The sequence below is a fragment of the Malus domestica genome, chromosome 10 (genome assembly GCF_042453785.1).
Source record: "Malus domestica chromosome 10, GDT2T_hap1".
In the NCBI taxonomy this organism is placed as follows: domain Eukaryota; kingdom Viridiplantae; phylum Streptophyta; class Magnoliopsida; order Rosales; family Rosaceae; genus Malus; species Malus domestica.
Genome location: NC_091670.1, coordinates 20,339,148 through 20,410,179, shown reverse-complemented (window position 1 = coordinate 20,410,179; position 71,032 = coordinate 20,339,148). Strand labels below are relative to the sequence as shown.

At 38.5% G+C, this 71,032-nt stretch overlaps 5 protein-coding genes, 1 long non-coding RNA gene, 2 other non-coding genes and 1 pseudogene across 14 annotated transcripts in view; 4 read left to right on the top strand and 5 right to left on the bottom strand.

Annotated features, from left to right (window-relative positions):
• LOC103442109 (pyruvate kinase isozyme A, chloroplastic-like) overlaps positions 1–4,846 on the top strand; it is a 4,892-nt gene extending 46 nt beyond the window's left edge. Inside the window, exons 1-9 of one of the 3 annotated variants that reach the window (XM_070806729.1) lie at positions 1–766; positions 856–943; positions 1,037–1,227; positions 1,393–1,511; positions 1,771–2,014; positions 2,125–2,359; positions 2,723–3,033; positions 3,950–4,076; positions 4,180–4,328. The exon at positions 1–766 is cut by the window's left edge and continues 41 nt beyond it. In XM_070806729.1, the coding sequence (XP_070662830.1) occupies positions 254–766; positions 856–943; positions 1,037–1,227; positions 1,393–1,511; positions 1,771–2,014; positions 2,125–2,359; positions 2,723–3,033; positions 3,950–4,076; positions 4,180–4,187 (1,836 nt within the window). In that variant the 5' untranslated portion in view covers positions 1–253 and the 3' untranslated portion in view covers positions 4,188–4,328. Of the gene's footprint in view, positions 767–855; positions 944–1,036; positions 1,228–1,392; positions 1,512–1,770; positions 2,015–2,124; positions 2,360–2,722; positions 3,034–3,949; positions 4,329–4,480 lie in introns of those variants that run through there. The other 2 variants (XM_008380863.4, XM_029098371.2) reach the window with 2 other exon arrangements.
• Positions 4,847–18,069: 13,223 nt separating this feature from the next.
• LOC139188938 (uncharacterized) lies at positions 18,070–18,990 on the top strand. The gene is made up of 2 exons (XR_011572362.1): positions 18,070–18,456; positions 18,609–18,990. It is a non-coding gene; the product is annotated as an uncharacterized lncRNA (long non-coding RNA).
• A 23,000-nt stretch (positions 18,991–41,990) lies between these two features.
• On the top strand, positions 41,991–44,289 carry LOC114827607 (uncharacterized). The gene is made up of 4 exons (XM_029109701.2): positions 41,991–42,458; positions 42,929–43,152; positions 43,408–43,515; positions 44,050–44,289. Exons 1-4 carry the CDS (start codon positions 42,245–42,247, stop codon positions 44,170–44,172), a joined length of 669 nt encoding a protein of 222 aa, XP_028965534.1. The 5' UTR covers positions 41,991–42,244; the 3' UTR covers positions 44,173–44,289.
• Positions 44,290–44,763: 474 nt separating this feature from the next.
• On the bottom strand, positions 44,764–47,730 carry LOC114827606 (tubulin alpha chain-like). Of its 2 annotated transcripts, XM_070807278.1 has the most exons (4): positions 47,347–47,639; positions 45,724–46,329; positions 45,165–45,625; positions 44,764–45,082 (listed from the first exon to the last, which is right to left on the bottom strand). In XM_070807278.1, exons 1-4 carry the CDS (start codon positions 47,437–47,439, stop codon positions 44,926–44,928), a joined length of 1,317 nt encoding a protein of 438 aa, XP_070663379.1. In that variant the 5' UTR covers positions 47,440–47,639; the 3' UTR covers positions 44,764–44,925. The 2 variants fall into 2 exon arrangements, with proteins under 2 accessions (XP_070663379.1, XP_028965533.1); XM_029109700.2 differs by having other exon boundaries at positions 44,764–45,625; positions 47,347–47,730.
• On the bottom strand, positions 46,549–46,658 carry LOC114819370 (small nucleolar RNA snoR99). The gene has a single exon (XR_003766426.1). It is a non-coding gene; the product is annotated as a small nucleolar RNA snoR99 (small nucleolar RNA).
• A 3,988-nt stretch (positions 47,731–51,718) lies between the features above and the next one.
• LOC114827605 (tubulin alpha-4 chain-like) lies at positions 51,719–54,226 on the bottom strand (annotated as a pseudogene).
• LOC114819369 (small nucleolar RNA snoR99) lies at positions 53,356–53,463 on the bottom strand. Its single transcript, XR_003766425.1, has one exon. It is a non-coding gene; the product is annotated as a small nucleolar RNA snoR99 (small nucleolar RNA).
• Positions 54,227–66,201: 11,975 nt separating the features above from the next.
• Positions 66,202–68,570, bottom strand: LOC114827604 (protein SHORT HYPOCOTYL IN WHITE LIGHT 1). 4 transcript variants are annotated; one of them, XR_011572517.1, is made up of 5 exons: positions 68,231–68,570; positions 67,905–68,150; positions 67,710–67,775; positions 67,284–67,447; positions 66,202–66,535 (listed from the first exon to the last, which is right to left on the bottom strand). XR_011572517.1 is itself a non-coding variant. In XM_029109697.2 (5 exons), the coding sequence occupies exons 1-4, from the start codon at positions 68,399–68,401 to the stop codon at positions 67,321–67,323; spliced, it is 588 nt and encodes a 195-aa protein (XP_028965530.1). In that variant the 5' UTR covers positions 68,402–68,570; the 3' UTR covers positions 66,202–66,535; positions 67,284–67,320. The 4 variants fall into 4 exon arrangements, 3 of the variants coding, with proteins under 3 accessions (XP_028965530.1, XP_028965529.1, XP_028965531.1); XM_029109697.2 differs by having other exon boundaries at positions 67,284–67,425; XM_029109696.2 differs by lacking the exon at positions 67,284–67,447.
• A 1,053-nt stretch (positions 68,571–69,623) lies between these two features.
• Positions 69,624–70,752, top strand: LOC114827288 (uncharacterized). The gene is made up of 2 exons (XM_029108934.2): positions 69,624–69,899; positions 70,234–70,752. Exons 1-2 carry the CDS (start codon positions 69,850–69,852, stop codon positions 70,628–70,630), a joined length of 447 nt encoding a protein of 148 aa, XP_028964767.1. The 5' UTR covers positions 69,624–69,849; the 3' UTR covers positions 70,631–70,752.
• The last annotated feature ends 280 nt before the right edge of the window (positions 70,753–71,032 follow it).

The window sequence follows — 71,032 nt, the reverse complement described above, 5'->3', positions numbered from 1 at the left end:
ATTCTTACACACTGTGTAGCCTAATTCCTCCTCTGCCTCTGCCTCCTCCTCTTCTTCTTGTAATCTCCGAACAAAGTCTAAACCTGTACGGAGTTTTCGATCCGATAATCCTCAATATTCATCACAAAAACTTGATTCCTCGCAACTCTTTATTCCATTACTCACAAAGATTCAGTCTTTCTTCTTATCTTGTTTTTCTTTCTGGTATTTGATCAAGAAAGTTCATTTCACATTCAATCTGTTCATCGAATCCATGGCGGTCGCGGGCCATTCGATCCAGACGTGTTTTGGTATCAAAGCTAAGAACCCAAGTGCCAATTTAGAGAAAAAGGTTTTTGGGGTGCCAGTTTTGCATCATGGGTTGTCTTGTAATGGGAAGAAATTGAAAGGGAAAGTTGGTAACAGAGTGCAGGTGGATTTAGAGGCGGCGGAGAGTTTGAAAATTTTGAAGAGTTTGGATCTTGATGCGGTGTCGGAGAGGGAGTTGAGGGAGAAGGGGTTTTTGGGATTGAGGAAGACCAAGCTTGTGTGCACAATTGGGCCGGCTTGTTCGTCTTTGGAGGATTTGGAGAAGTTGGTTTTGGGAGGGATGAATGTGGCAAGGCTCAATATGTGTCATAACACGCGGGAGTGGCACCGCGACGTCATTAGGAAGATCAAGAGATTGAATGAGGAAAAGGGGTTTTCTGTTTCAGTTATGATCGATACCGAAGGCACTCAGATTCATGTTGTTGATCATGGTGATCCATCCTCTCTTAAAGTTCAGGTTAGGAGAGTTGCCCTTTCATAATTTTTATCCGAAGAAAAAAAAAAAGAAGTTAATTTTATTGAATTGTATTTTTGTTGGATTATCAGGAGGATTCAGTCTGGCTATTTACAAATGAAAATTTTGAGGGTTCTCTTCCATTCACAGTGCAAGCAAATTATGAAGGTTTTTCTGATGGTCAGTGGCATAATTGCGAATTGTACAATTGCAGTTTTATTGGAGTGGAAAATGCATTTTGCATTGATTATTTCCATGTAATTTTTGTGGCAGGTATCAAAGTGGGTGATGAACTTGTTCTTGATGGTGGAATGGCACGCTTTGAAGTCATAGAAAAATTAGGAAGCGACCTGCGTTGTAAGTGCACAGACCCCGGTCTATTCCTGCCTCGTGCCAAATTCAGCTTCTGGAGAGATGGGAAGCTTGTGGAGAGGAACTATGAGCTCCCAATTCTGTCTACTAAGGTATCTGTACAATGTTCTTACATTTCCTTTTTTCGAATTGTCTGGTCTGGCCTTTCTTAATGAAAGTAAATTTCTCTGTTAAGTTTATTTGTTCATGTTTACTTACATTCTTAGATCTTAAACAATACATTTTGATGCGCATGTTCATTTTGCTTTCGTCTGCAGGATTGGTCCGACATTGAATTCGTAATCTCTGAAGGCATTGATTTTATTGCCATGTCATTTGTAAACAATGCGGAATCTGTGAAGCATTTGAAGAATTATCTCTTCACCAAATCAGCCAAGTAAGGCAGTAGACAATTATGGTTCAACATTTTATTATTTCATTGGAAATTTTCTTCCTTGCATGATGTGATGGATTCTTTGAACAATATGATAATGGCGTCAAATTCTCAAGCAAATAACGATTTGAGTCAAGCAGTCTTTCGATCAGATATAAATCCTTACCGTTCTTTTTAGAAGCCACTAATTATATCAGCACCTCTTGCAATTATCATTTGGAATATCAACATGAAAACTTAGATTTCTGATTTCCCTTTGCAGATCCATAAGAGTTTTGGCTAAGATTGAGAGCTTGGAATCCCTTCAGAATTTGGAAGAAATCGTAGAGGCTTCGGATGGAATTATGATTGCGCGAGTTGACCTTGGAGTTGAGGTCCCACTTGAACAGATTCCAACAGTCCAAGAAGAAATAACCAATCTCTGCAGGCGGCTAAACAAGCCAGTAATTGTAGCTTCTCAGTTTCTTGAGTCAATGATCGAGTATCCAACTCCAACGCGTGCTGAGGTACGATTAGGGTGCTCCTAGAACTACCGTAATTATGATGATTATTGTTGTTGCCTGGGGAGCCGCAAGAGAGAAAATTAATCACATTATAATGGTTACTTTCTCAAAAGGTTGCAGATGTTTCTGAAGCTGTTCGACAATATGCAGACGCGTTGATGTTAGCTGGGGAATCCGCAATTGGATTATTTGGAGAGAAGGCTCTTTCTGTCCTTCAAACGACCAGCAGTAGAATGGAAACATGGAGTCATGTGGAAAACCGGCAAGGTTCTCTCCTTCAGCGCCAACTAGGAGTCTCGTTGCCTGACCGCATTGCTGAGCAGATATGCAATTCTGCTGTTGAAATGGGTACTTTCACTTTTCTTCCACATCATCTTTTTTCCTAATTTTAAATCTCTTGTGAAAGCCAACTAACGAGCGACTTTGATTTATAATAAATTAATAGTCCTGCTGAAGAACATTGAATTTTCTGCTATGCTGGTTTACGTTATTAAAACGTTAAAAACTTCGTACCTACTTGTCAGAATTGTATCGGTAATTGATTGTTGAATCCGAGAAATAATAAGGGCATGATATTGAAAAAAATACAAATGATGTTCACTTGTTTGAATCTATGAAAGTAGAAACCAATCAAGGAAGAATTTTCAGAGTCTAAATATTATGTATTTGTGCACATAAGTTACAATTAGTCAATTTTTTCTGTATGTGCAGCTAACAACCTTGCTGTGGATGCAATCTTTGTGTACACCAAGCACGGGCACATGGCATCGCTCTTGTCACGAAACAGACCAAACCCTCCCGTATTTGCTTTCACAAATGATGAAAGCACCCGTATGGCTCTTAATTTGCAGTGGGGAGTGATCCCTCTTCTTGCCAATCTATCGGATGATATGGAGTCTAACATCTCAAGCACCATCCATCTCATAAAATCAAAAGGATTGGTGAAAGAAGGAGATTCGGTCTTGGTGGTCTCGGATGTCCCTCCTTCCCGCGTTACTCCAATGGCATCCCAATCAATCCAGGTGAAGACCATTGTTTAGGAGGAAAACTTCTTTTTCGTTCATGGTAATGTATAACCACAAACAATCTTCACAAGTACTAAACAAAACATAGTAATGGAATCTTAGAGTCCATGGAAGTACTGGAAGGGAATGTTTGATACATAGAATTGTCTTGGCTTGGAATAAATGTAAGTATAGCCTTGGGTTAGGTTGATTCCATTTAGACCCCTTGTTTTAAATGGCCTAAAATAAGCCCACATAGGAAACTTTTAATCCCAGCTTATCCCGTTGTTGACTAACTCCATGTTTGGTCCATGATGAGATTGGTAATAAATAGCCCAATCCAGTCCTAGTTCATCAATCAAACGCCTGATATGTGTCCGCATTCCAATAACACCTTAAGTTGTGTATCTTTCCTCAACTGAACTCAATTTAGGGAAAGTAAAATTCCACCTTTGCTTTTACTCCTCCTTTTGCCAACCCGCCTCCTCCTGCCATATGAAATAAGGAAAACTAATGAAAATGGCTTGAAAACTTTGAGTTTTAATGATAAGGACAAAATAAAGGGTAAAGTGAATAGTACCAGGATTGACTTTTTAGTGTAAAAATGTGGTTTTTCATTAAAGTGAACAGTACCGGGAGCTTTTCGTTAAAGTTCTCTATGAAATATGCTCGGCTCCTTACATGGAGCCATTCCTCCTCATACCCTAATAACAATTTGACAGTAGATGTATGTCCGCTTATATATTTTTTTTCCTGTTTTTCGTTCCCACTAAGCGATGACTTCTTACATGTAAGAATCCAAATAATTGTTCACGTATTTCCCACCATCCAAGATGATGCCCATCTCCTTCACCATAACACCACATGAAATCGAAATTTAATTCCTCTAAAATAATCTACGTACATTTCATTTTTCCCTTTACTTCGATCTCAGGTCATCGTCATCAGCCACGCTGGCCAGCTTAGAAATGGGCATGTCCCATTTCTTGCCTCTCAAATCGCTCACCTTGCTGCTAAGTGTGGTGAGGCCTTCACAAAGGTTGCTGGCATGTCTGTGTCCAGTAAGAAGCTTAACAAGGACCCTAACCCCTCGAAGAACCGCTGGATCGTTGAAATTTTATTGTTTTTGGCCGAAAGTTTATTGTCGTTTTCTTTTTTTTGAAGGTTTCTAGACAATTTGACTGTCATCGCATCCGATTTGCTTCAAGGATAGTGTGGAAGAGTTGAGCAGACAAAACACTGTCGTGTGATAGACTCGTTTATGTCATCTTTTGTTGCTATACAAAAGGCTCTAAGTCTAAACCCTGAAGAAACGTAATATATATTCAATAAAAATAAAATCTCAATTCCTTTATGCTAATCTATGTATTTCTCGATTTATCCGTGGCGCTTTGCGCAGAATTCATGCTAATATTCTCTATATCGTTCTATGCATTTCATTTTCCTTTTATTACATTGATCTCAGGTCATCAACATTAACCAACTTGCCCATATTACAAATACAAGCGCTCCGTTTCATGACTGAGATCGATGTATTCATTTGAGAAGGAGCTGAAGGATCTCAGGTCATTGCCGTACTGCCTGGTGTGAAGAACTTGAGAAGGAGAGCTTAAGTACTTCAACAATGGCGGCCTAAGCGAATTTGTTTTTAAGTATTTTATGGATATTTCTGGGTCTGTTTTGGGTGTTATCATACATAGCCCGGGGTTAGCATTCGCTTCCATGGATGGTGAAGGCACTTAGCAGACAAAAGCTCTGTGCTGTATTCGTCTTATTTTAATTACCATTTTGTTTCTACAAATTGGGATAGTAAAGTTAATTCAAAGCTTAATCATTTTGCAGATTTCACATGATAGGACACGATCGATTGTCCGACTGTCTGATACATAAGAAATTATATTAGTGAAATACTGAAAAAGCACTTGAAATGGAGAAAAACTTTTCTGCACCAAAGTAGAGAAATTAGAAGAAGGTCGTATACCTCTTCAGACAGTCTTCCGAAAAAATTGAGTAAGTATTAATGATAAAAAACAATGACTAAAACTGAAACACACTTTTACGCTCACACTTATTATCAGTTACCAGATATATTAAATGAAAAAAAAAACTACCAAAATAACCATATTTACTATATAATCAACAATCAGTTCAATCTTGAGGAATCAAATGAACAAAAGCTTAAAAGTTAAAGCATTGAAGTTTCACTTAAAGATGGTTCTTTGTACATTCTTTGCCACAAAATCACCAATTAAACCTTCATAATTAATCTTGTCTAAAAAGCCACTTTCAGCTAATATCAAAGCAAGCTCATTTAACCTTTCAAGTTGGTTGATCACAAGTATGATTTTAATATTTTTTTAACTTTGAGAAACTCATTTCCACATACGCAACGATAACTATAATTACTGCATGCAATGCTTACAGTCGAGAAACAACGCATTTTCTTCAAGTAGTTTAGTGCGTCAATAAATCTTTTCATTTCTTTAAGCAAATGCTCTCTGAAAAGTTTCAACTCTACAAATAACGCATCCCTATCAACATCAAAGAACTCACATTTCTTAAAAAAGTTATGAAGACAATGTTTGCGGTGGATGAGGCCTCATATAATATACAATTTGTAATTTTTTTCGAAGTAGAAAAGTTGGAAAAGAGGCAATTGTCAGTCCCACTTGAATTTTATTTTTTTCAGTCACATTATGATATAATAATGTGTAATATCAGGGATATTAAATTTTTTTTTAATAATATAGTTATTGATAATTGAATTATTACTTAAATATTGAATAACGTACTTATTTTTTATCATTAGTACAAAAACATACTTGCGCGACAAATCGCACAAAGTATGTTTGCGCAACGGTGACAACAAAACGTCACGCAAAGACATTTTGCACAATGGAACTTTACGCGATGAAAGCTGGCGTCACGCAAAACAGTTTTGCACGACCCCAACCTTCGTCGCACAAAACGGTTTTGCGCAACGAACGTACACCTTTGTCACACAATGTTGGGAAAAAGCAATAAAAGTCTTGATTTGGCGCCAAAACTTTGCGCGACACACCGATCACGTAGCACAAAACTGCTTTCACTGCCCTTGCACGACGGTTGATGCACAACGAAGGTTTCGTTGGGCTAATTTTCAGGCAACGCATTTTGACTTTGCACGACAAAGGTACCTGCGTTGCGCATACTGTTTTTTGTACTAGTGTATAATGCTAGGAAGACTAAATTTTAAAACAAATTTGCACACCAAATGATTTGTCATCAATAGAAAATAGGGAGTTTTAACGAAACATTTTCAGTACTGTTCACTTTTAACTAAAAATCACATTTTTACCTTTCCCTGATACTATTCACTACACCTTTATTTGTCATTTTCATTAAAACTAAAGTTTTTTTGAACTTTTTGTTAGTTTTTCTTAGAAAATAAGAACTTTAATCAACACTTAAGTATAATTAAATCATCAACAACCACATTATTCCCTTCTCCTTTAATGTAGATAACATCGTTTTTTCAAAAAAATAAAAAAAAAACCCACATTATTAATTTAAAATTTTAATCTCTTTAGCATAATCCCTACTCGAAATGATTACAACACTATATCTGTTCTAGGAAATGGTTTATATGTCCTCCAGCCGACCAATATAACATGCATAATCTACTTTGATTGTTCTCAGAAATGGTTTCTAGCTGCAGACTGCTACAGAATGCCAAGTGCTGTAATCAATAAGCACATCTTGACATCCAAAAATAAAAAATTAATAATAATAATAATAATAATAATCAATAAGCACATCTACCAATAAAGAAAAACTTACTTACACTCGTTTCATAATATTTTACATTAACTTAAAATATGTGTGATCATTTATCTTTGGATTTTATTTCAAGATTTAATGTTAAATCGCACCCATATATATTTTTATTTTCAATATCAAATTCAAAAGTAAGTGACAACAAACTCAGTTCACTAGTTACCAATAATAAAAAAAATACTCCCCCAAATGATATAGCTGTTAGAGTATAGTGTTTTAACATTGTGACACTTGTCACAATCTTACTATAGTTAGTTAGTTAGCTGTTATATGTAACAGTATATATAAGAACTCATCATGTAATTACTAAATAATCAAGAAATATAACAGATTGTTCTTCTCTTACTAAACTTCTCTCTAGTCTCTCTTTCTTTCTCCTCTGTTCTTGATTCAGTATACAAGATTACAGTATATGTTAATCATCTGATATAGGTTAACATGATATCAATCGCCATTGCTGCTTACGCTTGAAGATACGATCCTCTGTTGCTTCCGCCTTCTCTGATTCGGATTGGTTTCTTTTTCTTTCTCGATCCGACTTCGTCTTCTTCTATTTCTCCTTTCTGCAATTTCTAGGGTTTCCTATCGTTCTTTTGCTCTTCTTTGGTACGTGCTCAATTCTGCACACCTTGTGTTTGTTGTATTGTCTCACTGACAAGTTGATCCTGAATTCACGATGGTGACTGCTTCACAACTACAACTCCTTCAATCTCCGATTACGGGCCTGATTTCCTCCATTTCTACGTCGGTTAATGTCAAGCTTGATGATTCGAACTATCTCAATTGGCACTTCCAGATGCAACTTTTGCTTGATAGCAATGGTATCATGGGGTATGTTGATGGTTCGATTGCCTGTCCATCTCAATATGCTTCGTCATCCGGTGAATCTGGTATCTCTTCTTCTTCTCTGAATGATGAATACATAGTATGGAAAATGCATGACCGAGCTATTATGCAATTGATTACTGCCACTTTATCTCCTATTGCCATGTCGTGTGCGATTGGTAGTACTAGCTCCAAGGATCTGTGGATTAGGTTAAAGGAGCAATTTTCAACAGTTTCTCGGACTAGCATCTTTCAGATGAAATCCAATTTGCAAACCATTAAAAAGGGGTCCGATTCGATTTCTCAATATCTTCATCGTATTAAGGAAGCTCGAGACTATTTGTCTGCTGCTGGGGTCTTTTTTGCGGATGAAGACATTGTTATTCTTGCTTTGAATGGTTTACCTGCTGAGTATAACACTTTCAGGTGTGTTATCAGGGGGCGTGAAAGTGTGATTTCACTGAAAGATTTTCGGTCACAGTTACTTGCAGAGGAAATCATTGTTGACCATTCAGTACATAATCCTCTTCTGACAGCTATGGTTGCTAATACAGGTTCCACTTACACAAAAGGGGCTTCGGTTCAGTCTCAGGGTTTCTCTCCTCATCATGGTCAATCTCAGGTAGCCACTGGAGGCTTTAGACCCTATAATGGGAACAAGAACAAGGGCAAAGGTCGTTTCAATCAGGGCTCGAGATTTTATAATTCTAGACCAGTGTTTTCCCCCATGGCACATATGCTTCCTAACTCTAATCCTGGAGTTCTTGGTCCATCTCCTGGTCAACAGTTTCGTCGTCCTTCTGCACCTATGCCTCACATTTGTCAGTTGTGCAATTCTGAGGGACATACTGCCCCATTCTGTGGAGCCTCGTCACATGAGCCAACAAAATGTCACATTTGTGGTCGAAGTAACCATACCACTTGGTATTGCTTCCATAATGATAAGGGTCCCAATTACATGGGAATGCATAACCCTTCTTCTGTTTTTCCACAGTCCTCATATGTTATGCAACCACCGCCTGTTCCGTATAATTCCTATCAAGCTCCTCCTCAGCATTCCTCATTCACACCTTCTCAGTTTCATGCACCGCAACCCCCTATGCAAGCCATGCACACAGTGCACAACTCTGCACCTTCGTCATCAAGTTCTTCAGGTCCTTCTCAAGTGTGGCTCACGGACTCTGGGGCCACCAATCATATGACAGCTGATTTGACTAATCTGTCCCTGGCATCACCATATCCATCCAATGAAACAATTCACACTGCAAATGGGGAAGGTTTGAAAGTATCTCATGTTGGTCATTCTACTATTCATACATCAGTTTCTCCAATCAAATTGAACTTTGTGCTCTGTGTTCCTCAATTAACTCAGAACCTGTTGTCAGTACATCGCATTTGTCTTGACAATAATTGCTGGCTTATATTTGATGCTTTTTGTTTTTGGATTCAGGACAAAACCACAGGGAGGATCCTCTACAGAGGCTTGTGCAGTAATGGGCTGTATCCTATCCACTCTTTGTCCACTTCCAATTTCCAGAAGAATAATCAAGCTAAGGCCTTTCTTGGACAACTTGTTCAATCTGATCTGTGGCACCATAGGTTAGGTCATCCATCAAATAATGTTGTCTCTCTGATGTTGCATAAATCTAATGTCCCTGTTCCCAAATCCTCATTACCTATGCTATGTCATACCTGTCTAGAAGGCAAATTTAGCAAGCTCTCTTTTCCAAAACATGTCAATAAGTCAGTCCTTCCTTTTGAAACTATTCATACAGATTTGTGGGGTCCTGCACCATGTATATCAGTGGATGGTTATAGATATTACACCATCTTTATAGATGAATGTACCAGATATTGCTGGATTTTCCCTTTAATAAACAAGTCTGATTTGTTCTCTACGTTTGTTGCTTTTCATTCCTTTGTTGTTACTCAGTTTTCTGCCTCAATTAAAATTCTTCAATCTGATGGGGGGGGGAGAGTATACCAGCCTCAAATTGACACATTTTCTTCTTGACAAAGGCATTTCACATCAATTATCTTGTCCCTATACCCCTGAACAAAATGGGGTAGCTGAAAGGAAGCATAGACATATCATTGAAACCACTATCACACTGCTCCAAACAGCCAAGTTGCCACATCAGTTCTGGTCTTATGCTTGTCAAACAACCACCTATCTCATCAATCGAATGCCTACTGCTGTACTTCATAACAAATCTCCTTTTGAGATCCTATTTGGGACATATCCAATGCTTACACATCTTCGAATTTTTGGATGTGCTTGTTTTCCCCTTCTCAAACCCTATAATAGTACCAAACTACAAGCAAAAACCACAAAGTGTGTGTTTCTAGGGTATGCCACAAAATATAAAGGTTATCTGTGCTATCATGTGTCTACAAAGAAAGTGTTTGTTTCTAGGCATGTTCTCTTTGATGAGCAACATTTTCCCTACATAGATTTATTGACTGCATCTTCCAACACAGATTCAACTGCACATAGAGTTGTTTGTCCATCTCCTAGTTTCAATTGTCATGCCCCTATAGTTACTCCCGAAAATAGAATTGTCTCATTTATTCCAGAGTCACCTCATCAACCTTCTGCCTTGGATTTACTTGAAGTCTCTCCAAGTTCTCAGTCCATTACTGCTCCAATCCAAGTCTCTTCTCAGATCCCTGTGGTACCTGATATCAGTTCCAATTCTGCATCAGAAATACCTGTTTTTAATCCTGATACTCTGTCAGTAGTTTTGCCCATTCCTCCACTTAATTTGCATCCTATGCAAACCCGAAGCAAAGGTGGGATTTTCAAAAAGAAGGCTCTCTTAGCCAGTGCTCAGGATTCTGGGGGCACTGATCTATCCTTGGTTGAACCAGCTAGTTATAAGTCTACCATCAAAGTACCTGTGTGGTTAGCAGCCATGAAAGAAGAAGTTAATGCTTTACATGCTCAAGGCACTTGGAATCTAGTTCACTTACCAGCAAACAAGAACCTGGTTGGATGTAAATGGATTTTCAAGATTAAGAGACACTCAGATGGGTCTATTGCAAGACACAAAGCCCGGTTAGTTGCTAAGGGCTTCAGTCAAGAACCCGGATTGGATTATAGGGAGACTTTTAGCCCTGTAGTGAAACCTACTACAGTACGGTTAGTTCTTGCTCTGGCTGCTCAGTTTAATTGGTCTCTTCGCCAGTTGGATGTTAAAAATGCGTTTTTGCATGGACTTCTACAAGAGGAGGTCTACATGTCTCAACCTCCAGGTTTTGAAGATCCAAATCATCCTTCTCTCGTGTGTAAGCTGCATAAATCTCTCTATGGTCTCAAGCAGGCTCCTCGGGCCTGGAATGACTGCTTTACTCAGTTTCTTCCTTCTTTGGAAATTGAGACCACATATTCTGACTCATCTCTGTTTGTTAAGCATGTTGGTCATGAAATTGTGGTGTTGCTTCTCTATGTGGATGACATCATTATCACTGGCAATGCTTCTGATGCAATTACACAGGTCATTAGTGCTCTCACCACTGAGTTTGATATCAAGGACTTAGGTCTACTCCACTACTTCTTAGGGATTCAAATCACTAAGACTGAACATGGTTTGTTCCTGTCCCAAACCAAATATGTTGAGGATTTGTTGGTTAAATCTGAAATGCTTGAAGCCAAACCGTGTGATACCCCATGTCTTCCTTACAACAGGTTACTGAAGGAGGATGGGGAACCTTATTTCAATCCTACGTTGTATCGAAGTCTTGTAGGAGCTCTTCAATACTTGACTTTCACACGGCCTAACATTGCTTTTTCTGTGCACCAAGTGTGTCAGTTCATGCAGAATCCCATGGTGTCCCATTTTACTGCGGTTAAACGCATATTACGATATCTGAAAGGCACAATGCAGTTTGGTATCACATATACTAAAGGAGATTTGCAGTTGAAGGCTTTTAGTGATGCTGATTGGGCAGGGGACCCTAATGACAGGCGATCTACTACTGGTTTAGTGGTTTTTTTGGGTAATAATCCGATTTCCTGGTCCTCCAAGAAGCAACAAACTGTTTCTCGATCCTCAACCGAAGCTGAGTACCGAGCTTTATCGTTTACATCTGCTGAGTTGGATTGGATCAAACAGTTGTTAGTTTTTCTGCACATTCCCTTACCTAGTGTGCCTGTCCTCTTTTGTGACAATCTGTCAGCCATTGCCTTGTCTTTCAACCCTGTCCAGCATCAAAAGACCAAGCACATCGAAGTCGACGTCCATTTTGTTCGCGAAAGGGTATCACAGAAACAACTATCAGTGCAATTTGTATCTTCTCAAGAGCAGTTTGCCGATATTCTTACCAAGGGCTTGAGTGGTCCTCTATTCCGCACTCATTGCCGCAATCTCATGCTTGGTTCATCACCGCATGTTCTTGAGGGGGGATGTTAGAGTATAGTGTTTTAACATTGTGACACTTGTCACAATCTTACTATAGTTAGTTAGTTAGCTGTTATATGTAACAGTATATATAAGAACTCATCATGTAATTACTAAATAATCAAGAAATATAACAGATTGTTCTTCTCTCTCTAAACTTCTCTCTAGTCTCTCTTTCTTTCTCCTCTGTTCTTGATTCAGTATACAAGATTACAGTATATGTTAATCATCTGATATAGGTTAACAATAGCAAATGTGTAATATTCATTTCATAAGCAAGTTAACAGTTGTAATATTCTCTAAGGAAAGGAATTCTCATTTTTTTTCAAAAAATTGGGATTAATTGTGAGATTCACTCTACATCGAACTTCAATAATCCGAACAGTCTATTTTTAAATTATTCATTCATAAATCATCTTTCCAAATAATCAATTCAATCTAAAACCATTTACTCATTTTATTGGCATTGATGAAATTTCAATGTTTCTTAGAACATAATGTTTGTTAATTTCTTTGAACTCAATTACATGTCTCAAACATTTTCAATTTGGCTAATATTTTACAAGAATGATCTAGGAAGTGATGATAGGAGCATATTTATGCGACTTAGTGAGCTTGTTCTTGTGCATTTACGTTGTGTTTTCTTAGTTAAGTTAGTCTTTTAAGTCATTTTCTTGTGTTTTCAAGTTTTAAGGGCAAAGTATCCAAAGTAGTGCATTTTGGAGCACAATTGAGCTTGGAAGTGATATCACATGCTTGGAACGAAAGGAATGGACGTAATTGAAGAAGGATTCCTAATCAACGAATGATTCCTAATCAACGGAGGAGTCCTAGTTAAAGATGGATTCCTAGTTAAAGATGGATTCCTAAAAGAATGAGGATTACTACTCAAATAAGGTTTCCTACTTGAAGTAGGAAAGTTAAGCCTAAAGTTTCCTATTTTGGGTTGATCTTTCCTAAACCTAAATGGCCTTAAGTTTCAGCAACATTGAAAGTTTCCTAAGCATTTTTGGACACAAAGGAAGGTTCTAGAGCACTTCCCTATCATTGCCGCACCTAAGCCATTCTAGAACCCTTTTTCCTTGCCTTGCAAGGCTTTCTACAAGCCTTATCATATCAGCCGCACCCCTTAGCCCTTTTCTCCTTTGGATTATGATTTCTTGGGCCCTAATCCTTATTTTCTCCTAAGTCCAAGTCCTAACCTGATTTCCCTAGGGTTTTATGTGCCTAATTTTCAGCCTTGGCCGAAGGACCACCCTTCATAATTCATCATTCACGCCAGAAACACATCCTTGTTCTTTGCCGCACCTTCCATCCATCCTAAACACTAACATACCATCCCCCATCCATTCTACACCATTCATAACCCCAAAAACCTGTCCCCAAGCTTTGTGCCGCAGCGAGGAAGGAGGACTTCGTGGATGCACTTGTTGTCCAAGTTGGAGCGTCTAGGTGTTCTCTTTCTTTGGATTTCAATGTCTAAATTTATTTATCTTTGCTTTGTGCATATGAGGAACTAAACCCCCTTGGCTAGGGGGGGATTCGAAACCATGTTCATGCTTGCTATATAATTTGATTACTTTCAGTTGCGTTTCATAAGTTGTGAATTCAATTTGCTTAACTATATGAATTAAAACTGATTTGTGTGTGTTGGTTGAGAGTGCACGCTTAATTTTCATGCATAAATCTGATGCTAGGGTATAAGGGAGTTTCACCTAATTGTTATGAACTTATATTCATGAGTAGTAAAGGTTGCTAATCACAATCGCGTTAAGTAAATTCTTGGCATAAGTTTCATGCAATTCATAGTAACAAGTGCCTCGTCAATTCTTATGATTTTCATAGAACTTAATGATTCTTGCTTGTATCTCTATTATGCAATTCATGTAGGGAACTTGTGGGGAATGTTTTGGGTTGTCATTTGCAATCATCCAATTCAATAACTTTAGGAAAATCTGAGGGTTAATTAGTGCAATTCACGGTTAATCTGGGGCGTTGAGAATTCATAATTTATTGAAAAGCAATTGGAAATCGTTTTGTATGCAAGTGTGACATGTGTGGAGAAGAACCTCCTAGCTAGCCCATCATCCATCTAATTCACCAAATTTCGTTAAAATCTGTTTAAGTTTTTCTTGTTTTATTTTACTTCAATTTCGTCCAAAACCAAACTCCCTTTTACTTTAGAGTGTCTAACTAGTTAGAATATGTTTTAGATTGTGTTTTTAAGAGTTTTGAGTCAAGAAAACCCAAAAATTCGTCCAAAATTGTGTTTAGAGTCCAAATCTACCCAGTTTGTGTTTTTAGGCAGATTTGAGTGTTTTTGGGCTGTTTTGAGTCTTTTGAGTTGTTTTAGTGTTTTATAGTTTAGTTTTGCATTCTTTGAGTCTAGTTTAGTGTTTTAAACTTTGTTTTTCGTTTTTGAGTCAGTTTTAAGTGTTTTAGCAATCCCTCCTAATCCCCGGCCTAGAACAATCCCTACTTACATACTTTGCTACAATTGATAAAAAGAAGGTTTAATTTGTATGCTTATATATTCCGCATCAAGTGCAACTTAAAAAATAGGTGGTTCACATCATTGAAATTCGATATAGAGTGGGTTCCACAACTAATTCTAATTTTATCAAAAAATGGAGGTCCCTTTAAATAAAGGACCCATACACACACACACACACACACACACACTCACTCACCTGTATGATTGAGTGACTTCAAAGAAAAATCTAGATTCAGACCTCATTTGCCATTTTCATTAAAAATGAAAGGGATTATAGGACCACAATATATAACAAAATCCACGGCATCTGTGGCGTGTAAGATCAAATCATGTGACTATAAACTTCCAAAAGAAAACGATACATAATTCTCTCACCTGTTGGCTTCTAGTCTGCCTTTTCAAGTAACTGAGAGCCTACAAACTTCAGACCTGAGAGAGCATTTTTTTAGCAGATCCGTTTCTTTTGGGCTTCAGGCCAATAACATGAAATTCTTGATAGGTGGCAACGTCTTGCCTTTACTTAAACAAATATACTTGGAGCCTCAATTATGCATGCTTTTGAAAATGAAAACTATCTTTTGAGATTGATCTACCAAGACTTCTAATGAGTAGAAAACTATATAAGATTAAACAAATCACTGTAGGTGTGACTGTGATATTACAGTTACATCATCTTACTCAATAATTGTAGGTGTCTTATTTATCCACTCTTCAATTTTCGAGACAATAATAAATATTCAACAAACTATTTCTTTAGTGATACGTTTCTTTCATTGTTAAAAAAGTATAGGAACGTCTCTTCCAAGTATCCGTCACTTATCTTTATCCAATTATTTGATGCTACTTTTTCTCGTGTCTCCTATACATATTATTTCAACATGATACAATTTGTTTCCCACGTCAAGATCATTTTTCTTTTATAAAGGAGTAGTGTGGGTTATGTATGTAGAAATATGACTCCTTGTATTAATGGTTAGATAATTGTATGCATTAATATTAAGGTAGAAATCATACACTAATTACAAATATCACTTACATACTATACAATTAACAATAATGATGGAGAAGAATCCAGAGTTAACTGGACGAGTCTGATCGAACGAGTTTGGAGCTAAGTAACTAATGGCGGGTCTTGAGAAAAGGCTTGGTGAGGAGATCAGCAAAATGATCAGTATACAAAATACAGCAAATCTGATAACTTCCAAGAGCCACCTTTTCACGCTAAAAGTAACAATTAAGTTCAATAAGGCGCAAACGAGCATGATGAACGGGATTAGCAGCTAAATAGGTGGCACCCAAATTATCATAATTTAAGAAAGAAAAAAAGAATGTACAAGAACACCAAGCTTCCCAAAAAGAAAACAAAGCCATGTCGACTTTAGCACAAACATGAGAAAATAAAATATACTCGGCACTAGTCCTAAATACGGTTTCCTATTTCTTGGAATACCAGGCTATAAGATTAGAGCCAAGGTAGACAAGTTAGGTGGAGGTAGAATGCCGACTGTCTAGACAACCCGTCCAATCCATCGAGGTAGGCGGACAAGGATGTGAAAGAAGGATGGTGCAAAGTGATGCCGAAATCAAGGTAGCCCTTGATAAACCAAAGAATCCGCTGGCAACAATCATGTGGGTGGTGCGAGGTGAACTCATGTATCGTTTAACAGTTTGACATCAAGGATTTGGACCCTCTCAGTTATTTCTTAGGTTTACAAGTTATTCATGACTCTACTGGGCTTCATATTCACCAACTTAAGTATGTTCATGATTTTCTCTAAAATTTTGACGCATGGTCTCCTGCAAACCAACTTCCACTCCTCTTGTGGCAAAGACCACTCTTCTGGTCTAGTAAAACAAAGGTTGTTGGTGTTGGAATTTTTGGATGGTCGGGTCGGCCCCACTCTAACGACATCAATATTGTCTCCAATTAACCACCTGCAAAATCCTCAGGTGTGAGGTTTTACCACAAAAGGCCTCGGTATTAGTTAAAGTGGGATAATACTATTTAAACCCCTTTGGTTTTCTTGCACCCACCGATGTGGGACTTTAACACTCCCCCTCATGTGTAACCTCATTTAGTGGTTCACACGTGGAGATCCACATCGGTAATTGAAACTCAGAGGTCGGCTCACGTTAGGCCCACTTGTTTTCAATGGAACTCAGCGGTCGTCTCTTTGTTAAGAGTTCAGACTTGTTTCCTTCTTGGTGACAAGCTCATTGGCTTGCACGGGCCCGCAACTGTGGGCTCTAATACCATATTAACACTACACTATGAATCGAAGAAGAAGAGAAAAATAATACCAAGTTGTAAAGAAGTATAGAGAGAGAGAGAGAGAGAGAGAGAGAGAGAGAGAGAGAGAGAGAGAGAATGAATAAGGATTTGTATATTTTAGAATGAAATCAATACAAGTCTGAGAGAGAAGCTTTCTATTTATACATGCTCATTTCTGTCTTGGTAAGTTTCTAACAAACTAATAACCACCTTATAGCTTCCTACAATCCCAACTATCTAACTGACAGATTAGCTTATGTGGATAACAACCTTTCTGATGTGGATTGCTAATGTGGTATGTTGCCATTATCAAATCCCACTTTATATAGAAGTATTGTTGGATCACTGCAATATCTAACATTTACAAGGCTAGATATTGCATATGCAGTAAGCACTGTATGTCAATTCATGGCTAAACCAACTGAGGTTCATTTTGGGGCAGTTAAAAGGATATTACGGTTTTTAAAAGGAACTATGCATCATGGAATCACATTCTCAGCTAATACAGAAGTGGGGATTCATGCATTCAGTGATGCAGATTGGGCTGCAAATTTAAATACCAGCAGGTCTGTCACTGGATATGTAGTCTATATTGGATGCAATCCAGTTTCTTGGCAATCAAAGAAACAGGATTCTATGTCAAGAAGTTCTACCAAAGCTGAATATAAGGCCTTAGCTCATACAGCTGCTGATATAGCATGGATCAAAAGTGTGCTAAAAGATATGGCTGTAGTATTGAATTCTTCTCCTGTGATCTATTGTGACAACAAATTGGCCATTGCTATAAGTGCAAATCCAGTGTTTCACTCCAGGATTAAGCACTTAGACACAGATTATCATTTTGTAAGGGAGAAAGTTCAACAAGGAGATCTCCAAGTTCAATACTTATCAACTGAAGAACAAACTGCTGATATTCTAACTAAGGGGTTGCATAGTCCATCATTTCTCAAGCATTCTTTCAATCTCAAACTAGGAAACCCAGTTGAGATTGAGGGGGGATGTTGAATGATATACACATAAGCAACATACCACATCAACAATCCACATCAGCTAATCTGTCAATTAGATAGTTGGGATTGTAGGAAGCTATAAGGTGGTTATTAGTTTGTTAGAAACTTACCAAGACAGAAACGAGCATGTATAAATAGAAAGCTTCTCTCTCAGACTTGTATCGATTTCATTCTGAAATATACAAATCCTTATTCATTCTCTCTCTCTCTCTCTCTCTCTCTCTCTCTCTCTCTCTCTCTCTCTCTCTCTCTCTCTCTCTCTCTCTCTCTCTCTCTATATATATATATATATTTCTTTACAACTTGGTATTATTTTGTTCTTCTTCTTCGATTCATAGTGTAGTGTTAATAGTTGGTACGCCTGCGTACAGTAAGAAGCTTGACAAGGACCCTGACCCCTCGAAGAATCGCTGGAACGTTGAAATTTTATTGTGGTTCGCCGAAAGTTTATTGTGGTTTTCTTTTGAAGGTTTATAGACCATAAATTTGACTGTCATCGCATCCGATTTGCTTCAAGGATAGTGTGGAAGAGTTGAGCAGACAAAAACCTGCGTTGTGGACTGAACTCGTTTATGTCATCTTTTATTGCTAGACAAAGCTCTAAAGTCTAAACCCTAAAGAAACGTAATATATATTCAATAAAAATAAAATCTCAATTCCTTTATGCTAATCTATGTATTTCTCGATTTATGCGTGGCATCTTTGTGCAGAATTCATGCTAATATTTTCTGTATTGTTCTATGTTTTTCATTTTCCTTTTATTACATCGATCTCAGGTCATCAACATTAACCAACTTGGCCAGATTACAGATAAAAACGCTCCGTTTCGTGACTGAGATCTATGTATTCGTTTGAGAAGGACCTGAAGGATCTCAGGTCATTGCCGTACTGCCTGGTGTGAAGAAGCTTGAGACGGAGCTTAAGTACTACGACAATGGCGGCTTAAGCGAATTTGTTTTTATGTATTTTATGGATATTTCTGTGTCAGTTTTGAATGTTATCATATATAGCCCGGGGTAGGCATTCGCTTCCAGGGATAGCGAAGGCACTTAGCAAACAAAAGCTCTGTGCTGTATTCGTTTTATGTTAATTACCTTTTTGTTTCTACATATTAGGATAGTAAAGCTAATTCAAAGCTTAATCATTTTGCAGATTTCACATGATAGGACATGATCTATTATCCGACTGTCTGATACTATAACATAATTATATTATTCAGATACTACTGAAAATGCACTCGAAATGAATAAAAACTTACTTGCACCAAAGTAGAGAGACTAGAAGAAATGGGCAACCATATACCTCATCAGGGCCGTCTCTAAGATTCGAGATGCCTTGTGTGAAATTTATAAAGGAGCCATTCTTCAGACAGTCTTCCATAAAAATTGAACAAAACTGAAACACACTTTTACACTCACACTAATTATCAGTTTTCAAATATATTAAATGTAAAGAAAAGCTACAAAAATAACCACATTACTAAATAATCAACAATCAATTCAATCTTCAGAAATCAAATGAACAAAAGCTTCAAAAAGTCCAGCATTGAAGTTTTACTTAAAGATAATTCTTCATGTATTCTTTGTTGCAAAATCACCAATTTAACCTTCATATTAATTTTGTCTAAAAAGCCACTTTCAGTTAATATCAAAGCAAGTCCATTTAATCTTTCATGCAACCGGTTGATCACAAGTATGATTTTAATAACTTTTAACTTTGAGAAACTCTTTTCCACAAATGCAACGATAACAGGTACAATTAACAAAATTCTATCTGCAATACTTGCAGTTGGGAAACAACGCACCGTCTTCAAGTAGTTCAATACGTCAGTGGATGTCTTCATTTATTTAGGCAAACACTATCTTAAAAGCTGCAACTGGATGTCTTCATTTCTTTAGGCAAACACTATCTTAAAAGCTGCAACTGATCTACAAATAATGCATGCCCATCAACATTAAAGAACTCACATTTCTTAAGAAAGTTTTCAAGACGATTACAACAATCTTCCAATTTATTGTGTGAGAAACCATTCGAGGTGGAGGAGGCCTCACGTAATATATAATTTGTAATTGTTGTAGGGCTCACAAAATATTATTAAATTGCTTGTGAAATGGTCTATATTTCCTCCAACGACCAATATACCATGCATAAGCTAGTTTGACTATTCTCTGAAATGGTTTCTAACTGCAGACTGCTATCAAAGGCCAAGTGCTATAATCAATAAGCAGATCGACTGATAGAGAAAAACTTACTTACATTATTTCACATTAACTTAAAAAACGCTTGATCATTTACTTTTAAATTTTATTTGAAGATTTAAATGTTACATTATATCCATTTATTTTTATTTTGGAGAAATTAGGTTCACATCCTTCTTTTTGTTACTCTATTGATTAAAATCTATTCATTTTTAATTTTTGATCAAGGTCCTTGAGTATTAATAACATCATTAATTATTTGAATAATAAAATATTTTTATTTTTAAATATATTCTTTTAGTGTTAAAAATGTTACAATTAGTATATTTATATTTATGGCTAAATTTTTTATCATATATTTTTATTTTTAGTTTGTACCTATTTTTAATTTGTACCAATTTTCTTTTCATTTTTAATTTGTACCCATATATTAGTTTCTTTTTGTGCCCATATTTTTTAAAGTTTTATTGGTGTTTGTACCCATGTGTATACCGTCACGTGACATCGTGTACTTAATCAATGATAGAAAAATTATGTTTGTACCATACTTGACCAATCTAGAAACTACTGAGCACTGGTCAACGTTATACCGTCAAGGACCCAGAAGAATTTCTCTCCAACCAGGAGGCCAATCACAGTGCGACACGTGTCGACATCAGAAGTCAATCATAGCACGACACGTGTCAACATCAGAAGCCAATCACAACACGACAAATGTCAATGTCAGAATGAAACTAGAAACTCTCTTCTATAAATAGAGATCATTCTCTCACAATATTTCCTAATGTCATTTGTACTAAATCATTCATTAGTACTCACTAAAGACGAGTTTGAACCTATGTACTTGTGTAAATCCTTCACAATTAATGAGAACTTCTATACTCCGTGGACGTAGCCAATCTGGGTGAACCACGTACATCTTGTGTTTGCTTCCCTGTCCCTATCCATTTACATACTTATCCACACTAGTGACCAGAGCAATCTAGCGAAGGTTACAAACTTAACACTTTCTATTGTACCAAAGTCCCCACTGATTTTGTGCATCAACATTTGGCACCATATGTGGGAATGACACTTATTCCCACTCTCGTCATCTTTGTCAAGCTGGTTTCCACCATTCGTACACTCTCTTTTGACCAGGCATCCCTCTCCAACATGGGGAGCGAAGGAAGCCACAGCACACAGAATGACACCCCTCTTGCACCTAGTGCGAAGCAACGAAAGAAGGAAGGAAAAAAGGTTATTCTTCAAGCTAAAGTCGATGAGTTAAAAGCTCAGAACAACGAGATAGCAATGAAGAATGAGGTCCTCCAGAAGCAGTATGAGAAGCTCTTTGAGACGCTCCACTAAACTAGGCGTACTCAAACACGCGAGCTTGTTGCCCCTGTGGACATCAACCATCATCTGTGTGCCTCCCAACACGGAGGGTCACCTTCCTTCGACATAGGTATCCCTGATAAGGAGCGAGCTAATCATCAAAACATTGATCAACATGAGACTTCTCTCAACCCAGCTACTTTGACCCGAAGCAGGAGAAGTGGAGGAAGACACTTCCTTGTAGAAAGGTTGGAAGGATCGAAAACCGTTTATCGTGACTACCGAGACTTCTTAAAGCAACGTCGAGAGAATCCCCTCCACATATGCTCAAAGATCAATGACCCAATGGTTTCTGAAAGACTCGGTCCCCTCCCACGACCCAAGCCAGCTGCCAATCTAGGGAAGGAACGACAGGTCCCAGAGGAACATGAAGGTACAGGGGACTCTGAGGTATTCCACAGACTCGCCCTAGAAGTCAGTACGACGAGTCCAAGGAAATATCACACGCCCTTGCTCAAACTTTCCTACTTCCAAGAGGCGATGGAGACTTACGAAAGAAAATCCCAGTGGTACATGACTCCACTCAGGACCCCCTTGTCCAACAGCTTCTTAAGGAAGTAAACAAGTTGAAAGCCGAACGTCAGGCCAAGATACCTGACTGGAACCAACCCAGGTTTGGCCCTCTCACAAGGAGGATCCTCGACACCCCCTTCAAACGAAGACAAAACAAAAGCTTGGTTTACAACTCTATAGTGGAAGGGAGGACCCAATTGAACACCTTAACCTCTTGGAATCCACCTTGGCATATCGGATGCATACCGACGAAGAGCAATGTCTTCTCTTCCCCTCCACCCTCTCTGGCGAAGCTTTAAACTGGTATTGCCGTCTTCCACCTGAGACAGTAGACTAAGTTGAAGAATTGAGGAAACTATTTATCTCTCAACACATCTTTTAGACCGATCGCTTGCATTCTGCAGATGACTTGTACACTATTCGCCAGAAGCCAAACGAGTCACTACGAGAGTATACCGGTCGTTTCAACTATGGGTATTCTCGCTGTGCTGAGGCAGATGACAAGACCGCCCTCAAGGCCTTCACGGCAGGCCTACGTGATTGTTTCTTCAAGTACATGATCAATGCCAACACTTGGATGACTTACTCTGAGGTGATGGCACAGGCTTACAACCATGCCTCCGCCGAGGCAAAGACATATCAAGGGAAATCCCCCACAGCCACCCCTTATCAGCAAATAGGGAGTGGAAGCCAGATCCAACCAAATGAGAAGACCTCAACCTTCCAAACGGCAACGGTGCCTCCCCCTGCCTTACTTAATACTTTGCCAAGTCAACAGACATATCAATCTCAGGGAAAAAGAAAAGATTTCCATCCTCACCAGTCTCATTTTAGTAAAAAGAGTAAGGGACACTACCGCGATAACCAAGGGTATCGCTATGATAATCATCAACCCTAACTAGTCAACACAGTGGGTCAATCACATGTCAGGACAGCCCCTACCCCGAGGTATGAGGCATACAAACCTTTGAACGCCGCATGCGTGGCCATTTACCCTAGCATAGCACACCTGATACCAAAGCCAAAGCCGAGGCACTCGGATTACAAGCCCACGAAGAACATAGGCACGTTTTGCTGCTACCATGAGCATAACGGCCATGACGGCGAGAAGTGTATCACCCTTCGTGATCATATTGAAGCTTCAGCACGTAAAGGAAAATTTGATCAATTCCTCATTCACCCTCCAAGGGGTAACCGTAACCAACGCCAGGTGAATGTGATATATTCCATAAATGGTGACACAACCATATCTAAATCTTCCAACATGGCCATGAAAAATAATGAACGAGCTTTAAGGTCTGGCCACCAAGTGTTTCATGTGGAAGACATCAGGGGAGGTAAGTATCAAAAGCCGAAATGGGATCCAATATGTTTCTACCCTGAGGAAGAAAGATGTATTATCTACCCTCACAACGACCCACTGATCGTGGAAGCTCACATAGCCAACTTTGAAGCACGACGAATCCTGGTAGACACGGGCCTTCGATCAATATCATGTTTGCTGAAGCTTTCAGGGCACTTAATGTAGCTGAACACTTGCTCGATCGCTCGATTTCCCCTCTGATAACTTCTCCGGTGATATCGTGCAACCTTTGGAGAGCATACACTTACCTTTCACCATTGGTACAGGCCCTTACACAGCTACCATTACCACTAACTTCCTGGTGGTTGATTACCCAACGACATACAATGTCATCTTCGGACGCACATGCATCAATGATCTCAAGGTCATGGTATCCAAACATATGTTGTTTATGAAATTTCCAACCCCCTATTGCAATAGTTACATAAGAGGAGATCAACTTAGTGCACGATCATGTTACAACACTTCGGTCAAGCAACAACACCTGCATGTGCCCAAGGAAACCCTTTCTATACATGACCAAGTCATAAAGACCAACCCAGACGAAGCTAACTTAGATCTTCATGGGGCAACAATCAACCCGACGATCCTCGAGATGACTCTTTCACCAAGCAAGCACAACCCGCTGAAAAGTTGGAGAATGTCTCTATCTCAAAAAATTATCCGGATCGCATGGTGAAGATTGGCACCACCTTGTCACCACCCATTCGGTTGGCATTGATCTCTTTTTTGCAAGAGAACACTGAGGTCTTCGCCTGATCATACGAAGACATGCCAGGCATCTCTCCCGATATCATCTGTCATCGCTTAAGTATTGACCCCAAAACCAAGCCAGTAAGACAAAAACAAAGATCTTATAACGCTGAACGGTACGAGGCAATGAAGGCAGAAGTTGAAAAACTCAAAGGCATAGGCTTCGTCCGCGAAGTCAATTATCCAACATGGGTAGCAAATGTTGTCCTTGTTAAGAATAATCCGACCAAGGAAAGTCTCCTGCTCCAAAAGGTCTTGTGGAGAATGTGTGTCGATTACACTGACCTAAACAAAGGATACCCGAAGGATAGCTTTCCTCTTCCTCTCATAGACAGACTTATAGACTCTACTACAGGAACTTCTGAGCTTCATGGATGCTTACTCAGGATACAACCAAATCCTCATTAACCCTCTAAACCAAGAACACACAGCCATCACTACTAACATGGGACTATATTGCTATAAAGTCATACCCTTCGGCCTAAAGAATGCAGAAGCAACTTATCAGAGACTGGTCAATTCAATGTTCGCCGAACAGATTGGGAAGATCATGGAAGTTTACGTTGATGATATGCTAGTCAATAGCAAACATGTTGACCAACACATCGCTAACCTATCTGAAACTTTCACCATTCTGAATAGATATCAAATAAGGTTGAACCCTAACAAATTTGCCTTCGGCGTGGGCTCTGGTAAATTCTTAGGCTTCATAATAAGCCAACGAGGCATTGAGGCTAATCCCGAGAAGATCAAAGCAATCCTCGATATAAAGGAACTGGTAACTTCAAAAGACATCCAGAGCCTTACTGGCAAGGTGGCAGCCTTAACTAGTGTCATATCTAAGGTCACAGACTGATGTGCTCCTTTCTTCAAAACACTTAAGGAAAGTAAGAAGTACATTACATGGACTGATGAATGTGCTGAGGCATTCAAAAACCTCAAAGACTACATGAGTAAAGCCCCTCTGCTCTTTAAACCTGAGGTTGATGACACTCTCATTATCTATCTATCAGTATCGGCTTCAGCAGTAAGTTCCGTTCTCATTTGAAATGATTGTAATGTCGAACGGCCTGTCTACTACGCTAGCAAGGCCTTACAAGATGCAGAGACACGATATTCCAAAATTGAGAAATTGGCTCTAACATTGGTCATGTCTGCTCGAAAACTTCTTCCTTACTTCCAAGCACACTCCATCATCGTGCTTACCAATCATCATCTTCGACAAATACTCCAAAGTCCTGACACTTCGGGAAGAATGATAAAATGGGTGATAGCATTGGGTGAGTTTGACATCTCTTACCAACCAAAGCCAGCTGAGAAAGGCCAAGCAGTGGCAGACTTCATCGCTAACTTCACATATCCTGTTGACATTGTTTCTACTCCTAAAGAAGTGGTTTCATTACCCTTGGAAGCTCAGAAAATAAAACCAACAGCCCTATCATGGAGTCTATATGTTGATGGTTCGTTCAACCAACACGGTTGTGGAGCAAGACTAGTCTTTACGACCCTTGACAAAGTGGCGATGGAGTATGCTCTTCGTTTTAAATTCAAGGCGTCGAACAATAAGGCCGAATATGAAGCCCTCCTAGCAGGCTTAGGTTTGGCCAAACACTTTGGGGTTAAACGAATTGATATCTTCAATGACTCCCAATTGGTGGTTAACTAGGTCACCAACAACTTTGACGTTAAGGATAGTTTCATGGCAGCATATTTGGCACAAACACAATTATTGCTCAAGCACTTCCACTACCAGATCACCCAAATTCCTCAAGCGGCAAATAGTCATGCAAATGCTTTGGCTCGCCTTTCCTCAGCGGTGGAAGACAAGATTAGAAGAAAAATTCAGGTCGAATTGTTGGCAACACCAAGCACCATGGCTGCAAAAGTGTGCAACTTACAACAGGGGGATAGTTGGATTACCTCGATTTATAGATTCCTTGCTCATGGCACCCTTCCAAATGACAAAGTCCAAGCTAAGCAGATTCGATACAAGGTTACTCGTTACTTGATTATTAATGACCAACTCTACAAGCGGGGTTTTAACCTACCATACCTAAGATGCCTTACGCCCGCGGAGGCAGAAATTGTCCTTCGAGAAATACATAAAAGAGTCTGCGGAGATCATGCTGGATCTCGATCCCTAGCACATAAGGCTTTTCGCTAAGGATATTACTGGCCAACACTCCACCAAGGTGCCATCAGAATATCTCGTTCATGTGATAAGTGTCAACGCTACGTAACTATTCCTTACTCCCTTCCCGAGCCGCTCACTCCAATGATCAGCCCTTGGCCTTTCGCCCAATAGGGACTTGATTTGATCAGCCCAACGTCTGCAGGGAAGGGTAAGGTCCGCTATGCAATCGTTGCAGTTGACTACTTCACAAAGTGGGTTGAAGTAGAACCCTTGGCAACCATAACTGAGGCAAAAATAGAAGACTTCGTATAGAAGAACATCCTTTGTAGATTGGGCATTCCCAATGCGATACTCACTGACAACGGGCGACAGTTCGACAACAATAAGTTCAGGATGTTCTGCTCTAAGTACATCAACTTATGTTTTGCCTCCCCAGCTCATCCCCAATCTAATGGACAAGTTGAAACCATCAACAAAATAATCAAGCGAACTTTGAAAACCAGCTTGGACAAGGCTAAAGGTTGTTGGCTAGAATTTGTATCCCAAGTTCTTTGGTCATACCGCACTTCGTATCGAACATCAACAGGAGAAACCCCATTCTCACTTGCCTTTGATACAAAGGCAGTTGTCCTAGTTGAGCTTGAGCAAGCAACGTTCTGAGTCCAGAACTACTTGCAAAGCGAAAATGACAAACAACTTACCCTCAACTTAGATCTAGTCGAGGAACACAGAAACAATGCTCACTTGAGGAATGTCGCCTACAAGCAGCTTATCTCCAACTACTATGACTCAAGGGTCAAACCTCGTTCTTTCAAAGTGGGGGACTGGGTATTGAAAAAAAGATTACTCTGCGATAGAGTCCCGAGTAAAGGAACACTTAGTCCAAACTGGGATGGACCGTTTGAAGTTGTTGGCATCAGTCGCCCTGGCTCCTACAAGCTTAGAATCTCCGATGGCAAGACCATTGGCCATCCATGGAACGCTGATCACTTGAAGTACTATTACAAGTAAACTCACATTGTACAAGTGTTAAGCTTCAGCCATTCGGCATCCTATGTAACGAAGACTATTTGGCATGAATTCAATAAAAATGTGATTTAGACAACTTGGTCTTAATCCTCTTACATTCCTAGCAATGAAACACTCGGGTTCAAAATTTCAACATGAATGCTTCCAATGAAACAAAGTCTATGTCAACAAGACTATACAAATAAATGAACAGCTTCACAATATATTCGTTCAATCATACATTCCAACACATTCATACATAAGCCAACTGTGCTTCGAAAGGGTTCAACATACTTTGTGTCATTCGACACTTGCTACAATGTGCCTCGACACCTTGCCCTTATTCTCACCAACCAGGTGATGAAATGTGAAGAAGGAACTCATCTTCATGCCACTAACCAGGTGATGAAATGTACAACCCATACTCTCCTTTATGCCACCAACCAGGTGATGAAATGTACAACCCGTACTCTCCTTCATGCCACCAACAAGGTGATGAAATGTACAACCTGTACTCTAATATCATTTGGCAACTTGCCACTTATGCCACCAACCAGGTGAAGAATGAACTCATCTTCATGCCATCAACCAGGTGATGAAATGTACAACCCGTACTCTCCTTCATGCCACCAACCAAGTGATGAAATGTACAACCCGTACTTTAATATCATTTGGCAACTTGTCATTCATGCCACCAACCAGGTGAAGAAAAAACTCATCATCGTGCAACCAACCAGGTGATGAAATGGGATGAAAGGTGATGAAGGAACTCACCTACGTACCACCAACCAAGTGATGAAAACAACTCACCATTCATTCCACCTACCAGAAGACGAGTGGTACAACTTGTACATGTGAACTTCTCGCATTCACAAATAATCAAAAACCCTCAAGCTTAACAACTCAACTAGGGGAGCACTTATGCCCAACAAGAGTTATAGTCACCAACAAAGTCTTATTGTAAGCCAACAACAACTTCAGTGCATGGCATACGAAGATCAAGCTATCCAGCCCTCTTGCATCTGCTTCAAACATTTCCCCTCTGTAACAATGCAAACACTACAACTCGTAGAAAGTTTCACACACTCTTGATCAAGACAGTATCAAGCAAAACCAATTTATGGTGCCAACAAAAGCTTCATCAAAGAAGTTCAACCACAATTCTCAAAAGCTTCACACACTCTTGATCAGGACAGTGTGAAGCAAAACCAATTGATGGTGCTAACAAGAGCTTCATCAATGGAGGGCAACCATAATTCTTAAAAGCTTCGCACACTCTTGATCAAGACAGTGTGAAGCAAAACCAATTTATGGTGCCAACAAAAGCTTCATCAAATGAGGGCAACCACAATTCTCAAAAGCTTCACACACTCTTGAACAAGACAATGTGAAGCAAAACCAATTTATGGTGCCAACAAGAGCTTCATCAAAGGAGTTCAACCACAATTCTCAAAAGCTTCACACACTCTTGATCAAGACAGTGTGAAGCAAAATCAATTTATGGTGCCAACAAGAGCTTCATCAAAGGAGTTCAACCACAATTCTCTAAAGCTTCACACACTCTTGATCAAGACAGTGTGAAGTAAAACCAATTTATGGTGCCAACAAGAGCTTCATCAATGGAGGGCAACCACAATTCTCAAAAGCTTCACACACTCTTGATCAAGACAGTGTGAAGCAAAACCAATTTATGGTGCCAATAAGAGCTTCATCAAATGAGGGCAACCATAATTCTCAAAAGCTTCACACACTCTTGATCAAGACAGTGTGAAGCAAAACCAATTTATGGTGCCAACAAAAGCTTCATCAATGAAGGGCAACTACAACTCGTAGAAAGCTTCACACACTCTTGATCAAGACTGTTCGAAGCGAATTCAATTTATATGGTTCGTCCAAACTTTCGACTACTACAAGGTGTGGCTTCCATCACAATCTCTTGCTCAATAGTGTGGAAGAAAAATTTGTATATGTTGTCTCTCCCACATTTTCAAATTTCTAGTTTCCCAAAAAAAAAAAAAATTGGGAAATTCAACAAAGCTTCATCAATGGAGGACAACTACAAATTCTCAAAAGCTTCACACTATCTTGATCAAGATAGTGTGAAGCAAAATCAATTCATGGTATCCAACAAAAGTTTCAACTCTAAAGCTTCACCTACAAAGCTTCAACTCCAAAGCTTCACCTACAAAGCTTTAACACAAAAGCTTCACCCATAAAAGCTTCACCCACAATAGCTTCACCTACAAAAGCTTCACCCATAAAAGCTTCACCCACAAAAGCTTCACCCATAAAAGCTTCACCCACAATAGCTTCACCTACAAAAGCTTCCCCCATAAAAGCTTCACCCACAAAAGCTTCACCCACCACAAAAGCTTCACCCATAAAAGCTTCACCGACAAAAGCTTCACCCATAAAAGCTTCACCCACCACAAAAACTTCACCCACAAAAGCTTCACCCACCACAAAAGCTTCACCCATAAAAGCTTCACTAACAAAAGCTTCACCCACAAAAGCTTCACCCACCACAAAAGCTTCACCCACAAAAGCTTCACCCACCATAAAAGCTTCACCTACAAAGCTTCAACACAAAAGCTTCACCTACAAAAGCTTCACACTATCTTGATCAAGATAGTGTGAAGCAAAATCAATTCATGATACCCAACAAAGCTTCAACCTCAAAGCTTCACCTACAAATCTTAAATACGGAAATTCGAAAAAAAAAATCGAAAAAAAAATTGCCTAGGCCTCCTCTTCTTTGGGCCTAACAATTTTCATAACAAATATATATGAAGCAAAGCTTATTTATTGATATCTCCAATAAGTTATAAATATGTACATATACATGAATCAAAATAAACAAACAAGAGGGAGCCTTCACAAAGATTGCTCAGGAGAAGTCTCAGCAGTCGGCAGAGCCCCAGAAAGAGAAGGCATCGAATGGTGATCATTTGGAGCCTTAGTACTGGGTAGAACCCCAGAAGGAGGAGGTACCTGAGGTTGATCATTTGAGCTTCATTACGTGGTACAGCTCCAGAAGATGAAGGCAATAAATGCCTTTGGAACAAACCCACAACCCTCTGATGATCAAGTAAAATCTGACCATCAGATTCCTGCAGCTGGTCGAGCTTCCACTTCATGTTTGTAGCATAGTCATGTGCGAGCCTGTGCAACTGTTTATTCTCATGTTTGAGCCCTCTAATCTCTTGTTTGAGACTTATCACTTCAGCCGCCAATAATTCAACTTGGCGGGTTCGAGCAAATAGGCATTGGGCCATATTAGACATAGAACCTACACACTAAACACTGAAAGCCTGAGAATCCTTAACAACTAATTCATCAGACCGTTTGGAAAGTAATCTTTTATCTTTGGGAGTGAGAGGGTTCCTGGCCACCACCACAATGGTCATATCATTCTTCATCACAGAGTCCCCAACGGTAAGAGGACCAGTAAGGGATAAGAATGATGGGCGCCATATGTTGTCTTGAGAAGGCATGGCTGCCTCTTCACCAAAGTTCAAGTCAAAACGACGGTCGGATGGGCCAAACATTCTCATAAATGATGAAGGAGAAATGAGGTGCAATCAAGGATTTAAATATCGATAATATTCAAATGAGTATAACTTTTTTAATACTCAACGAAATTGAGTGAAACAAAAAGGAAAGTTGTACTACTCGACGAGAGGAAGAGATTGATACCTTGCACGCCGGCCAACTCGCCGTGGTTTGGCCGGAAATTTCCTCGAAAGCCACTGAGGTCGCCAGAAATTGGGTAAGATTCAAATGAGTATAACTTTTTCAATACGCAACGACATTGAGTGAAACAAAAAGGAAAGTTGTAGCCCTCGAAGAGACGAAGAGAATGGTACCTTACACGACGTCTGACTCGTTGTGGTTTGGCCGGAAATTTCCTCGAAAGCCACTGAGGTCGCCGGAATCTGGGTAAGATTCAAATGAGTATAACTTTTTCAATACTCAACGAAATTGAGTGAAACAAAAAGGAAAGTTGTACTACTCGACGAGACGAAGAGATTGATACCTTGCACGCCGGCCAAAATTCAATTGACACACTCCTGGCTTCCAAAATTCAATTCTTTTACTTTATATAAACTTGAAAAAACATAATCGGCATCCAAATTAAAGTTTAGTCTTATTCTTATGTGTAAGAAATTTAAAGTATCAAATTCGGCACATTATTCTTCATCATTTTATTCACTTCCCTTTTTTTTTTAATATCCTAAATAAAACCTCCAAATATTGTACTAATTAATTATATATAAATGATTATGGTGTGTTTAAACTTCTTTCATTAATTACTACATATTTTCTATACTCACAATGTTTGCCAGCTCGCTATATAATCAACTTAAATCAGTTAAATCCATCATGCAATGCATTTCCTTCCAATTTTTTGTGATAAACTAATAGATAATTGACTAAATAAACATCCTACAAAGTTTCATTAAAAATTTCCAAGTTTTTCTTACAATTTCCGTGGTTTCCATGTAATTTTTATCGATATCGATATTTTACCGATATTTCCATCGATATTTCCGTGTTTTCGGACTACCGATATTTCCGATATTACCGATATTTTCTTCCTTGGGTGCAATAAATCTCTGAAGTAAGAGGAAAATTCCTACAAGAAATAACTCTCTGAATGTACTTTTTGCACATAATTGGTGCCCTTATAAAAGAAAGAGCAACAGGGTCGTTGGTTCAAAAATCGAAAAGGCTCCACTTTCTGAATTCCGAAGAGGCACCACTTTCCACATGCAACATCAGTTCCTCGAGTACCACAGATAACTTTGCCAAAGATCTCTAACAAAGTTTAGACACATAAATTTTACCCTACTATTACCCACAAAGGTAAAGAAACAGCACCACTGCTTGATAACTAGAAAGTCCTTATGGTGTTAACCTCCGTGCTCTGTGGCAAGGCAGATTGGCAAAAATGCCCAACCTTTACTCACATTCGAGAAAACACTCCCAAGAGGCACCGCTCTTCGAATCTCGAGAGCCAGACTGCCAACAGGATTACTTTCTCAAAAATCGAAGAGGCACTGCTTTTCGAATCTCAAAAGCCAGACTCCCAACAAGATTGCTTTCTTAAAAATCAAAGAGGCACCACTCTCCGAATCTCAAGAGCCAGACTCCCAACAGGATTGCTTTCTCAAAAATCGAAGAGACACCGTTCTCCGGATCTCGAGAGCCAAATCCCCAACAGGATTGCTTGTTCGAAAATCGAAGAGGCACCGCTCTCCGAACTTCGAGAGCTAGATTTCCTTGGATAAAGCTTGTCTGCAATCTTCACATGCAACATCAGCTTTTCAGATACCACATACCATTTTGTCGAAGTGCTCTGACAAAGTTAAAACACGTGAATCTTGCAGCTCCCACTACATTGCTATGACCGAGAAGGGTAAAGGAACAGTGTTACCACTCGCTGTTGGGACAATTCCTATATATGTCGACCTTCATCCTCCACAGCCAGGCAGACCTACAAATAAAAAAAATGCTCAACTTTTCTTCACATCCGAGAGGACACTCTCAGCAGAGTCTCTCGAAATACTCAGCTTATTTTCCCCCTGATAATACCTCTGCAAACAAGCCACACCAGAGCAAGAGTATCTCATATCATCAGGGTTAAAAGCAAGAGTATCCCATATCATGTTTTTTCCCTGTCTTTTCTTTTGCCCTAGCTCTTACCTGCAAGACAATGAGAAAAAACGCAATCAGTCGAAACCTGAAATCAAACTTTCGATCTGGAACTGATTACCCTAAATCTTTGCATGGTTGTTTGCCTAACATTGCTCTCGAGTACTCATCCTCAACTGTTGTCAAGGTCACGAAGTCCTTCGGGAAATACCTCAGAACAGTTGATATGATATTAACGCTTTACACTGAAGCTGCCATGCATGGATGAGTCGCTAAGAAGTAGTACTCTGAAGGACCATTTAAATGCAAATGTTGCATTCCACTCCTGCATCAGGGATAAATGTTGTAAGAGATTGAAGCAGAATGATCAATGATGAGCTGGAACAGATCACTACAGCACAATGCCCTTCCTGCAAAACCACACAACCCAGACAGAGGAGTCTAAATCAAATCCAAACCCAACATCGCTGCCCTATCCGAAGAACTCGAGAAGCTTCAACAACCTTTCGCTGACACCATCGCCAAAGAGTAAAGCTTCGCCATACCACACCCACTACTTTGTCGACAACAAAAGTATCCCATATCATTATGGTCGAACGTACTCTAGATTTGATGGACTTGTTTTGACCCTCAAATTCTTGAGTCGGCCTTATACTCTGGAAGAAACCAGAAAACCCTCCAACCCAGTTCAAGAATAAGCCTATGGAAAGTTACTTCTTCAAAAGCAAAAGTATCTCATATCATCTTTTCTCCATATCCTTGTTGCTGTTTACGACACAATGAAAAGGAGAACAATCAACCAGAAGCCAAAGTCGAACCTCCGATCCAGGTTGCTTGCTTGGAAGTCTAATTGCTTACCTTGTTTGTTACCTCCTTTGGCAAATCTCCTAGCTCGGCGACTTGGGGGACTCCTACTATAAGGTTTGTATCGCATTTGACCAAGCCCGAAACTACAAGTAAGCTTCAAGTGAAATTGATACATTACCTTGTGCATCTTCATCGATTAAAGATACCATCCCTGGATGGAGGAAAAGTACTTCCAGAGAAGATGCCACATCTACATATGAGCCAGATAAGGCAAGTGAAAATGATACCACACTTCGGTACTTAGAAGTTTCATGATTACTCAATGGCTTGGATCTTGCAAGTCCCCAACCGAGGAGCTTCCCTCACTCATGAACTTAGGGGAGCACTGTTTGTACCATACTTGACCAATCCCGAAACTACTGAGCACCAGTCAACGTTATACCGTCAAGGACCCAGAAGAGTTTCCCTCTAACCAAGAGGCCAATCACAGCGCGACACGTGTTGACATCAAAAGCCAATCATAGCACAACACGTGTCAACATCAGAAGCCAATCATAACACGACACGTGTCAATGTCAGAATGAAACTAGAAACTCTCTTCTATAAATAGAGATCATTCTCTCACAATATTTCCTAATGTCATTTGTACTAAATCATTCACTAGTACTCACTAAAGGAGAGCTTGAACCTATGTACTTGTGTAAACCCTTTATAATTAATGAGAACTCCTCTACTCTATGGACGTAGCCAATCTGAGTGAACCACATACATCTTGTGTTTACTTCCTTGTCCCTATCCATTTACATACTTATCCACACTAGTGACCGGAGCAATCTAGCGAATGTCACAAACTTAACACTTTCTGTTGTACCAAAGTGCTCACTGATTTTGTGCTTCAACAAATTACATATGGTATATTTATGTTTTATGCCTAAACTTTGTATCATATATTTATATTTTTAGTTTGTACCCACTTTTAATTTGCAACATTTTTTTTAATTTGTAGTATTTTCTTTTTAGTTTTATTTTGTACCCATGTATTAATTTCTTTTAGGGCCTATATTTTTTTTAAATTCATTTGTGCTCATAATTTTTTAATCTTTTATATGTACCCTAATTTATTTATAATATACCCATTCTTCTTTATTAATGTACCACTTTGTTATATGTGAAATGTACCAATTTTTTTTTGTAAAATGTACCAATTTTTTTAACACTATGGATACATTATTTTGCCATTTATTATTTCTTATTTTTACATAGTTTTTATCCATTTATTCAATCAAAATGTTTGAATTCTTTTATTGTAACCGTTTCTAATAGTATTATAATGAGGGATTTTAAATTTATAGGATTATAAATCTCATAAAATATCAAACAATTAATGTCAAAACTAGAAAAATATAAATATTAATAGTAATATAATGAGGTGTACAAAGTCAAATGACTTTGATCAAACTTTGAATACCATTAAGGTTTTAATCAAAGAATGTTAAGGATTAGGGACCGCATTCAAAGTATCCCTTTTATTTTTTATATCAAATTCAAAAGTGACAACAAATCTCAATTCACTAGTTACCAATAGTAAAATAAATAAATAAATAAAAATAAAATTTCCCCGACATGATATAGCAAATGTGAAATATTTGTTTCGTAAGCAAGTTAACAATCCAGCGTGAATTTACAGTTGAGGACATTGATAATACCTTAGGGTTCTCCCCCCCCCTCTCTCTCTCTCTCTCTCTCTCTCTCTCTCTCTCTCTCTCTCTCTCTCTCTCTCTCTCTCTCTCTCTATATATATATATATATATATATATATATATATATATATATATATATATATAGGGATGTGCTATCCACACAACTCTTTTTACTTCTCACACATCATTTGTTAATTTCTGTCCGTTGATCTTCTTCAATTCATCTTATCCAACGACCTAAAATTAAAAGGGTGTGTGAGAAGTAAAAAGGAATGTGTGGATATCACACCCCATATATATATAATTAGTATTCGGTCCCTCGTTTCTAATGTTCATTGACTAAGACCTTATTAGTTTTTAGATTTTGATCAAACTGACACTCCCCGACCCGAAATGTCCACTTGGACTCCGAATCGAGCTGTGCTAGCCAACACTCGGAGGGTGACGAAGCCATAAAGTGTAGTGATGTGGAAAATGTGAATAAATTTAAACCTAAAAGTGCCTAATTTTAAGAGTGCGCTAGTGAGCAGGAATGAACTTATTTTACACGTGATGACAGAGCATAAGTAAAGTACAGTAAGAGAGGATAAGGATTATACCCTCAAAGGTAGCCACCTATACCGAGATTTGCCAAGAATCCTCGTCGATACAAAAGTTCAACTGCTAAAACCTGGAAGGGCGAAAAATAAGGGTGAGTGGGCCTAGAACTAAAGTTTTATAAAAACCTTTCTGAAAACATTATAACCCCTCACCGTAAAACAAGTATAGTTTCCAAAATATACATACTACGTATAGTATGAAAATACTTATCGTAGCCTGCAATATCTCAAGAGTTCAATATGGCATAATATTTCGTAAATAAGCACATGACTTCCGAATTCACAAAATCTCACATAAGTAAACATATCATAACAAGTGCTCATCGACACATGCTGACACACGAGTTCATGCAGAGTTATTCTAACATGAACATGATTGGGTTTAATAATGATATACGCTATAGTATTACAATCACGTGAAGACTGACGCTAGGCACATCACATACGAGTCAGAGTTGCCTTTTGCAACCTGTACGATAGGACTGGCACCTACAATGGATCCAAGGTGAGCATGCGGTGCAATGTCAACATACACATGAAGCATGGCCCTGACCCAAGCGAGTACTAACACCGGTACAGTAACGATGAGCAAATAACACAAATATAATCATACCATAGTGATTCGATAATTCTAGTCGACATCACATTATTCATGAACATAAATATAATTAAGGCATCCCATTATAGTAAGCTTACATGTGCATCATGTAGGATTATTTCATAAATTTCCAACAATAAGACATTTCTTTTAAACGTTAATTTAATTATGGCAATCGCTTAGAAAATTGATTGATAAGTATATATGTGGAAACTAGCCAATATATATATACACTATATGAAAGAAAAGACCCACTCACAGATCATGTCGTCGAGTCGAATCCGCCTCGTAGCATCGAGAGTCCTTGCGATGCATTTCGCCCAAAAACGAAATTATTTATGTAAATACATAACGTACTAATATGTAAACACGTTTTCATACAACGTATGGCTAATAAAGAAAAAAATTCTGAAAAATCAACGTAAGGAATATGCCAAGAATATTCCAAATAATATTCTAAGCCCAACTCAGAAATGGGCCGGCCTAGGACAAAGGCCCAAAGGCTTGGCCTTTAGATTTTTGGCCGGGTTTGGGCATAGGCCCAAGGATCAAGATTAGATTTTTTTTTTTCTTTTTCTTCTTCTTCTCCGGCCGATTGCCACTACAACCGCCGAATTCTACCCAATTCAGACCACACGAAATCTTAACTAAACCTAGCCTTCCAATATATCAAAACGAAGATCGAGGAACAAGGATTCGAATAGTACCATTGGTTTCCTCGGTCGTGGCCGAATCTCGCCGAAAAATGGCTCGAAGCCGTCGGGTTTTCCACTAGAAAACTAAGGAGAGTTTCTCCCGAACTGATATGCACCAAAACTTTGACATTTCTCTCAAATAAACCAAGAATCATGTACAAGATAGTGATCTAAGATGATTGTCATCGGTTTCAAAGCTTACCTTAGTTGGAATTGTCGAAAATCCAATGTTGGTTTGTCGAAAGAACACAATGCAGTGACCTCCGTCACTGTCGGGGTTCCAAGGTTTTGGTCTGGGTCCAAGACAAGGAAGAATGCGATGATGGTGGCAGTGAATTTTTTCATCGAGAGTGGTGGTTGTGGTCTGGCGAGTTTCACTGAGAGAGGGAGAGTTAAAAGTGAGAGAAAGATAGAGTGTGAAGAAAGAGAGGGAAAGTGACTAATGAGAGAGAGATCGAGAAAGTGGGAGACACGGAAGAGAGGGAGAAATGGGTTGTGTGCCCCACTTGGCACACAACACAAAATCACCAATGAAAATACGGAAAAATATCTCCCGTAACTTGAATTTACCAAAACGCCCATCACTCTTCGTAGTTTGTAAAATCTTCGTTGTAACTCCAAATTCAGTTCCGTTTCCGCATACGTGTTTGTATCATCGTGTACTATGCAAATACGCCAAAAGAACAAGTCAGACATCTCTCTAAGTCAACGAAAGTCAAAATCCCTACCTCTAGGGGCATTTTCGTCAATTCACACTTTTAAAAATTATAAAATCGTAGAAATAGGGACGGGTTGTCACAAAAGTCTCTAGCATTAATATATTAATGAATTACATGTAAGTTACATAATTTTTATAATAAAAATTAGTAATTGATTTAGAGTTTTAATACTCACACCCTTATTAAACTCCTAATTAATTTCAATTCAAACATTTCCAAAATATAAAAAATAAAATTAGAATAAGTTTGTACCCATTAAATTTTTATGAAAAATGATATGTGCTCATTCTTAAATATACCAATTTGTTATATGAAAAATGTACTTTTTTTAAAATATAAAATGCACCCATTTTTTATATAAAATTCATTCAATCTTTTCTATAATCCATTTTTTATACTTATATGGGTATATTCTATTTCGTTGATTTAAGAATGTATCCATGTCAAGTTTAATAGAAGAAATGCTTAATAATAATATCTTTTTTTGTTTTTTTGTGTTTTTGAAAAATGTTCCCATGTTTTGGTACAATAATTTTTTTGTTAGTTTTTTATGAACGTACCCATGTATACACATAATATATTGGAGAATATAATTTATCCTTAATATTTTTAATCCCATAAATTATGGGTTTTATTTAAAATTTCATTAATATAAATAACTAAAAATTTCATTTTTAGTTTAAAAATAAAATAACGTACATAGAAATGCATTATTTCATTATTGTCAGGGATTTCGATCAAAAACTAAAAATCACAAAGGTTTTAGTCAAATAACATTGATAGTTAGGGACCGCATCCAAAGTATTCATATATATATATATATATATATATATATATATATATATATGTCACCTGTATGATTGTGTGGCTGCAAAACAAAATCTAGATTCAGACCTAAATTGTCAATTTTATTGGACCACAAATATGTAATAAAATCCACGGCATCTATGGCGTGTAGGATCATATCATGTAACTGTATAAACTTCCAAAAGAAAATGATGCATAATTCTCACCTATTGGCTTCTAGTGTGCATTTTCTACTAACCGAAAGCCTACAAACTTCACACCTGAGAGAGTATTTTTCAGCAGATCCGTTTCTTTTGGGCTTCTAGCATGATTCATGAAATTCTTGGCAGCTGGCAGCGTCTTGCCTTACTTAAACAAATATACTTAGAGCCTCAATTATACATGCTTTTGAAACTGAAAACTATGTTTTGAGATTGATCTACCAAGACTTCTAATGAGTATAAAACTATATAAGATTAAACAAATCATTGTAGGTGTGACTATGATACAACAATTACATCATCTTACTCAATAATTGTAGATTTCTCATTTATCCACTCTTTAATTTTCAAGACAGTAATATATTCAACAAACTATTAGTTTAGTGGTATGTTTCTTTCATTGTTAAAAAAGTATTGGAACCTCTCTCCCAAGTATGTCTCACTTTTCTTTATCCAGTTATTTGATGCTACTTTTTCTCGTGTCTCCTATACATATTATTCGGACATGATACAATTTGTTTTCCACGTCAAGATCATTTTTCTTTTATAAACGAGTAGAGAAGGTTATGTAGAAATATGACTCCTTGTATTAATGGGTAAATAGTAGTACAATATATATTATATATATATATAGTTACATTAATATTAAGGTAGGAATCATACACTAATTACAAATATCACTTACATAATATACAATTAACAATAATGATGGAGAATAATCCATAATTAACTGGACGAGTCTGATCGAATGAGTTTGGAGCAAAGTAACTCATAATTGAAGGAAAAATTAGGCTCAATATGGCGCATACGAGCATGATGACTGGGATTAGCAGCTAAGTAGGTGGCACTCAAGTTATCATAATTGAAGAAGAAAAAAAGTACAAGAACACCAAGCTTCCTAAGAAGAAAACAAAGCCATGTCGTCTTAGCACACCCGTCCAATCAGCATCGAAGTAGGCGGACAAGGATGTGAAAGAAGGTTGAGGGTGCAAAGTGATGCCGAAATCAAGGGTGCCCTTGATATAACAAAGAATTCGCCCGGCAACAATCATGTGGGTGGTGCGAGTTAACAGTTTGACATCAAGGATTTGCACCCTCCCCCAGTTATTTCTTGGGTTTACAAGTTACTCGTGACCTTACTGGGCTTCATATTCACCAACTTAAGTATGCTCATGATGTTCACTAAAATTTTGACTTGGTCCCTTGTAAACCAATTTCCACTCCTCTTGTGGCACAGACCACTCTTATGCCTCTAGTAAAACAACTTTTACTTAGAAAGTTAATAAAAATTACAAAGATTACGGAAAAACGGTGCTCAAACAACCCAATTTGGTGTCTGAAAATCCCTGATGGGCGTCTTGGACTGTCGTGCTCAACCACGAATTGATGCCGAAAATGGAATGTTTTGTCGCCGGAATGAATATTCCGTTACCCGAAGTGGACTATTCAACCATTGACAAAGTTGTATTGAAAACAAAACAAACAATAAACAAACTAGATTAAGATTTAGGCTTTTTAGTCAAAATGGTCCTTGAGATTTGCATAACACATAACTTTGGTCCCTGAGATTGAAAATCAATAGAAATGGTTTATGAGATTGTCCACCATCCATTATTTTGGTCCTTCCGTTAAAAACTCCGTTAAGTGGTCCCGGAGCTCATATTTGAAACTAAGATTTTTGGCCGGAAGTTTAGGCAATTTTCAAAGCTTCGTAACTCAATCGTTTATTAACCAAATTCGACCCATAATATATCAAAATGAAGATAGAAAAGTGTTGAACAAGATTATACCTATTTGGAAGCCCAATGGTTGCCAGAGATGGCAAGAAAACAGCCTAAAAGGTAACCGGTCCACAAGAAAACTGGAAAACTCACCGGAAATTGGGTAAACTTTAAACTTTCATAACTTCTTCAATACTCAACGAAATCGAGTGATTCAAAAATTAAAATCATACTTCTTGACATTAAAAAGAGAATAGTACCTTTCTTAAATGCTAACCCGCCATGGTTTGGGTGGAAAATAGCCTGAAAGGTGACTGGTCAACAGAAAAATTGGAAAACTCGCCGAAAACTGGGTAAGTTTTAAACGTTCATAACTTCTTCAATATTCAACAAAATCGAGTGATTCAAAACCGAAAATCATACTTCTCGACGATACGAAGAGAATGGTACCTTTTTTATGGCTAAATCATCATGGTTTGGCCGGAAAACGGCTCAAAAGTGGTTGTCTTGGTCTCTTCGAGTTAGCCATTTACGAGCAGTTTTCCGGCCAAACCACGGCGAGTTAGCCGTCGAGTACCATTCTCTTCGTCTCATCGAGAAGTATGATTTTCATTTTTGAATCACTTGATTTCGTTGAGTACTGAAGAAGTTATGAACGTTTAAAGTTTACCCAGTTTTTGGCGAGTTTCCCAGTTTTCCCATGGACCAGACACCTTTCAAGCTATTTTCCGAAAATGGCCGGCAACCATTGGGCTTCCAAATAGGTATAATCTTGTTCTACACTTTTCTATCTTCATTTTGATATATTATGAGTCGAATTTGGTTAAGAAACGATTGAGTTACAAAGTTTTGAAAATTGTCCAAACTTCCGGCCAAAAATCTCAGTTTCCAATATGAGCTCCGGAATCACTTAACGGAGTTTTTTAAAAGAATGACCAAAATAATGGATAGTGGACAATCTCAGAAACCATTTCTATTGATTTTCAATCTTAGAGACCAAAGTTATGTGTTATGCAAATCTCATATACCACTTTAGCTAAAAAGCCTAAGATTTAATAACATATAGCACTTTACCGTAGTGACACAATGGTAGAAAACAATCAAGCCTATATACTCTAGTAGAGGTTCAATCTCCACTTATTCTTCTTTCTTCTAATAACTAGTGGTCTAACTTACTAACGTTATTGCTTTGCAATACAAAAAATAACAATTACTGTATTAATTTGATTAAAACGTCATTGCTCTTGATTTCCTCCAAATTGGCCAAAAAAAAAATAGAAGAATAAATACACCAAAGGGGAAAAATAGAACGTTGAATAACGTCTCTCTCTGGCCGCAAGTTTCAGCCACACTTAGCAGACCACGTAACCACGCCATTTCCCGCGCAAGTTAGCCGCCAACACCTCTCTGCCGCTAAAATACACCCGTACACCTTGTCACCACTTGCTTCTTCACCTCTGATTCTCTGCACAAAGCCTTCGTTCTGAAAAAGAATCACTTCTTTTTCTTCTTCTTTCTTTTAGCCATCGGAAGCGAAGTGAAATGAGATTATTTTTTCATTGAGAATGGCGTCTATTCAAATGTTGAAGTCCCCTCTCTCTTCAATCCCAGTTTCCCAGTCGAATTTTCCCGGAAAATCCAGCCGGGTTTTCTCGGAAAATCAGTCCAGGAAATGTTTAATCAGGTTGTCAGGATACAGGGGGTCTGGATATCTATTGAGAGATAGGAGGAGATTTGGGGTCTGCTGCAAAGCTCAAGAATCTGACAGCAAAAGCAATGGTGGGCTCTTCAAAATTCTTTTCTTTTTTTTTTCTTTTTTTTTTTTTTTGCTTTTAAATTATTTTCTGGTTCTTATTTAGCATGTGAAAGTTGGGGTTTGTTGACATTTTGGGGAGTTGTTCTGATACAAGCGATATTCTACTTTAAGCTAATCTAACCTGCGAGGAGGGAGATTCGAACTCGGTTGCATACAAAGGGGTTGTGTTTGAAATATGGGTTTCTTTGTTTTGTATGAAGAAGTTCATATTGTCTATGTTTTTAATGTTTATAAGTGAAAAACTAATGGTCACTTTAATTTTACTTAGGAAAAGGTCGGTTAATTACTGGGTAGTTAAAACTGGGAAACTAATTCTGGTAAATTAAGCACAAAGATTGAATTTGTATGGTATTTCTGAGGAGATAACTACAACTTAAAGGGAATGGTTGCAACTTGCATCTATATGTTGCTGAGTTTGAAGTGTACGTTTCAGGTGAAGAACCGCCTGAGTCGCTGTTTATGAAGGAATTAAGGAGGAGGGGTATGAATCCCACTTCTTTGCTTGAGGAAAGAGAGAGGACCGAGTACGGAATGAATGATGAGATGAGGAATGAAGATAGAGGTTTCTCAGCTAGAAATGCTGTCTCAACCGAAATTGAGAAAAGCCTAGCAAATCAAAGGGAGCGGTCCATGCAATTGAACAGCGAAGGCCTCGAGGTTGAATCACTTTTATTTCGTTATTGGTTTTGTTTCTTGTAATTTTCTATGGAAGTGGCTGTTTTAGGTGAAACTTTGGCACATCATATCTTACGTTTACAGTAACCGTTAGTATAATAGACGGCAATTGCTTCTTGGTGTATCATGAGATGAGTTGCACCAAGTGTCAAAACTACGTATTTAGCTTCTTCATCTGTGCATGTGACAATAAACTTGCGAAAAAGTTATGTGCATAACTTCTTCATCTGTTTTCAGGGGTTAATCCCTCGGGCCAGACTCTTGCTGACGATTGGAGGGACATTCTTCTTGGGGTTTTGGCCATTGATCCTCATAACTGTAGCACTCTTCTCTGCTCTCTACTTGGTAAACCCTCTTCCTTGGCCTTAAATTCGTTCTTAATTTTAATCTTGCTTGCCATCCAGACATCCGAATGTGTATTATTACAAATGCCAATCCTTCACCTTTAGTAGGCAGTTTGCTTCGTTATTGTTAAATTTTTGTTAGTGTACCATTATTCCCTAAACATAAAGTTGTTAGGATGTGAGGGAGCGTTTCCCTATCACCGAAGAGCTCAACATGTAGAATTCAGTATAGATGGCATTGACAGTTGTAAGGATTCAAACTTAGAATCTTCATTCTGATACTAAGTTTATGTTTTTGTAGTTTACCATTATTCTCAGGAGTTTAAGCTGTTAAGGTGTAGGACAAAAATTATCGTCTGACAAGTTATTCCCCTGTTTGGTGTACAAAACACGTTGCTAACTGCTCTTATATAACGTTAAGTTTCTTCAGGGTAGATGCATGTTAGGTGAAATCATTACCTGTGTAAATAGGAACGCATATTTCAACTATGTATATTAATTGAACTTATTCTGATCCTCCAATCTTCTTGGGCAGTACTTTGGATCAACTTTTGTCCACGACGGAAGCAGTTCTCAGATATCACCACTCCAATACATTGATCCGTACGAACTTCTGGAAGATGAAAGGATTTCTCAAATAGCACCGCGTGTAAAGTGAAGCGCAAGTCTTTCACATAACTTAGACTCCAAATACAGGTTTCGGCCAACTAGAGCCTCTTGTTTATTCTTTCTCTGTATAAATCTCAAACTTATAAATAACTTGGTTTTCTTTTTATTTCTGTCTCCAATCTCTATGATCGCAAGCGATGCTGTTATGGTTAATGCCCTTGAACAATGTCGCCTTACATTTTTACGAACAATGGTTTTAATTTATAGTAATTTCCCACTTGAAGTTTCGTTATGAACAACGTATACAAAATAGCCTAAATTTCTGCATGCTGGTGCGGTATGTGAATGCTTGTCCTATGAAAATAAGAAATCTATTTTGCACGAGCATTTCTTGGGAAAACCTCCGAAAACTGTCACCGGATCGTTTCAAGCACCCGTTAGCGTCAAACTCAGCCGCACCGTCGCTCACTCTTCAGCTGGAATTTGAGTCATCTCTGTGAGCGAAGCGACTCGTGTTGGGGTCATTGGCATGGATAGGCATTCCATTGTTTGAACGTTTTGGTCCTTTCTTTCATATCGAATAAAAAGAACCCTCGTGGACAACAGCACCAAAGGGAGAGGTTATTGTACGAAATTAACATTGGCAATAGCAAAATATCATATACTAATCCAACTCACAGTGCAGATTAAGTAGGCAAGCACAAAACATAGTTTTCAACAGAGCTGAAGCCATTACAACACAAGGTCTTATGGGCAAACCAACAAACGGTAACACTCGGACTACAATAACAAACGGCAACACTCAGACTAGAACAATAACAAACGATAGAAACTTCAGTTTGAAACGTTTAGTACTCGTCTTCACCATCGTCCTCGCCTTCATCAGCCTCGGCACCAACTTCTTCATAATCCTTCTCAAGGGCAGCAAGGTCCTCACGGGCTTCAGAGAACTCTCCTTCCTCCATACCCTCACCCACATACCAGTGCACAAAGGCACGCTTGGCATACATGAGATCAAACTTGTGGTCGATTCTGGAGAACACCTCAGCAACACTGGTCGAGTTGGAGATCATGCACACGGCCCTCTGCACCTTCGCAAGGTCGCCTCCTGGGACAACAGTAGGTGGCTGGTAGTTGATGCCGCACTTGAATCCAGTAGGGCACCAGTCCACAAACTGAATGGTACGCTTGGTCTTGATCGTGGCAACAGCAGCATTCACATCCTTGGGTACAACGTCACCACGATACATCAGACAGCAGGCCATGTATTTGCCGTGGCGGGGATCACACTTTGCCATCATGGATGAGGGCTCGAAGGCACTGTTGGTGATTTCAGCCACAGAGAGTTGTTCATGGTACGCCTTCTCTGCAGAGATGACCGGTGCATATGAGGAAAGCATAAAGTGGATTCTGGGGTATGGGACCAAGTTGGTCTGGAATTCAGTCACGTCCACATTAAGTGCACCATCGAACCTCAGAGAAGCAGTCAAAGAGGAAATTACCTGAAAACAAATCAGAAACATAATTTAGTAACAATCCACTCCGTACAAATCAATGTGATCTAAGTTGTCTTCAAAATTTAAACCAGAAAGTTGTGTACCTGAGACACAAGGCGGTTGAGGTTGGTGTAGGTGGGTCGCTCAATGTCAAGAGAGCGCCTGCAGATATCATAGATAGCCTCGTTGTCAAGGAGCACTGCAACATCAGTGTGTTCCAGGAGGGAGTGGGTTGAGAGGACACTGTTGTAGGGCTCAACCACAGATGTAGAAACCTGTGGAGATGGATACACGGTGAACCCAAGCTTTGACTTCTTTCCATAGTCAACAGAGAGACGCTCCAAAAGAAGGGACCCAAGACCAGAGCCAGTTCCTCCACCAACAGCATTGAAAACAAGGAACCCTTGAAGCCCAGTGCAGTTGTCAGCAAGTTTACGGATGCGGTCCAAGCAGAGATCAACAATCTCCTTGCCGATGGTGTAGTGACCACGGGCAAAGTTGTTGGCAGCATCTTCCTTGCCACTAATGAGTTGCTCAGGGTGGAAGAGCTGGCGGTAAGTTCCGGTCCTCACTTCATCAATGACAGTGGGCTCAAGATCAACAAACACAGCGCGAGGCACATGCTTTCCAGCTCCAGTTTCACTAAAGAAGGTGTTGAAGGCATCATCACCTCCACCGACGGACTTGTCACTAGGCATTTGGCCATCAGGCTGTACAAGAACACAGAAAATTAGCAACTAATCCACAAATCAAGTAAAAAAACACAATAAAATTCCAAATTCCATGGAGTTACTATCTTTAAATGCTAATGAGTTACTGTCAATTATAAATTAACAAACAGCTCAATAACAAATTCAAAGCATCCACGTGAACTCGTAACAAATTTTCAAAACAAGAACCACCAAAGCAAAGCATTGTGAAAAGAATTAACCTATCCCATCCAAAAATGATCAGCAAGACACAAGAAGAAGAAAAAAGCTGACAAAGTGAAAAGGATGGGGGTAGATTAATTTGAGGAACCTGTTCATCCCAATAGCACTCAAACCACTGCTAACGGGGCAGACGTAAAGTCCCAAATTACAAAGCCAAATGAGACAATATTTCAAAATCATAAATGGTAATCAATCCAGTCTGTTTTTCAATAAAAAAAAAAATTTAAATGGTGAAGAAAACGAAGAAACATAACAAAGATTTTAAATCTCAGACATCCAAGTAAGGATAAAAGCAGCATAAGCTGTCAAACCCGGCGACGGGCAAAAGCTCTTAGGCGGCCACCGAGAATATGCTTGCTCTTTGGATGCGATTTCACCATCACATTACAATAAGAGCACAAAATATGGGAAATAACATAAAAATATACAATCTGAGGAACAAAATCGGTTCAATTAAAAGATAATTACAACCCAAACTCCGAATTTTTCAGAATATGCCATTTGTCTGTCAAAAACAACAGCACTGAATCATAGATCCAAGGAAAATCAAATGATTTGACAACACTAATTTCGCATACAAATCAAAATCCACATTTCTAGGTGCATCGATTCTCATAAAACAAAGATCTGATTGGTAACTGAGTCAAATGCAGATAAAAACACAGATCCAATACAAATCACGAAGAATCGCAGCGTAATAGTCACAGATCTATCAGAAACCGAACAAATCACAGATCGGAAATGCCAATGTGCATACGAACAAAATTGATGGATAAATGTAGAGAGCGAGGATACCTGGATGCCATGCTCAAGGCAGTAAAGCTCCCAGCAGGCATTGCCGACCTGGATACCAGCCTGGCCGATGTGGATCGAAATGCACTCCCTCATCTTTGCCGATCGAAACCGCGATACGAAACCGAAGAACGAGAGGCTGTAACAAACAAGAAGAAGAGCCGAAAGCGTTTATTAAGACGCCCTCTGTGAAACCCTCTGTTTCTGATGAGATCGGATGGGGGGATTTCGGGGAGGTATTTATAGGCGGAAATGCGAGGGAGGAGATGCGAAATTTAACCAGAGGTAGTTGGGGAGGGAACGGACGGCCAGGATTTAGTGGTGGGCTGTCTTTTATGTGGTGCTGGTCTGGCTTAACCACCTCTTCTAACCGCGGTTGGCTTTTCTATCTTATTTTTTGGATATTTAAAGGCTTAAATGCCAAGATGATCTTTTGAGTTTTACATGTGGGGTCAATTTAATTCTCTTATTTTCAATTTGGCCGATTTGGTCTATCCATTTTTAACAATTAGCCAATGGGAACACACCCTATTTTACTTCTCATACATCTTTTTAATTTTCGACCGTCGGATCGGATGAATTGAAGAAGATCAACGGACATGAATTATCAAGAGGTGTGTGAAAAGTAAAATGGGGTGTGTGGATAGCACACCTCTTAGCCAATTTGGTCAATTTCGTTAATGTAATGTTTAATATTTTATTTGAATTATTAAAAACTCTAGTTATTTAAGAAATATGAGAAGCTCAATGTAAAATTTAAGAATAAATAAATAAAAATATAAGTTCCGATTAAAAACTGAAGGTAACATCTCTAACCACGAATGTGGAGTGGGGAATGGAGATCCACAAAGGAGGAGAAGAGGTGCAAATCAATTCTACGAAGGTGGTGGAAGCGAAGATGACTCAGACTGGGGTCGTATAGGTTGGCGTAGGGGAGCAGAAGGTGGAGAGCAACACAACGTCGACGTATCGCTGGAGAAATGAAGCAGATTCGCTGGCAGATGGGAGACCGTGGGGTGAATAAATCACTTCTCATATCATTTCTATTAACAACCAAGGTGCTTGGATATCAAAGTCTTCTGATATGAAAAGGTTGGCTGTGGAGTAGTTTCAGACTTTTTTTTCGCATGGCCATAAGTCTTAAGCAAATGGATTCTCTTCCTAATGTTTTTCCTAATATGCATGATGCTGACCTTGAAGCTCTTAAAAGCCTCTTTAATATTGGAGGCCTTAAAGCTCTAAATATTGATGGTTTTCATGCTTGCTTTTATCAAGGTCAGTGGAATATATGTGCTAATGATATTTTTTAAATTGTATGAAATGTTGTTCGCTTAGGTACTGTTTGGTACGTGGGACGGGATGGAATGGAGTGGGACGAGGCGTTCCATCTCACGTTTGCTGCGCCTAAAACAGGTGGAACGCGCTGTTCCACGGAACAAATTTTTGGTGAATTTTCGTTCCGCCTCACCCCCCCTGGAACGACTCATTCCACATCCATGGAACATAAAATTATAACCTCTCCGTCTCCTTCTTCTTCCTCCTTGTTTCCATCCGAGGGCATCTTTGCTCCCTCTCCGTTCCGTTCCGTCATGTCCGGTCCCATGGTCCCATTCTGTTCTGTCTCATCCCGTCTGCATACCAAACGAAAGGAGATTGCCTGTGGGGCTAAACAGTTTCTGATAACATTGGTCCCTAAAATTGACAATCCTCAAAAGATGTTGAATTTTAGGCCTATCATTCTTTATTGCACTCTTTATAAAGTGATCTCTAAAATCATTGTTGCTAGAATTAGACCTCTCTTACCTCATCTGATTAGTCCTAATCAGGCTAGTTTTGTTCCTGCTAGACAAATTTCTAACAATATTCTCATTGCTCAAGAAATTCTTCACAAGTTTAGAATGTCGAAAGGCCGAAAAGGATTTTTAGCCTAGAAAATCAATATGTCTAAGGTGTATGACATACTAAATTGTGAGTTTATTGAGTATGTGCTGAATGTGGTTGGTTTTCCTTCGAGTTTGGTTCAACTTATGATTGAATGTGTATCCACTAGTAGGTACCAAATTTGTTTTAATGGTGAATTAAGAGATGGTTTTATTCCTCAAAATGGTATTCGGCAAGGGATCCTTTGTTTGTTCTATGTATAGAGGAACTCTCTCATATAATTTATACAACTGTGAATAGAGGAAGGTAGAAACCTGTTAAGGCTTCTCAATCTGGACATGAGGTCTCTCATCTCTTTTTACCGATAATTCAATTATATTCTCTTTTTAAGTAATGGTTGGTGGGGATCTTGATAAGCTCAGAGACGTGTTGCCAGAGGATACGGTTCAAAATGTCATGTGTCAGCCTGATGGTACTACTGGTGCAAGAAATTATTTGGAGAGGTGTTTCTAATGGAGTTTTCAATGTTAAGTCAGCTTATAATTTGTTGTTTGATAGAGAGAATTTGCCTGACTCTTGCTGGGATTTTATTTGGAATAAGGTTCCACCTAAGCGAAAAGTATTTCTTTGGTTGATGAGTAAAGGGAGATTGCTTTCTAACGAGCAGCGAGTTAGAAGACATTTAACTTCTAATTCTTCTTGTAATACTTGTTGCGGAACAATTGGATTCATTGCTCATATTTTCAAAGATTGTCCCAAGGCAAAGTGTATTTGGGAGATTATGGGCATTCCAAGGCAACTGAGGAATGCCCAAAATCTTTATTTTAAGGCTTTGTTGCTGGCAAATCTTAAAGTGAGTTCAAAGGGGGTGCTTGGTGTACTCTTTTCCTTTTTACTTGGTATATTTGGAAAGGGAGAAACAAGCAGATTTTTATGTCAATTTTGGCATGCTTATGTATCCAAAAGTGATCATTGTGAGAGATGTGGCTTTTGTTAAGTCTTCCGTTAAACCTGTCAAGAGACAAATTTCACTTTCTTGGGGATGATCCTGATGTATGTTGGTGTAAGCTAAACGTGGATGGATCTAGAAGGACCAATTCTAGTCGAATTGGGGCTGGTGGCGTACTAAAAGATCATAATGGCGATCGGTTAAGAGGCTTTGCTGTAAATTTGGGACAATGGCAGGTTTGTGATGCTGGATTATGGAGTTTATAATTTGGTTTACAGCTTGCTTTTGATAAGGGTGCTACTGATCTTCGAGATGGATTCCTAGGCTATTGTTATGTTGTTGAAGCGAATTGATAATTTCCTTCCTTTGGGACACATTTATGCATAGTTACAGATTAATGATGAGACAATTAAGGAGGTGTGAGTTGAGACACATTTATAGAGAGAAGAATATCGTGACTGATCAGTTGGCTAACTGGAGTTTAATGTAGATATTTGTGTTCTTTATTTGATGGGTCTCTCGTTTGGATTAGACCAGCTCTCATAAATGATGCCGCTGGAGTCCCTCCAACTCGTTTTGCTGTTGTTTTGTAGTTTTCTCTTTGGTTTGTACACTTGTACTCCCCGTTTTTTTGGGTTGTACACTTGTACTCCCCGTTCTTAAAAAAAAAATAAAAAATAAAAAATAAAATAAAATAATGACCCTCCACTTGTAGACGGATAGTTTTTAAATTCAACTTTTTTAGATGCCAACTTTGATATTAAATTTATTACGGTTGGTTTATTAGGTGACAGGTAAATATATCATTTTAATAAATAAATAAAAAACCCTAAACTTCTTATCGTCACGGTGACGATAACTCCCTTCCCTCCTTTTACAAGCCATGTATGTTCAAGCTCTATCAACGAGCTCATATTAATTTGTTGCATAATTCATCATTTGGTTGTAACCACTGCTTAAAATATCAATATGCCAATATATTGAAATATATCAATATCAGTTGACTTTGATGGAAATTATGAAAATTTGCAATGGAGCGAGCATATCAACTCATTCAAATTTAATCGAAATTAGAGAAAATTTTCACAAAAAAAAAAAAAAAAAAATTCAAAAGTTCAAAATCTGCAATGGGTTCCTGCAAAATTTTTGTACTGAATCAGTAAACATGGTCGATATTCATTGATTACCACCCACAAGAAACTACTTTTGCTCCTCCTCAAGCCCCAAGCCAGCTCCTGCATTTGTTCACCTTCGAGTTCAGCTACGCTGCCAAACGATACATAAGCAACTGAACCTTTTGGCCTCTCTTGTCATCTTCGAGTCGCTTGTTCAAGTAGTTGGACAGTATAGTTGGTCCAAAGGTCCTCAATCGGCAAAGCTAGTTCAAATTTAGTCCCAGTTCACAACATTTGGGTCCTTTCTTTCTCCGATGTCGAATAAAAAGAACCCTTGTGGAACAAAAAAATTTCCAGCAGAGTTTACTTGACTGAGATCCGGCAACAGAACCAAAGGTTAAATCTTAAACGACACAATACAAGGGGGAAATTATTGTAAGAAATTAACATTGGCAACTCGCATTGCAAATCAAGTAGGCAAAAACAAAACATAGTTTTCAACAGAGCTGAAGCCATTACAACACAAGGTCTTCTGGGCAAACCAACAAACGATACACAAGAATAGAAAAATGACAAACCATAGAAACTTCAATTCAAGACGCTTAGTACTCGTCTTCTCCATCATCCTCACCTTCAGCGGACTCGGCACCAACTTCTTCATAATCCTTCTCAAGGGCAGCAAGATCCTCACGGGCTTCAGAGAACTCTCCTTCCTCCATACCCTCACCCACATACCAGTGCACAAAGGCACGCTTGGCATACATGAGATCAAACTTGTGGTCAATTCTAGAGAACACCTCAGCAACACTGGTCGAGTTAGAGATCATGCACACAGCCCTCTGCACCTTGGCAAGGTCGCCTCCTGGGACAACAGTTGGTGGCTGGTAGTTGATGCCGCACTTGAATCCAGTAGGACACCAGTCCACAAACTGAATGGTGCGCTTGGTCTTGATGGTGGCAACAGCGGCATTCACATCCTTGGGTACAACGTCACCACGGTACATCAGACAGCAGGCCATATATTTGCCGTGGCGGGGGTCACACTTTGCCATCATGGATGAGGGCTCGAAGGCACTGTTGGTGATTTCAGCCACAGAGAGTTGTTCATGGTACGCCTTCTCCGCAGAGATGACTGGTGCATATGAGGAAAGCATAAAGTGGATTCTGGGGTATGGGACCAAGTTGGTCTGGAATTCAGTCACGTCCACATTAAGGGCACCATCAAACCTCAGAGAAGCAGTCAAAGAGGAAATGACCTGAAAACAAAACAGAAACGAAATTTAGTAACAATCCACTTTGTACAAATCAAAGTGATCTAAATTCTGTCTTCGAACTTTTAAACCAGATAGTTGTGTACCTGAGACACAAGGCGGTTGAGGTTGGTGTAGGTGGGTCGCTCAATGTCAAGAGAGCGCCTGCAGATATCATAGATAGCCTCGTTGTCAAGGAGAACAGCAACATCGGTGTGTTCCAGGAGGGAGTGGGTTGAGAGGACACTGTTGTAGGGCTCAACCACAGATGTAGAAACCTGTGGAGATGGATACACAGTGAAACCAAGCTTTGACTTCTTTCCTTAGTCAACAGAGAGACGCTCCAAAAGAAGGGACCCAAGACCAGAGCCGGTTCCTCCACCAACAGCATTGAAAACAAGGAACCCTTGAAGCCCAGTGCAGTTGTCAGCAAGTTTACGGATGCGGTCCAAGCAGAGATCAACAATCTCCTTGCCAATGGTGTAATGACCACGGGCAAAGTTGTTGGCAGCATCTTCCTTGCCACTAATAAGTTGCTCAGGGTGGAAGAGCTGGCGGTAAGTTCCAGTCCTCACTTCATCAATAACAGTGGGCTCAAGATCAACAAAAATAGCGCGAGGCACATGCTTGCCAGCTCCAGTTTCACTGAAGAAGGTGTTGAAGGCATCATCACCTCCACCGATGGTCTTGTCACTAGGCATTTGGCCATCAGGCTGTAAAAGAACACAGAAAATTAACAAACAGCTGAATAACAAATTCAAAGCATTCACATCGACTCGTAACAAATTTTCAAAACAAAGCGCTGTTAAAAGAATTAACCTATTCCATCCAAAAATGATCAGCAAGACACAAGAAGAAAAAAAGCTGACAAAGTGAATAGGATGGACGTAGATTAATTTGAGGGACTTGTTCATCCCAATAGCACTCAAACCACTGCTAACGGGCAGACGTAAAGTCCCAATTACAAAACCAAATGAGACAATATTTCAAAACAATAAATGGCAATCAATCCATTGACGATTTCACCATCACATTTCAATAAAAGCACAAAGTATTGAAAATAAAAAAATCGGTTGAATTAAAATACAATTACAACTCAAACTCCGAATTTTCAGAATATGCAATTTTTCGGTCAATAAAAACAGCACTGAATCATAGATCCAAGGAAAATCAAATGATTTGACAACACCAGTAACATTAATTTTCGCATACAAATCAAAATTAACATTTCTGGGTGTATCCGATGGTCAGAAAACACGAATCTGATCGATAACTGAGTCAAATCCAGATAAAATCACAAAGAATCAGTGCGCAATAGTCACATATCTATCCGAAACCGAACAAATCACAAATCGAAAATGCAAACGTGCATACGAACAAAATCGATAGATAAATGTAGAGAGAGAGAGAGAGAGAGAGAGAGAGAGAGAAAGAGGATACCTGAATGCCATGCTCAAGACAGTAAAGCTCCCAGCAGGCATTGCCGACCTGGATCCCAGCCTGACCGATGTGGATCGAAATGCACTCCCTCATCTTTGCCGATCGAAACCGCGAAACGAAACCGAAGAAATCGAAGAAAGAGAGGCTCTCACAAACAAGAAGAAGAGTCGAAAGCGTTTATTAAGACGCCCTCTGAAACCCCCTCTGTTTTCTGATGAGATCTGATGGGGGGATTTGGGGGAGGTATTTATACGTGGAAATGCCAAGGAGGAGACGGGATGATAAGAAATTTAACCAGAGGTGGGGTAAGGGTTGCTTACGATTGGGGAGGGAACGGACGGCCATGATTGAGTGGTTGGCTGTCTTTGATGTGGTGCTAGTCTGGCTTAACCCACCTCTTTTAACCGCGGTTGGCTTTTCTATCTTATTGTTTAGATTTTTTTTTTTTTTGAACAAATGATATTATTTACCGTAAGAGGATGGAAGAGTTGGCTAAACTTCATAATAGACTAGCAATAATGCGGTTCAAATTCATGTTTTGTAAGAATCGAACCTAAAACCTCTCACTTTATAAGAAGAATATCACTAAACTGTAATACTAAGTGACTTTTTTTTTAGGTAAATTACATAATAGCTCCTCAAGTTTGAGATCTATTACAACCTCGTACAACATCTTTAAAACATTTCACTTTCATACCTCACGTACTAATTTATTTCAAAATAATACATCCGTTACATTTTCTATCCATTAATCCATTAGTGCTGATGTGGCTGCCAACGTGGCAAAAAAATAATTTTTTAATTAAAAAAAACCACCTGAATCTTAAAAAAAAAAAAACTGAAACCCACCTCCCGCAAACAAACCCAGAAACCTCACCCTTCCCCCCGCCCCAACCCACATCCCTCTCCTCCATTCTCTTCACCTCTCCTCTCATAAAAAAAACCCAGCAAACCCCCACCCCACCGCCACGTTCCCCGATCCCTTTCTCCTCTTCACCCCCACCCCCTTTCTCCCTTCTCTCATCTGCAACCCCACCCACCCTTAGCAAACCTAATTCCATTTTCAGACCACCACCAACCAACCACCGAAAAATTTCAAAGGACAAAATTAAATACATACCTCGTTGTTAGAGTCGACTGATGAGCAAGGTTCGAGATGCAAAGAGGAGAAAATGGTGGGTGAAGGGATAAAGGGGGTAGGGGTCGAGTTCTGGGTGAGGGGGTGGTGGGCGCATGAGGAGGGGGCGAGGGGAGGGTGAGGTGCGTCGCGCGTGAGCGGGAAGGGGGGCCGAATGAGGGTGGTGGGTTCTGGCTGAGGTGGGTCTGGAAGGCGGGGTAAGGTCTCTGTTAGTTAGGTGGGTGGGGGTGGGTGGGGGAAAACGGAACGGATTTGGGTTGTGGGGTGGGGAAAAAGGATCTGGGTTTTTGGGGGGTTGCGGGGAGATGGGATGGGTTTAAGTTTTTTTTTTTTTTTAAATGAGAAAATTTAGGTTTTAAAAAAAAAATATTATTTTTGCCATGTGGCACACATTTGGAAGCCACGTCAGCACTTAACAGATCAATGGATGGAAAATGTAACAGATGTATTATATTGAAATAAAATAGTACATGAGGTATGAAAGTGAAATGTTTTAAATATATTGTATGGAGCTGTAATAGATCTCAAACATGAGGGGCTACTATGTAATTTACCCTATTTTTTTAGTTTTTTTAAATTAAATTTTGCCCCTGAAGAGAGTTTATTGTGGAAATTGGACCAGATCAACGACTCCTATGGTCCGTGAATTTTCAAAGGTAAAAATCCCCTACATTCTTTTCTCTTTTCTAGATTTATTGTTTTTATTTGAATTCACGAAAGAATTTAACTATGAGAACTCCATTATTTTCTATTTTCTTGTATCGGATTTTCCATCTTCCAATAATTGCTTATGTAAGAAAATATTGGGGCAAAACTTTGATCGGCTCAACTCAACTTTGCTTATACCAATCATTTTAAACTAAAATTGAGTTTTTATGTTTTCATCTAAATAAAACTGCCTGATTTACAGTTCGACTCATACGTATTTGGTTACTAATTGAAGCTTGTGGGTCACAAAAAGTAAGAGAATATATGAAGAAAAAAAGTATTACACGGGAATAAGAAATATATGAACTTGGAAAATTGACGTGGCCCTTGTGCGGCAGCACAGATGGCCTTGCCTTGCCCATAAAACTCGCCCAATTTTATGCGCAAAACTAAAGCAATCCCGGGACCCCAAATCCAACCACCGCAATACAAGTTTGTGTCACTGACAACTATGGATTACCTTTACCCTTGGGATTGTAATTATAGTGGCATATATCATTGGATAACGATTTCCGTAAATTTTTCTACTTCTACGTGCTTGTGTTTATATTTATTTTTGTTCATAGTAAAAAATAAAAAGGAATGCGTAGGGAGACAAAAAAAAGGTCTCATAAGCTTTTAAAACTACATACTAAAATTTCATATCGATCCGACGGTTGATTTTTACCAATCGCAAACTTAGATGGTGTTCCACAATGAAACTATGTTAAACGACGGAATTTCGCTAAACGGATGCCAAAAATGGAATCAAGGTATCGAAATTAGCCAAGGACAACATTTTAGATTTTTCGGCATCAAGCCGCCACCTCGCACCGCCGTCGCCTGGCAACTTGCCGCTGTGCGCCACCATACGCGTGGCCTGGGCTCGTTGGAATATTCCTTTTGTGGATAGAATTTCGTTAAAACTAATGAAATATTTGAGGAGTATACCTAACTGGTTTTCTGGAGAATTTTCAAATCATCATATCTTCTTTATTTTTCAACCAAATATGAAATTTCATCCACACACATTAGGAATCGATTTATACATGTTTAAAGTCTAAAAGATGGCTGGAATATGTATGATATTGATGAGAAACTCTCGGCCCGTTTTGAAGCTCATTGTTCCTTGATTTTTCTTTAGTGTTTCTCGAAACAAAACCCATGGCTGGGTTCGAAAGGACGTGAGGAATAAGAATATGGTAATCTGATGGTTGTTAATTAAAATAGAGGGAATTGAATTGAGGAGGAATCAGAATCAGATTCTTATATAAGCTATCTACTAAACTGTCAGAAATCAGAATATAAATAATGAAATCGGTATTAAAACTAGTTTAATTTCTAAACTGCCCATGTCCTAAAGAAATTCATTTATGGGCTAGTTAATAAATTTTAATTTTCAAAACAACATAAACGTAGACTTAATTTTATATAAATTTTTTTTTAACTAAATAAATAAGTTGGTAAATAAATAAATAAACAAATAAGATAAAGTATAGAAAGAAAGAAGGGAAGGAAGAAAGAAAAAAAATCCAGGCCATCACCTTGAACGAGAACAAACAATTACATATTTTTCCATCATGAATAGGTGGCTGCGGTGCTGGGCATTTGTAGGAGTTATAAGGGTGGCCGCGATGGTCAGGGAAAGGTAGGAGTGTCTCTGGGCTGGCGTGGTGTAGGCTCTGTTATAGCAACTCCTCCCAGGCAATCCACTATTGAATCCACTATTGAATCCACCTTATTGAACAGTAACTGTCTTTAATGAACAGTAATTGTCCTTAATAAACAGTAATTGTCATTTGCATCTCCACCCTTGGAGCCCTCCCCCTGGCAATAGGCAATAAAATATTAGTTTTTTTTGTTTGTTTAAATAATACAAAATAAAATTACTTGCAATTTCGGATAAGATTTTTTAAATCGTTCTCGTTGAATTTCGATAAGATTTTTATCCAATGTCATCGTGCCACGTGTCGTTATCTTTTGAGAATCTTGTCTAAAGATTTCGATCAGATTTTAACTCGTTCAAAATTGCGCCACGTGACATTATCTGAAAAGATAATTATTAGAGATCGATTTCGATAAGATTTTTATCCAATACGATCGTGCCATGTGTCATTATCTTTTCAGAATCTTTGAGTATAGATTTCGATCAAATTTTTAACGAATGATGGCATGCCACGTGGCCTTATCTACAATCCAATCCTTTCTGAATCGTCCATATAATCTACCATCCATCCTTACAAATCTCACACCAATTTTCTCAACATCTCTATATCATTATTCATAGTTTCTGCTTCTTCTTCACCATCCATCCTTACAATGTCTTCTTCTTCATCAAGGATGATGTGGGAAATCGATCAGTAAGAGGAAGAATTGTTTAACCAATCTGAAGGAATGTTCAACCTTCAGATAGCCGAAAATGAGATGGAAGAGGATGAGGAGCATAGAAGAAGAGATGACGAAACAAGAATGGCCAGAGCCTCACATTCCCATCGAGTCATCCAGACTGTTGCTCAGATATGCAGGCACAGCCGTTCAAGAAACCTTGATAGAAGTAGGCAACGACGGGGTGAAGAGCTGTTGGACATTTACTTTGTCTATAACAGTGCATTTCCTGATACGTACTTCAGACGTCGTTTTAGAATGGAACGACATTTGTTCAACAGAATCATGACTGATGTTTACAACCATGATTCTTACTTTGTGCAAAAGAAGGATGCTTGTGGTGTTATGGGTCTCATACCTCAGTAAAAAATCACTGCTGCGTTGCGGATGCTTGCGTATGGAGCATCTGCAGACCAAGTGGATGAGATAACGAGGATGGGAAAATCAACCATTCTTGAGGCTCTGATGAGGTTTTGCAGAGCAATCGAATCTTTGTACACCGCAGAGTACCTCCGAAAACCTACTCACATGGACTTGCAAAGGCTTCTGAAGAAGGGCGAGATGCGAGGTTTTCCTGGGATGATAGGAAGCATCGATTGTATGCACTGGACGTGGAAAAATTGTCCAAGTGCATGGCAAGGCGCATATGGGGACAGAAAAGGAGCAAAATCTATCATTTTGGAGGCAGTGGCATCTTTTGATACATGGATATGGCACGCCTTTTTCGGGGTTCCAGGGGCACAAAATGATCTCAACGTCCTTGCCCAATCCCCAGTGTTCAACGACGTCCTGCAAGGAAAGGCACAAAAGTCACGTACGTCGTCAACGGACGTAGGTACGACGGGCCATACTACCTAGCTGACAGCATTTACCCACGGTGGGAAACATTTGTCAAAACAGTGCCGCGTCCGCGAAGTGCAAAGGAAAAACACTTTGCAAGCTGTCAAGAGGGGTGCAGGAAGGATGTGGAGCGTTGTTTTGGTATCCTTCAAGCTCGTTGGGCGATTGTCAAGGGTGTTGCCAGAATGTTCGATGTAGAGTCACTTTGATCCATCATGATGACGTGCGTCATTCTTCACAACATGATTGTGGAAGATGAGTTCGATTATGATGCGGTTGATGAATATGAGCCAGAGCCAGACACGATGAACAATTCAAGAACACGGATATATTGTGCGCATGATGCCACCAAAGAACCCGTGCAACACGAGCCATTAGAAAGGGATGGAAGTTACAATGAAAGGGTCATTCAACGATATACTGCACTTCAAAGGTCATCTATGCATAATGATCGGCAAATTGACTTGATAAAGCACCAGTGGGCATTGAAACAAGCTGAAGATACTTAAGTTTATTTAGTATGTTTGTTTGTATTTGGTGTGTTTATTTAATTTTATTTGGTGTGTTTTTTGTAGTGAGTTTTTTATTATTTGCTATGTTTATGTAATTTTATTTGGTGTGAATTATTTGGTATGTTTATGTAATTTTATTTGGTGTGTTTATGTAATTCCATTTGGTGAGTTTTTTAGTTTTATTTGTTGTGTTTTATAATTTCATTATACGTGAACAATTTGATGAATAAAGATTCTATTATTAGGATAAATATATTACGAAATTAAATAAATGTACTCTTACTTTAAATAAAGTACTAACTTCAATAAATTGGAAACAACATAAATAATAAATTACAACCCAAAGTGATTGGAAAACTATGGGCTCCGATTACAAAAAGTACCATGTTCATCATCACTTAACCAATCTGTGGTGCTAGGATCATCTTGTCTTGTTGTGCTAGGACCATCTTGTCTTGATCTTACTTCTCTTGCACGCCTCCTTTGCACCACATTCGCTTTCTCCGACTACCAAAAATATTTAGAATTTGGAGACATCCCTTCTAAACGTGTGTTCATAATGTCACGATCTCGTTGTGCAATTCTTTCTTCTCTAAGCAACTCCCTTTCTTGCCTAAGTAGCTCTCTTTCCCTCTGTTCAGTTTGAAATGCTTGTTGAATAGCTGCAGCTTTTGCCTCATCTTTAGCCTTTTCAGCCTCATATTTCGCCAATTCCCGCGCCAACGTCAATTCACCTTGATGAGCAAGTTCTTGCATGTACTTTTCATAATCATTCTTGGAAGCACTCCCTTTCCTCTTTGAAGCCTTCTTACCTTGAGGCCTAATTGGATAACGGGTCGACCCCGACGCTTGTTCAAGAATGGGCGTTTCAGACACTTCTTCTCCTTTTTCTTCATCAACATGGGAGCCATGATCGGGTGTAGAGTGTGGAGGGGTGCTGTGTAGAAGGGTGCTGTTCATGCATACTTCTGGACCAACAGGCACAACTTTGAATTTAGGACAATCTTTAACAATATTCCAACATTCCCACCGGTTGAATGATTTGTTTCTTGATTTGATTTTGGCAGCATACCATGCTTGTGCTTGAAGTTGTTACAAATGAATAATAATGAAATTATTAGGTAACACATAAATAATACAAACAAATAATAATAATGAAATTATTAGGTAACAAATAAATAATACAAACAAATAATAATAATCAAATTATTAGGTAACAAATAAATAATACAAACAAATAATAATAATCAAATTATTAGGTAACAAATAAATAATACAAACAAGGTAACAAATAAATAATACAAACAAATAATAATAATGAAATTAGGTCACAAATAAATAATACAAACAAATAATACTAATGAAATTATTAGGTAACAAATAAATAATACAAACAAATAATAATAATGAAATTAGGTCACAAATAAATAATACAAACAAATAATACTAATGAAATTAGGTCACAAATAAATAATACAAATGAAATTATTAGGTAACAAATAAATAATACAAACAAATAATACTAATGAAATTATTAGGTAACAAATAAATAATACAAACAAATAATAATAATGAAATTAGGTCACAAATAAATAATACAAACAAATAATAATAATGAAATTAGGTAACAAATAAATAATACAAACAAATAATTATAATCAAATTAGGTAACAAAATAATAATACAAACAAATAATTATAATATATTCTTACCTCATCCGCATAATTTGCCCCACTTCGAACATTACTACTAGCTTGTGTCAAGGCATCTCTCCACGTACTAAAGGAATGACAAAGTATTTTCCAACGACTGGACATCGATTCTTTGGTTCTTTTTCCACCTATTTGCTCAAGAAATTTGGTATGAATTAAACTTCACATTTCTCGCAACTGCATTTCATTACCCGTAAGGGAATTATGAGTAACTTCAACCGAGCTAGTGCACAACGCAACATCTTCAAGAAGCGACCAATTCGTACCTGCATCAGTAGTCATTCTGTGGAAAACAATTGGATTAAAACTTTGAGAGAAAGATAGGAATTTGATTGAAAGTAGTTGAGAAAATATGAAAATATGGTGTAAGGTAGATGGAGAAGAAGTGGTATTTATAGAAAAGTAAAAAAAAAATTTTACAAATTTTTTTTCAGATTTTTTACAATTTTTTCGGATTTTTTACAATTTTTTTTAATTTTTATTCAAATAATTAATCTCTGCCGTTGGATTTTAAAAATTTTGAATTCCAACACTCCAGATTGTGCCACGTGTCACAACGGTAACTTTTCTTAATTTTAAAACTATTTTTTTTAATTTATAAAGCAGATTAATATCAACCGTTGATCTCAGATCGAACGGTTGATATAAAATCAGCTTTTTTTTTATTACAGTTGCAAATCGGACGGCTTGTATTAAAGAGCCGTTGGAATCGAACGGACCGTGGAAAGCCACGTGGCTTCCCAATGGTCACTGGGTTTTCTGCCTCGCGCGGTCTCGTGCCCTGAAATCCGGTCAGGCGACGCGCCCCCACTCGCGAGTGAGGGGCACGCGCCTGACACAAAAAAAAATTAAAAAAAAAGGCCGGACCCAGGCTTGACATCATGGGCTTCGGGCCACAGGCCTGTCGATTCCCCACCCCCTCGGCCCTCGGGCTCCCACCCTCACTCGGGCTCTCCAAGGCTAAAGGCCTACCAACCGGCCCTCGGGCCCTTTCCTGGAGCCTGTCCCCCGAGCAACCACCATGGGTGGACTTGCTCTTAGGGTAACGGAGGGTAATCTTGGGGTTTAAAAATTCAAGTGAGGGTGTAATTGGCATAAGGTTTCCATTCCGAATTCTTCACATCCTCATAATTTGGATTACCACTTGTATCTACGGAGATTTTATTTTTAGGAAAACTAATGAAAAATGTTTGAAAACTTTGAGTTTTAATGATAAAGACAAAATAAAAGGTAAAGTGAATAGTAGCAGGTTTGACTTTTTAGTGTAAAAATGTGGTTTTTCATTAAAATGAACAGTACTGTGGGCTTTTCGTTAAAACTCCCTTTTTTTTTTGTCATACTTGTATCTAGGGAGTTGAATTCCTCCAAAATGAGGAATCCAATTCCAAAATTCATATGGGTCCGACCACATTTTTGATTCCCTAATATTTAGTAAACACAAGAATACTATGGAAATGGAATTCAATTCCTTATTTTTTTATTTCGATTACGGTTACGGTTACGTAAACATGCCCTAAGAGAAACTGAGAGAAAGAGAAACGGAAAAGAAGAGGGTAGAGGTTTCTAGAGAAATGGGGACCTGTCCTTGGGTTCCACGTGGTATACCCACTAACGCCACATGAGCTAAATAAATGGTAAATGACCAAAATACCCTCGGTGATCAAGCTTCATAGACTCTTCGTTACAAATTCAAATTACGTTCCACTTATGCCCACACATTCATATCAACATGTAATATCCAAATATGTCAAGAAATGAGGAAAGGATCAAGTATGACCACGTAGAATTCTGCGTAGCCCAAAATGGCCATTTTCATCAATTAATAAATTTAGATAAAGAAAAATTTACACAATTTAAATGCGTTGTAACAATTATGAGATAAGAAATACAAAATTTAAATAGTAAAATCCAAGGACAATATTTCACATCACCCAACTCAAAAAGACATAGGCTCTACTCCGTTGAGAGTCCGTACAACGACCCTATACTTGGGGATGTTTTTGGTACTTCAGGACTCCATTTTTGGTCATTAGAAGATGCTTAACCATGTATAATGTTTATACAATGGCAGGGACAAGTTTAGAGACAACTCTGGAGAAAACTAATATGTTATATATATAACACTGGAAACATTTGAATTTGTTTGCTAGAATTATTAAGTCTAATGGATTAGTTGTATCAGCTTCTAAGATTAAACTGTTTCAGACCATCTCACTGAACAATCCAGAAATGAAATTTTAAATGCTGTTAAAAAAGATGAAGAAGGAATCCCAATTTTTGATGAACACATTGGACAAGGCGTCCCTGACGCAATCAACACACTTCTTTTCACAATCATAGAACATTTTATAGGAACACCTAGTAATGTCACCTCTAGGATCCATGATCAACTCAGCAATCTGAGATATCCAACTCTAAGCGACTTTAGATGGTATAAAGATGTATTCATGTCTAGAGTCATGCTCAGAGAAGACAGTAATCAACAATTTTGGAAAGAAAAATTTATAAATGGATTACCAAATCTTTTTGCACATAAAATCAGAAACGTTTTAGTAAATGAAGACGGTATCATACCATATCATACCCTTACTTATGGAAATATAATAAATATTATCCAGAATGAAGGATTGAAAATGTGTATCGATATGAAAATTTCAAAACAAGTTAATAAATATAAATCCATTGCTAAGTATGAGTTAGGAACGTTCTGTGAACAATATGGATTACCTCCTATTGCTCATTCCAACAAAAAGAAAAGGTCAAATACCTACAATAGGTATCCAACCAAATACTCCAAAAGACATTCTAAATACAACAAATATAAAAACAAGGATTTTCAAAAAAATGAATTCTATGAAAAACCTAAGCATTCAACATGGAAGAAGAAATCTTCCAAGAAATTTCCAAAAGACCAAACCCAGAAGGGCAAATGCTACAAGTGTGGCAAATTTGGCCATTATGCCAACAAATGTAGAGTAAAGAAAACTGTCAATCATTTGAAGATCTCAGAGGAAGAGAAACTTCAGCTAATCCAAGTTTTGGAATTAAAAGACACAGACCATAGTCCATCAGAAGATGATTTGGAATTATCTTATTCTGGTAATAATTCATCGAGCAATAGCTCATCTCCAGATATCAAAATAGGATGTGTAGATTCTTGTTGCAATAACAGAGTCTCAGTCTTTAACAAACAAGAAGAACAAGAAGATTTTCTACTTGAACTAATAAGTAAAGTCGATGACCCAGAACTTAAGTCTTTTTATCTCAAGAAGCTAAAGAAATTAGTTTCTTCTGAACCAGGCACTAGTCAAATCCATTATGCTCCAAAAATCTCTCTTAGCATAACCTTGGAAAGGTTTAATAAAACTAAGAATGAAATTACCATCAAAGATCTCCAGCAAGACTCTGGTGGTAATCCTATTGTGGTGTACCTTAAAAGGATATATGAGTGCTAAAAAATGGAGACCTAATATGACTGGGTTAGAAATATTTTTTATTAAAACAAATGGGGTTTTGAAACAAATATTGTTTTGGCAAACATGCGCTTTTGGTATTTCATATTTTAAATGCATTGGTGACTGGTTTGCAGCACTAAGTATTTCCGTAGACTTATGAAAATTCTTGGTAGGTATTAACCCTTCTTGAATACAATTCAAGTCTGCGCCCAAGTCAATTAAAGCTATGGTTTCTAAATGAAAATCTTCAATTATTATTTTGATTTTAGAATACTATTTTTGGATTCTTATCTTATCTAAAAGACTTAAGACTAGATTCTCAGTAGATTGAGAACCCGAATCTGAACTAGATGAAGAACTTGCAAGCTCTTCTTCACGAGGGTTTACTAACAAATATATATATATATATAACGTATTAGTTTTCTAATTGCAAATTAGAGAAAATTGTAGAAATGATGTCTCAACTTTGACCAATTAGAGCAATGATCCTTCAACTAAAATCCATAACCATTGGTCTCTAAACTCATCAAAATGTGCAGATGTGGTCATTTTCATCAACTTCATTAGAATTCTATCAAAATTAGCTATGTTGGAAGGACTATTGCAACAATTTGGTTAAAGTTGAGGACCATTGCTCTAATTGGGTTAAAAGTTGAGGGATCATTGCTACAATTTTTCTCATTTGGTTTTCCATATTTGCCCCTTAATTCAAACTCACATACATGACACGTGACTCATTTTGACATAAGTTCTAATGGAGTTGACGAAAAAGACCATAACTGAATGTTTTGATAAGTTAACCGATCAATAGTCACATGTTTTAAGTTGAGAGACTATTATTCCAATTAAATTAAAATTAAAAGACCATTACTAAAAATTTTCTCTGCAAATAATTCTTCTTTTGGAAAATAATATTAGTCTATGGTCATTTGCTAACATTTCGAATTCTACATCATTTCAAGAAAGAAGAAAGGGAGAAATCGTGGCAGGGAGATTTTTGTTTTAAAAAGTTTGCCTTACAAAAGTTGAAAGTTGGGTGTAAATAGATAATTTATGGGTTTAAATAAAATTTATCGTACCATATCTGTGATATCATGTCTTTCTATTTCAGCAACCAAAGTTTGAAATCCTTCTATTATAGCTAATTTCCGTAAAATTTTCACCATTTGGTTCAACAGCATCAAGACTCCAGTTTACTAGAGGAAGTCCTAAGTTCAATTGACAAAAACGAAGCAACGCTCACATTGGAAATTTTGAATTTTGACAGAATATCTACGATTACGAGACAAAAGCTCAGGGCCATAGAGGTAGATGAAGACTGAAAATAGACTCTAAAAAAAGACTTGGAGTACTTGGATCTAACGAAAAACTTGGCACAAAACGGAGCCTAATGACGTTCTAAGATTCATACAGCTGACCTCACTTAGTGAGATAAGACGCTGTTGTTGTACCTGTGTATAATACAAGTGCAAGAATATCTTGTTAATCTGTTCAGGCAGGAAGATGCATCATATGTATTAGTCTTTGAAGGCCAGAACAAATGGTTATGGGAAAACAAATTTTTATGCTATCTTCTCATCATCCCCTTGATTTGTCAAGTGTTCCTACTTTATTGTATACTCCTGTTCTGGTGTGAAATTATAATTCAGCAGGTCACTCTGAATGGTAAGTATCAGGTTACAGGCTGTGCGCCCGCCCATGGACGGTTGTCGTCTTCAAAATTCCGGTACTTCTGATTGCGGTTATCTTGATAATAGGCTACTCCAGTCCAGATCCCACGGATGAGTAAGATGCTTACGAACACTAGACTTCCAAGGGTGCAAACTACCTGGATTTAACACGCACACAATGAAAGTTCAAGATTTTATTAGGAAATCATTCAGGTAGCGCATAAAAATCATCACCAAAAACAAATATACTAATCTCCAATGCAAACACTAATATAAGTTTTTGATTGCTGTTTTTTAATGTAATTTTGAGTGCGACCTCACACGTGAGAGCCCTCAATAAGAACATCATCTATAACAACGCGGTGGTTTGAAAAGCTTATATGTAAACAACTATTGAAGTCCTAAATTTTCTCTCTATCTTGCCAGTTTAATAATTGTAAAATTTTCAATCCGTCGAAGGCCTTTCTAAACACTGAAAATTCAGTGCTTCACCAAAAGATCAAGCTTTTGAAACAAGCATTGTTGTAGAGCTTATTCTCAGAAAATGCAGAGTAAGAAACTGCAGTCTGCAGCTCGGGCTACTTTGATTAAGTGGGAATGTTGGTATGCCCATGAATTGCGGGCCGCTCTCCCTATGACACCTTGCCTACTGAGTTTTCCTTTCAGATGAATCAGTATTGACAAAGAGAGCCAATCTTCGCATCTGAAACTGAGCTTTCAACTAAGGTCCTAAATCACCTAAGCTGTTCAATTATTATCATGTATGTTGCAAAGCTACCATCCAATGAACAGAAATAGCGGAGATAACGACTTAACTTATTTATATCCTTTTTTCTTCTGTCCGTTACTAGTATGAATTTGATTTGATTTACATGAGATTTATTCATAGTTGGAAAGAATCATGACCTGTTCATGTCCAGCAACTCAACATACTTGTGGTCATTCATGCTATAAACAACGCCCCTTTTCTGAAACTGGCGTTGATGAAAAACCTCATGGGTAACATATACGCCTGTGTTTTCGAGTTTTGATACTTCATTCCCTTAAACTAACACCACAAGTTTCATAAACTGTTGATCAAAGCAAAAAAACATGCGTAATGCCACCAACCCTTTATGTAGAATGATCAATAAAACTAACACCACTTCATACCCCGGACTTGCGAACCTAAACATCCCGGGAAACTGCTAAAACAACCAGTAACAAGACTCTAGAACATGCAATTTATCTTCAATAACTCATATGGAAAATAAAACCAATAGGAGCATAATGATAACCAAATAGATGGAAGTTTGTATACACAAAAATAAAAATACACAAAAATATAATTACCTCAAGAAATGCCTTCAAGACCCACAAGAATGCTAGCATTAGCACTCCATTAACAGAAAATCCCACCTAAATATATAATTCAAGCCAAATTTTTTTTTTAACAAAATCAGGTGCAAAGATCCCATCTTTTCAGACAATAAAATCTGGGTAACAAAAATAAGTTAATGGAAGCCAAAATTATGATCGAATGATTACCAACTTGGTGGGAATTGAGACGGGGAGAACCGATCGGAGGGCCCTCCTGGCTCGCCTGGACACCTTTTTGAACACATTCTGAACAAATCTCACCAACAAATCCAAACTCCGGTCTTCTTCTTCATCGTCCTCGTCATCTTCGTCGTCGTCATCGTCGTCTTCGAAATCGTAGCGCCTATCGACGTCGGAGTTGATCGAACGGCCCCAATTGCGGGGGTCGTCGGCGAGACCATCGGCACTGCCGCCCTGTGAAATGAAGTCCGAAGGGTTAGTTGATTAGAGTTGCAGAGAGAGAGAGAGAGAGAGGAGTGGAAGAGATGGAGGACCTGAGGGTAATTTGGGGATCGTCTGGAGGCTTGGGGGCATTGAAATTGAAGTGTCAGTGTTTTGGGTTTGAGGTATGGATTGAGATTGTGAGGGAGATGGAGTTGTTGTTGGTGGTGTGCTTGGGGGAAATAAGAGAGTGAGGGGGAAGAGAGAGTCGCCGATAACGGCATGGCGGAGAAAGGAGGAGGAGGAGGAGCTGAAGGTCAAAAGGTAGTTGAGAGTTGCAGTGGCTGGTTAGTTAGAGATTGGTTGCACTGAAGGGGGAACACTCTAAACCCTATTTAGACTTGCAGGCCCTTTGTCACAGTGGTAGAGTGAAATGTTGCCCCACTACAGCGTGTATTTGAATTCGGTCGATTTTCTAATTTAATATCCTACTAACAAATCTATCATTTGATAAAATAAACACTATTTACCCTTCAAACAATAAAACTTATAAAGGCCACATTACCCTCCACTTGTAGGGAGGGGTGATTCAGTATGAAACCCAAACCGAAAATAGGATCCTAAATCTCAAACTAAAAATTTTCAGAATGAGAATTTGAAGACTAATCCAAACCAAAATTTCGGTATTCTCAATTTTCGAAAATCTCGAAATGTTTTCGGTATTTTGGGATGGATAGAGACTAGATTTTGGGTTTATAGGCTTTTGAGTTGAAATTTCAGATTTGTGGGCTATGGGCTAAAATTTGAGATTTTGGTCTAAAATTTTGTTGCTCAATTTCATATCAATTGAATTTTAGGTTTTTTACCACATGCCAATTTGAAATTTCATACCAATTGAAATACTAATTCATTCAGACCAAGTCCAATTGACGTTCCAATGTTCCAAACTACTTAATTTCATACTTTTATTTCTAATTTAGTCTACTATCAAATCATTTAAATTCAACATTCAACATACATGTTTCTCGAACCATTGAATATGAAATTCTGATTTTTGTACGAAAAGGTTCGAGATGGATCCTGAAAACTTCGATATTATTAGTTTGGAATTTTTTGATTTGGGGTTGGGAATATTTTGGTTTGGTCTGGGATTTTCGAGAAATTTTTTGGATGGTGATTTTGATATTAAATTATTACGGTTGGTTGATTGTGTAGTTTGTTTGAAGCACAACAGTTCATTCCTCAGAGTGGTGATATATCCACCCACCTAGGGTTGCGTAAACAGATCCTGAACCCACGGATCGGGGCGGGTCTGAGCAATTCAGGGGTACGGGGCTGGTCCAAAATTTATGTACACATAATGGGGCGGGGCAGGGGGCGAAGGAAATGGCGGGGCGGGGTGGGGCGGACCCAAAAATTGTGGCCCGGGGGGGTCCCAATCCGGACCATAGCTAGCGTTAAATTAGATTGAATTTAACTCCACCGTTGGATTTCAGACTTACTCTTCTCCGTCATCTCTCTCACATTCATTCAAGCCTTACACATCACCACCAATTCATCGACTCAAGCCCTGGACTCAACTCCGCCTTCGTCTCCCTCTTTCTGGCGACTTGCGAGTTGCGACCACCATCACCACCATCGTCTCCTTCCTCTTTTGCTTTGGCTTTGCTGGATTTTGGGTCTCCTTGTAGGCAAAGATCGAGCTGGCTCAAATCTAATCCCCAAAGTCAGCATGGTTTTGTACCAGGTGATGCTGGATTGTATCGATGCCAAGAACTTGAGGTTGGTGAGCCCCCTGCTGGAATTTTGCTTCCAATTTTCAAAAAACACAAATTGGTTTTGATTTGGGTTTCTTGATGGTTTTATATGGGAATTTAATTTGGGTTTTTCTGGGTTTTTGAGGGGTTTGGGAAACTTTTGTGATATGGGTTTTGATTTGGGGTGATTTTTTAGGTGGGTTTTGCCATTGTTTGCATGTGTGCTTCAAAGTCAGAAAATTTTGTTCTTAATTCTGAAATTTGGATTTATGGGTTTTGTTACTTAATCAGAAGTAGGAAGTTCCATTTTCGGGTTCTAATTTGCGGCCTAGGATTGATCCGATTATGCACATTTACAGTGGTAGTGGCGGCATGGGGTTTGGACTCACCCCTCCGTCTAAATTTAGCAGTGGACACTTGCCCTCCAATGTCATACTGGTTCGAACAATTCCAGCTGTTAAGGATGGGAGTGGGTCTGCTTCTGATAATGACGGAACCATTGATTCAGAAGATGGAGTTTATGGAGGCAGGTACTCGCTGGATTTGTCACTGCAAGATGATAGGGTTCTAAGTGGTGCTGCTCATAAGTATGGGAAGCCGTCGCAAGGGCAGACCAATTATGGTAGTGATTCTACTTACTCAGACGTCAGTTCCTTGATGTACACTGTTGTGGGGAGACAGAAACCAGTGCAGTCTAGTTTCCAAACTCAAAATCCTTCTACCCAGCTCGCCCCGTTCCATTACATTTTAAAATGAGTACGGTCCGATTCCTTTAAATTTGGGCCCAACTTGGCCGTGCCCAGCCCTACACCCACCATTCTTATTTTCCCACAAACTTTTAATGAAATTTTTATGATAAATTTATTCATTTATAAAATGCTACGAAGACCTAAACAAAAAAAATAAAATAAAACAAAGGGTTTAAAAAATTTTATGCACTTTTGCTCACCCACACTAACTATAGGGTTTGCTCACCACCCCTTCCAATGATTGCCACGTGTAATCCACACTAACCCTAGTTAAGCTTATTTTTATTAATTTTTTCTACTAATTAATAGGAGAGAAAATCTTATTTTTACTCATTTGTTCAAAGAGAATAGAAAAATGACTTGTCTTCATTCTGCTTTTTCTTAAAATATTCAAGTAAACATTATGAGT

Bases quoted from the DNA above. Each gene is read 5' to 3' on its own strand.
- LOC114827607 (XM_029109701.2), top strand. From the start codon at position 42,245: ATGGCGTCTATTCAAATGTTGAAGTCCCCTCTCTCTTCAATCCCAGTT. The intron at 42,459-42,928 runs GTGGGCTCTTCA...TGTACGTTTCAG, and splicing joins ATCTGACAGCAAAAGCAATG to GTGAAGAACCGCCTGAGTCG. The intron at 43,516-44,049 runs GTAAACCCTCTT...CTTCTTGGGCAG, and splicing joins TCTTCTCTGCTCTCTACTTG to TACTTTGGATCAACTTTTGT.
- LOC114827606 (XM_029109700.2), bottom strand. From the start codon at position 47,439: ATGAGGGAGTGCATTTCGATCCACATCGGCCAGGCTGGTATCCAGGTC. The intron at 46,330-47,346 runs GTATCCTCGCTC...GTTCTTGTACAG, and splicing joins GCCTTGAGCATGGCATCCAG to CCTGATGGCCAAATGCCTAG. The intron at 45,626-45,723 runs GTACACAACTTT...ATTTGTTTTCAG, and splicing joins TCAACCGCCTTGTGTCTCAG to GTAATTTCCTCTTTGACTGC.
- LOC114827604 (XM_029109696.2), bottom strand. From the start codon at position 68,401: ATGCCGTTATCGGCGACTCTCTCTTCCCCCTCACTCTCTTATTTCCCC. The intron at 67,776-67,904 runs GTAATCATTCGA...TTATATATTTAG, and splicing joins TCTCAATTCCCACCAAGTTG to GTGGGATTTTCTGTTAATGG. The intron at 66,536-67,709 runs GTAATTATATTT...TGTTAAATCCAG, and splicing joins TCTTGAAGGCATTTCTTGAG to GTAGTTTGCACCCTTGGAAG.
- LOC114827288 (XM_029108934.2), top strand. From the start codon at position 69,850: ATGGTTTTGTACCAGGTGATGCTGGATTGTATCGATGCCAAGAACTTG. The intron at 69,900-70,233 runs GTTGGTGAGCCC...GCACATTTACAG, and splicing joins ATCGATGCCAAGAACTTGAG to TGGTAGTGGCGGCATGGGGT.